The sequence below is a fragment of the Cupressus sempervirens genome, chromosome 2, assembly GCF_028749045.1.
Source record: "Cupressus sempervirens isolate cs-2001-9-10 chromosome 2, ASM2874904v1, whole genome shotgun sequence".
In the NCBI taxonomy this organism is placed as follows: domain Eukaryota; kingdom Viridiplantae; phylum Streptophyta; class Pinopsida; order Cupressales; family Cupressaceae; genus Cupressus; species Cupressus sempervirens.
Window position 1 is genome coordinate 173,923,856 of NC_143119.1, and position 72,089 is coordinate 173,995,944.

Sequence of the window (72,089 nt, forward strand, 5' to 3'; positions counted from 1 at the left end):
TACTCCATTCTCATTTCCAACAGACCCTATAGAATCTTATAGGAGCTTGTCAAATAGATAGATGTCATATAGATTGAAATTCTTAAAGCTAAACATATAATTAAATATACCCTTACAATAACTTTTTTGATTCAATCTCATGTGTTATTTGTTAAGATAAATCTTATATTCCAAAATGTCCCAAATTACTTGTAATAATATAGGGGCATTACAGGTCATTCTACATTTCCTCACATTCTAGTTGACATTGGCATCTCCAATCCTCTCCTTTGGGAGCAAGTTCTCATGGTAGGGGATAGGTCATGGACTCAATTGCTAGATTATGAGGACCTCCCCTTTTGGAGTCATCAATGCTTCTCCATTGGATATTTAGTTATAGATTATCTATTTGCATGTCAAAGAGGCATTTTCACTTTTTGGAGGGACACAAATGATAATTATTTGACTATTTGTGCATCTAACTCTTCCTCTAATGACTCTCCATAGGGTAATGATGACTCCTCCCAATGTTATGGTTCTATTGAACTAGCCCTTTGTGACCTAATGGATCTGACCCCACCTCTTGTTGTTGATGTGGTCCACTCTAGCCATGTGTAACCTTCTCTAAATGTTGTTGCTCTTGATTCACATCAAGGCTTGACTATTGAGATAAAACATTGTCAATATCTAGAAATTGTTGTTGTTGATTCTCTCTCAAAATGGGCTCTTCCACATTCCTCTTGTAGTTGGGACCCTACTGAAATTAAGGCTTGAAATTGTTCGAAGGTGGAAAAAATCAATATGTAGACTCTCACTCACCTCCCCAAATGGTGGGTATGTTGTCTACCTATTATTGATGTGGACTAGAAGTTGTGTACTAGTTTGTTTCTAATGATCTTTCTCAACTTTGTTGTACATGTTGGAATATTTAGGAAATGAAAGATGTTGAGGTAGGAGGTAAATTTGTATCCAATCAAAATGTGGAGAGCCAATCATATAGGTGGGGTTGTTCATGCATTCCCCAGTAGTAGCCCACTTAGCACAATCATCATTTTCATCAATGCATTCATCAAAAGTGCCCATTTTAATGAAGTCATATGCCTTCACATGTATGCATTTTGTAGCAGACCACTTCTCTCCTTTTATAATAGGATAGCTTCCATGCAAATTGTTTTCATTAGCTGTCCCATTTGGCAAAACACTAAAGAATAGAATAGCATCACCTTTTCTTGGCTTCACTGTATTAAAAAAACAACATGAATTTCATTTTTCACTTGTACTACAATCATCTCATAGATCATTTTAGTTTTGACTATGAATTAGAAAATAAATTATACTAATAAAAATAAAGAATATAAGCTTCACTTCATCTTTCACCCTTTAGATTATTAAATGTAAACATGAATTCTTAGTCAGTGTTAATTTGGAGAACGAAAAAAATTCCAAAGTATTTATATCTGAATATACACCTTTGGCACATTCTGACCAAGAATTGTCTTTTAATTGGTCATCACTTTCCTGACTACCTAACAAAGATAATTGATTAATATTTGTAAGAGCTCACTTACATTTTATGATATGGATTAACCACATAAAGTGGGTGTTTGATGCAAAGAAACTAACCTCTAAATAGGGAAAACTAGTCTCACCCCCCTTGATCACATCTGATAAATGCATGAGCACTATGGTAGTTATATGACCAACCACCTCTTTGTTAAACTTATCATGGAAAATATCAACATAAGTTTCATATTTCTAGCCATTTTCATAATGTAAAATCTGTATTGCCTTGCCATTCTCTAAAAACACCCATTAAAGGAATATTAATGAAAGAAACTTACAAACAAGATCTTTTATAGTATTGGAAAAACTAGGGCTTGCATTTTAATGAGATCATTTCATGATTGAAATCTTGGTTAAATAAAGTGGGAAGGGCCTAGCCTAAATTAGTAAAATTACATTCAATGAAAGTAGTTAATGAATTTCTTTTTTCATAAGAAGTTGTACAAGAATTTACAATGTTATAAAAATGGAACAGCATTTTGTAATCATCATCAGAATGATACAAGTTATTTAAGAGAATCTTTACTAATACATCATGAATTAGACTTAGGTACAATGTCATCCTAATAAAAATGTACAAGCAATGCCAATAAATAGCCTTTGTAGAGGAGTAAACGTAAGCTAGGAAAGATCTACTTATTACATGATCTTAATCAATATAATCTATAATATGGATGTCTAGTAAAGCCCAAGTGCCTGCTTAAAATTTCATCCAACTAATTTATAATGAATAGTCACATATGTTTCTACATTTTAAAATTAGGCTTTGATTGATGGATAACCCCAACATACCTGAGATTTACTTAAGAACATTCCTAAGCTTGTTCTAATCTCACTCATACTACTCTTCCCTTATTCATTATCTGCCACCATTGATTTCTCTAACTTGTCTCTTGCCTAAAGTTAACATTCCTAACTGTAAGGAAATATTTAATAGTGTAAAGTTCAGCCCTTAGACCCCTTACGAGACTACTTAACTAATGAAAAGTATAAAATTAACTAAAACAAACCAATGTCAAAATAAACAAAAACAATTAACCAACTCACATATTCTGATTCATACCAAACAAGAGGCTACTTCTAAGTCTTTGGAATTTGGTGGGGTCTCTAGTAAGCTAGGGGTTGATTCTTTGTTAATGTAGTAGTGCTTAATACTAGATTTTGCTAGTATAATTATTTTATTTAATCACACTTACAATTTTAATTCTAATTGGTCCTCCATACATGTATGACACTTGTTCATTCAAGTAATCACCATTTAGGAGTTTTTTTAAGTAGATTTTTTCATTTCATTTTGATAGCTCATCTTAGGTTCATGGGAGTGAACTCACGACCACTCATTGAGTATTGGGTTTGACTTTTGATTAGATCCAATTACTCTTGTCATATGCACTCTCCTCCTTTAATTCTTTAATCCATGGATGTCTTTTAGGCTCATTTCATTATTGTGCTTCTTATTATCTCTTTACATCTTGCAAGGTTTTATAGATTTTGTGTTCTTTATGATCATAGTTCAGGTCTAATTTTGTTTCCATACTTTGTAAAAGATGGGATCTTTACTTTAGTTTCTTATGTTTCTTTTATTTCAATAATAGATATGAAATATAATTAGGATAAATAAACTTCATACAATTAAATTCACTAAAAAATTAATCAGAGTGGGTTTAAACATGGACAAAATTCTATAGTTAAGTGAGTTCTAAGTTGAAATTGTACTGGGATGAGTGTCCTCGGCCAAAGTTCTAGTGTTTTACTAGATAGATTAGTGCCAATCACTACTCATGAAACATAGATCAATGAATTTGACTCAAAAACTACACAATTAAATCATTATAGCAACATCACAAAAAAATTAGCCTCTAAATAGAGACCCCCTCTCAATTTCAAACCCCTATAGAAATAAGACAATCTTAAAGATTTATACTATCCTCCTCTACAAGGGTTTTAACAAAATGACAAGAAATTAATTTGTAAAAAAAAATGAGCTAAACTAAACCCTTATTCAAAACTCTAAAATTTTCTTTTAAACAAATTCACACAACAATGGCATTCCCTTTATAGTGTTAGATGATTTAACAAGAGAAATGGCTACTTTCTTTTGCATGAGCATTAGGTAAATGAAATTAAATTCCATTAAATTGAGTTAGTGGACATAAAGTTTTATAATGATAGGAAAGTGTAATTACCAGTACGTAGAATGACAATCCAATAATAAGGAAACTAATACTCATTCCTTCTGCAGCAATCTGAAGAAAGTTTTCTTTATTATTGTTCAAATTAATAGATAGTAAATGGGTCAGTGCAAGAAGTTGGGTCTCACTTTTGGCCAAAAAGTGGAAGTGTTTTTCCTATTTTTGAAATTTTTTGTCAATTGATGTCAAAATTTGAGGCATTTAGAGATTGAATATAAAAAACTTCAGATATAAAAATTTTACTATTCGGAATCTAGTTTTTGAAAATGTAATTTATTTGTGTACCCATGTGATAGATTTTTTTTTGGTATGGATCTTTAAAAACCACTTTTTCAAAATTCTTGTTTAAGGACCATACCACGCTCATGTACAGACACCATAATTTGACACAAATAAATGATTTTTCACAAATCCTTTGAAAGGGAGTTACATAATACACCTAAGATTGATGGCAATATTTTTTTTAAATTTTTTATTGAATAATTTTTTTTATTAATTATTAATTAGCTGTAACAGTATTTAGATTGATGACATATAAATTAATTTAAGAAAAATTATAAAATAAAAAAGTTATTAGAGTTTTAGCGAACTTCACTATTTTACATTTAGTTACCAGCTTTCATTAAAAAATAATGCAAAAATAGTAAATAACATCATAGCACTATAAAATTTATATATCTAAAATCAAGACAGTAAGAGCTCTAATGGGTTTTTGTTTCATAAAAAAAATTTGATCGAGAAGACCCTCTAAAAATTATGGCAAGGCGTAAATTTGTTATTTCAATGCCTTAGCCAAATCTTGAGAGGTCAAGGCATAGACTTGGTCTCATGAAGCCTATCCCAAACCAAAATCTAAGGTAGGAGAAAAAAATCCCACCCAATGTTGTAAGAAATGGGTACCCGTTAATAAATTCAAAAGATAGGTACCCATTTTGAAAAAGTCAAATTGGCATACCAAATCTCCCCCAAAAAATAAAATTTTAAATTTTCAGAAACAGGTACCCATTTCTAAAAAATACAAATTTTTTATATTTTCAAAAATGGGTACCTAATTTTTAAAAAACAAGTGCCCATTTTTAAAATTTCAGATCGGGCGCCTGAGCCTAAAATGGGTGCCCGATTTTTTAAAATGGGTACCCGTTTCTAAAAGAGCATGATCTCAATCCGTGGACTTCTGCAAAATTGAAACCCAACTCCTTGCTTCTACCCAAATGTCCTTATAATAGTCTATATGTAGGACCTAACTCATACCATTAGAAGTGGTCTCCTACCAAATTTGTCCATAAAAAATGCACTTACTGTTGTCTTTGGCACCTACCAAGCACCACTTTCTAATTAATAAGTAAGACAAATGTGTTTGATCATTAAGAGGAACTAAATAAGATATTCTTATCTAGAATTAACCATTGTTGGCACCTGAACTATAGCAATTGCAACTAATGTTGTCTGACCCGAAGAATAGCCTACAATGAAGTCAAAATTAATTATATTACATTAAAGTCCAAAAATCTTTTGACCTCTTATGAATTTTGTCTGCCTATAATTTCTACTTGATATTACGTTTTATGATCTTGTTGATTCTTTATTGTACGGGTTTGAATCCTATCCCACTTTATCTAATTAGAACAATTATATTACATCTAAAACAAAAAAGAACACATTTATATCAATAGAAATGAAAGCGAAACATCTAATATCCTAACGTAGCTTCTCACCAATAGCCTCAAATATTACACTCATGTAAAATATAACACCATTGATTCCACCAATTTGTTGGCATACCACTAGGCCAACACCAACCTAATACAGAAAATACAATTGTTAAGTTGTAAAGGATGACTCGATAAATAATTAAGATTCAACAAACAAAATTTCATCAAGTACAATACATATTATGAAGTTGTAAATGATGAATGGATTATTGGAAGGAATTGTGGATGAGTAGATAAATTATGGAGAAAAAAAAAATCATTGAGTATATTGCTTACAATGATAGTAGGAGCATAGTTTCTATGAAACAAATCAAGTATTTTGGTCTTGGACAGATTTTCCAACTCCTCTATATATTACTGTATAATATATTCAATAGATTGATAACCTAATATCAATAGCAATCAACTATTTTTTTAACGTCTTCATTGGAACTGATTAGCTCCAAAGTTTTACTCAAATTTTAGCTTAAATTGAAACTGGATGTTGACCTAGTTGATACTAGTGAATGAAATACATACATACATACATACATACATACATACATACATACATACATACATATATATATATATATATTTATTTGTAGAACAAACAAAGATACGCACCAAGATTTCAGTTGCTTCATATGACACATCACATTAGCTTGCATTAACAACAAATGTATTAGAAAGAGCACCACATTTTGAACATGTAGGGTTTTTTAAATTAGATATTGTATACTTCTTAGATGGTCATTTTAAACAATCTCACATTAATATGAAAATTGAGTGTGGAAAATTAGATAATTTTGACTATTTAATACTTTTAGTTTAGAAAACAAGTCATAAATTATGTTCTTATAGTAAAAGAATACTTTGACTTAAGAAAAAAACTACACAATATTAAAACATGACATTTTTCTTTAAAAACTAAAAAGGTACCTATAATGAAGAACTTCATTTGGACTTGCTAATTGGTTGTCACTATTAACTATAAGCTTATCTTTAAAGTTTGAGCTTCACTTGGTTTCAAGAATAGTTTAATATTCTCTACTAAACAAGGCCAACCACATGAAGGTAGAAGCTCATTTGGCCCCTCCCATGCCCCCGCCCTAACATCACTCTAAATTCCCCATTAACATTTAATAATATTCATTCATTCATCCATTTTTGAAATATAACATTCAATCATTATAATTACATGATAACATTCATTAACACATAAAATTCATTAACAAACAAAATTCATTAACACACAACATTCAAAAGTAATTCATTCATGAATAATTCATTAACACCCAACATTCATCAATAAGTCATTAACACATAAAATTCATTAAGACACAAAAATCATTTCTTTTTGGCATTCTTGCTTCTTCTTTTTCATGAAATTTCTAAGAGGAATATCAATGTCCTTGTCATCCCCCTCCTCTACTAGTTTAAATGCATGTCTCTTGCTCATCCATTCAAGAACATCATGAGGCCGATGCACCAAAGGGGGGTCTTCTGTAATAACAAGCACTTTATGAGTTAAATTCACACCAATTTATATTAGTGAATTATGAGTTTTTATTTAAGTAAAAGAACTATAAATCAAAAAAATAATTTAAAACAACAAAACATAGATTTTCTTTACTTGAATGTGCGAAATGAGCTACCTACTAATCAGTCTGAACATCCTCTAGCACTCGTTCAATATGACATGATTCTAATCCTCTAAAATATACACAAAAGGGTTACACCAAGTTCAATTAAAGATGTTAAATTGTATTAATAATTACATAATTATTTAAATAGAAAATGAGCACCTCCATGGATAGTACGATGCACATCAAGGGCTTCATGATGTGGCATATGATCTATGTCATAATTAATAAGCTGCATTGCAATGTCATGTACATTATTATGAAATAGATTTTTGCTCAAGTATTTAGTTTCTAATATATTTTTTGGCATAATTACCTATGCACATGATGTAGGAGACTATTCAGTTGGGGCAATGGAAGCTTGCCGTAGGCATTCAGCCACGGCTACATAGCCTTGCTTGAAGGCAATTCTTTTGTGTTCTTCCATGGCCTCCAGATTAAAATCGGCACCCTGCATTTTATTTAAATTTTTTATTAATCAAAAAAATTATTTACTTTTTATAAATATTTTTTTCCGCAATTCATTTATTGCTACTTACAACTCATGCTTTGATTTTAGAATATCCCCCAGAGCCAAGTTTGTGCTACCCAACCTTTTCCAGCCTAGCCTTTGTTGCCTTTGATGTGTCCTACAACCTATGAAAAGTTTGAAATATGTTAGATGATATAGATATAAAGATCAATACTAATTAGTGCCTTATTACATTAATGTACTAGTAGTTAACACTATTGCATACCTTCTCGCACTTGTTGGTGTAGTTTCTCTTCGATCATCTGCCCCTTTCTCCTTTGCATCAAAAATAAACTCATTCCATTCCCTCACTATAATAAAGGGAGGATGCTCGTACTTCAGGTTTAGGATGAGACTCTTTCTATACAAGTCCCTCACAACCTTAATATTTTTGCAAGCTTTTTGTAACATCTTCTTATGATCAAAAATATTATTACCAAACTCATCCTCTAAATCTTTAATGAGCTGATCTTTTCATTTTTGATCTTGAAAGTTTCACCTTTTAAGAAAAAACACAAAATTGTTAGATATAGCTAATAAAAGAAAAGACCTGAATGAAAGGAAAAATGTTGCACCACTTACTGATATGAAAAAAAAAATAGTGGGATAAAATTAGTTCACTTATGATGTTCCACCTTGTATTTATGGTGGGCTCGAATATTTGTAGTGTGGGGTCATAAAGCTTCCTATAAATTGTATCATTTCCTGCAAAAAATGTCATGGGATAATCAATCCAAAGCTTCCCATGAATAGGGAAATGCATATTACAATATAAAAATTAATTATTTAAAGTACCTAGAATCTTAGGACATTTTAAAAGCATCGGTTCATCATTGTCAATCAACAACGACATCTACATAGCTCTAATGTTAGAAACATAGGTAGCTCTAGGAAATGATGGTGAATTATCACCAATACTTGCACTATGATCTATCTCTGGCATAGCAGATGGTGCATCTCCTACCACACAAAAAAAACACACTATGTGATGCACCCAAGATAAAAGTACAAATTATCAACTCATAATTAACACAAAACCAAATATAGCAAAACAAGGATTTACCAGATGGACATCCCCTTGTTGCCAACATTACAGTTAGCAATCTTGTATGGATGTTCGTTGACCTCCTAGGAGTCTCTTGCACTTGATGACCTAAACAATACATCGTTAGCAAAGACATTCTGAAATAATAAAACTAAGAGTTAACTTAAGAATTTTTTGAATGTTTGAAATAAAAAATTCCTTGTAACTTGTCAACTAAAAGATTATTTTACCAGTGGCAGTTGGAGCTCTACTACTACCACCCTCACTATGTTGTCATTGAGTAGGTTCTGGATTAGTTGCCAAAAAATCCTATAACAAGAACACATATTACATATTTTACTTCACAACATAAAATATTATAAAATATAAATCTTTATTGAACTTTTGTTATAACTAAAGATTCATTACTACTTACTTCATAATGACAAGCTTACACTCTCAAATCAAATAGCCTCTTCATCATATGCTCGAATGGAATATTTGCTTCATCCAAAGTCCTCATTATTTCTAAATTAATTCTTTTTTTTTTTGCTTCAACATTATTGTTACATTGGGAGTTTCTGCAATATCATCATTAGAAGGGGTAGCTAGTGGCTTTGTAGTTACTATAGTTGCTTTTCCCTTATCCTAAACATCAGATTGTGAGAGGAATATCAGTAAAACTATCATAAAAACTCAAAAATCATAAATAAAATAATGTAATAATATAACATTTTTTAACTATCTAATTTGTACAATTTTAATAAGCTTTACCCTTGTTGAAGAATGGGTGGGAGTAGCATCCTCATGGCCTCTATCATCTGTTGAATCCATATCATTCTATCACAAAGATTAAACATAAAAACTTCAGCTAACTAAAAGCAATAGACACCAAAAGAAAACTTATTAACAAAAATTGTATATAGTACTTACAACCCTCATGATATTAACTTTATTTTTATCTATGCAATTTAAATGGTAATCTATTAGCAGTTCTTCCCCTGTACTTATTGATTTTATTGCACAAACAAAAATTCCATTCCCCTCACGTGCCTCAAATATGCAATTGGGTTTCTTACTAGTTGAGGGAGGTCGCGTACTATTTATAAAACCCACAATATTACTTGTTGCTTTTGGTCTCCCATCAATGTACATAGAAAATCTTTTACTTTGATCATTTTCTTTCTATTGTATATAATTAGCTGATAGTGCATACCTATGCATACTTTTTTTATATCAAACAATCTGCATCCAATCACTGTAATTGTAACATGGACCGACATACTTGAACAATTTGACAACTTTGTTGTAACATACCTTTATCCCATCCATGGAAAATAAGCCCAAACCATGTAATGAGGATGGAGCAATGTGATATATCCTCTCATTAACACAAAAATCTATGTTAGTTGGAGGTAGCTCATTAGGTACCCATTCTTTCTCAATGTGTGTGTGCACCGAAAGGGCACCTTGATGTCGCCTTTGGTCTCATCATCATAAGAACATGACCCCCCATTAGCAAAGAAAAATTGCATTTTTTATCAAATTTTTTTCTAATCTTTTGACCTCTAGTTGATCTCCCTATTTTAGTCATACTACATGTAGAGCTTTCATCTACCATTTCCTCATTTCCCTCATTCGATGTAGATAGATCTAACAAGTACCTATTTGGTGGCACATATAATCCATCAAATAGAAATTTAATAATATTTAAATAATATTTATATATAATAATCAAGTCATGACTCATACGTGCAATTCTTCCTTGTCTATATGTGAGAGATATAAAATGTAGTACGTTGAAAGTGATTATACAATTATATTTCTATACGGACCTTCTTTGTCTATATATACATTATATGATTACATAACATGTCTATTTATAACATATGTGGTCAATGATAAACAAGAATAATATAAGAAAATTATGTTTATTTATTGACTTATTCTTGTTGATCCATGTCACTGTGCACGATCCTGGCCAAAGGGGTGACGATGTCTGTAATCAATTGACTATTTGCAAAACGGGTGATAATCAAACACAATATAAACAATGGTAATTATAAATAACATATGTTATAATCATTATAATTGAACACAATAAATATGTAATCGTATTTCTTGCACATGTTAATCATTTATCTTAAGTTAGCTAAAAATTACATGATACGCATATGCTACAAATAACTTAGAAGACAACATGAACAATATGCAACATCATAAACATGAAAACATTTACTTTATATATGGAAAGCAAGATTGTCAACAGAAGGGGTGACGATGTCTATAGTCAATTGACTATTTGCAAAAAGGGTGATAATCAGACACAATATAAACAATGATAATTATAAATAACATATGTTGTAATCATTAGAATTGAACACAATAAATATGTAATCATATTTCTTGCATATGTTAATCATTTATCTTAAGTTAACTAAGAATTACATGATACGCGTATGCTACAAATAACTTAGAAGACAACATGAACAATATGCAACATCATAAACGTTAACAAATTTACCTTATATATGGAATGCAAGATCGTCAACAGAAGGGGTGATGATTTCTATAGTTTTTTGTTATCTTCTTTTTCATCATCCTCATCATCATCATCATCATCATCATCATCATTGCCATCATCATCGCCATCATCACCATCATCATCGCCATCATTATTGCCATCATCACCATCATCATCACCATCATCACCATCACCATCATCATCATCATCATCACCATCATCATCATCATCATCACCATCATCGTCATCACCATCATCTTGATCTTCATCATCTGCTTCTTCGTCATCTTCAATATCTTCTTCTTCCATAACATTATACTTTATCGGCCTTCCTCTTGGATCATGTCCAACAAAAAATGACTAACCCTATTTATGTGGAACCTCTGAGTAAAACACTTGCTCACATTGGCTTGGAAGAACATAGGGCTCATCTCTAACTGGCTCAAACAACCTTGTATTATTCATTGTTAATCCATTATCATGTTGAATAACCATTCTATTTGGATCATTTTGATTTAGTCATAACATGTACCATTTGACGATAAATAGAACTACTTTGAAGGAGTTAAAGTCACACTCAATTATATCATCCAAGATGCCATAGTATTAATTTTGACATTGTTGAGGATGTATGTTGTTTCTAGATGATATATTTGTGGCCATGATAGTACATAGCTTTGTAGTGCTTGACCTAAAATTTTTGAAGTGTGTGTAAATTATTTGCATTGTGAGTTGATACAAAACATACGTCAACTTATGATCATTAATAAATTTCTACATACCTCTCCACCTCTTAATCCCTTTACTAGATCAACTACCGTCAATGTAACATTGGAATCTCCATTACGATGAGCTTCTATAACCAATGAAGCAACACCTTCCCATGTTAATGAGCAACCATTTTTTTGACATCGCTCAATCCATATCATCATCCAATCAGGATTGTTTGCAATATAAAAATGTATTGCATCCCACTCTCAACCACCTGTATCAAAAAAAATACACCAATTATAAATAACTTATATTGAAGATTTATAAGAATTAATTAACTAAAATATCATCTTAGATTTACCTCTCACTTTCCTTGTTCTACCTTTTCTTATCAAGTACTCCCCTTCGAATTTGTTAATTGAGTTGGGATCCCAAATACGATCTACATGAATTTTTGCTGCAAACTTAGGAAGATATTCACTAATGTACACAATGGTCTAGTATAGATATTCACTAATTTACACTATGGTCTGGTATACCATATATCCCTCCACCATAGAACCCTCAAGATGTTCTCTCTATCGAACCAAGGCTTTCAAAAATTTCAAGTTCCTCTCAACCATCCATATTGACCTAGTTGGTATAGGTCCACACAATTCAATGTCCTCAACTTGATGTATGAGGTAGTGTTTTTGTGCATTGAAAAAACTTGGAGGTAGACACTTTTTCATTTCACACATAAGAAGAGGAATTTTACTCTTCCAATATTTTATATCTTCTTTATTGATTTGTTTAGATGACAACCACCTCATGTATTTTCCAAAATCATATATAACATGTTTGACATTGTTGGCAAAGTGGTGTGGGAGAGATAGAGGTAGAATGTAATGCAATATTTGTAAAATGATCTTGTTAATATTTTATAAAAGAATGCAATTAAAACTACATGTAGTATACAAATATATAGTGAATACAAAATAACTAAAATTACCTTAATAAATGTATGTCAATCGTGTCTTTTCAACCTTAGCCCAAGCTCACTTTTCTTTGATATGAGATTGTTTATGTTCGTAGCAAATCTTATGGGAAATCACATTTTTTTAATGACTTCTTTTATGGCATTTCTTTGCTACTCTGGCAATAAGCAACTAAGGGCACTTGTATCAATCTAATCTCCATTTTTATTTGATCGAATGCCATTTTTCATTGCATGGTTGGATTCTTCAATGTTATTGCAAGTTTTGACAATTTGGTCTTTTTCATGCCTTCCATCCAAGATTTTCCATAATGTCTCTGTTAGATTCTTTCCAATATGCATAGGATCAAACAAATGCACAATTGGGAGCTGCTAGTAGTACAACAACCTAGTAAATTGTGTAGGATAAATTTTTAGTCCTTTTGGAAGTTGGTCATTGATGCCTTGACAACCTTCACAAGCATCAATTACATCATCAATAAACAAAACACAATATCAAAATATAAATTTGAAACAAAAACCATCAGATGGAATGACATTACCTCAACTATTTATTTTATTGTATGCCAACTTCCATAGATGAGGTGTCATTCTCTATGGCTTTGATGTAGTCTCTTCTTTCCTATTGAAAAGATGTTTCTCGATAATTTGGTACTTATGATTTCTATGTAGAAAGTGTCCATTCTCATCGAACACTTGCTTTCTTAAACTTTTTGAATGATGAGATTTCATCCTTCGACCACAAACTAGACATGCAAATTTTCCTTTTGTTTGAAGACCTACAAGATAATGTATAATTGGATTAAATGTGTTAACTTTGTGTTGTCACTATAACATACCAAAAAAGAGGTGTTAAGAAGAGAACATACAACAAAAATGTGTTAGCCCAAGGGCATCATGTATTGTCCATACAAGCATTGTATGAAATTGAAATTGTCTTTGTTCTATTATTCTACAGATGTCATACATAGTAACCCCATTCCATAATACCATCAACTCGTCAATAAGGGGTTCAATACATACATTGATATTTTGAACTTGGTACTTACCTAGTTGAATGAACAAAAACATTACATAATTATTATGACCATTTTGATGGATTAGTAATAATAAATTAATTTAGATCGCCATTAAATCAAAAGATACTTGGAACAATCAGTGTCAACATTATGTGCTCTCTCTTTATGGACAACCAAGGAGGTATGTTATTATTGATAACAAAAACAAGCCGCACCGAGTAAGTAGATCTCATCTCTCCAAAAGGATTGACACCATCTGCTACCAATGAAAGCTTGAGATTATGAGGTTCTTCTTTAAAGTTCGGTCATTTTTTCTCTATTTCCTTAAATTCTAAACCATCTGTAGGCATTTGCATAATGTCCTAAATAATCATTGTAGACGTGGAATAATGTGAATATGATGAAGAACCTTGCAAAGCACCTTTTTTGTTAATAAATTTAATTGATATCTACTAGTATGACAAATAGGGCATTTTGTTGCAAATTCATCCAATTTATGATATATTATATGATCGTTCAGACATGCATGTATTGTTTAATACTCCATTCCAATATCTTTCATGATGGCAGATAATTCTCAGTACGAGCGAGGTAGAATGTTTGATGGTGGTAACAAACTCTCACCTATCAACTTACAACCAAAAATAGAATTTGTTAATTTCAAGAATATTCATTGCTACACAAACCCAACGTTAATTGTAAGGGAAGTACGAGTAAAATAATGAAAGAAGATGACATACCTTAACATACATGTCATTGCTACTCTGGATAAACCATTCATAACCTTCAAGTTCACCAACAATGATACAATGGCAAGAAGAGTTGTTTCGGAGCCTTCATATAGGGACTCATGTGCCTTCTCAAGTATAGGTACATCAAGCTCTATGTTGACACAATCATCATCATCTTGATCATTGTGATCATCTCGATCATCGTGATCTTCATCATCATGGTCTTCTTCCATGGTATCATTACCTTCTACCTCAACATTCACACCTCCATGTTCCCTCATTTGGAAATCTGTACTCTCTGAATTGTCATAGTCCATAACATGAAACTTAGGGACATTGACCTATATGAAAATGATGACCTTATATTAGCCATGACCATGGTGTCATCATCAAATCATGTCTTATGTAATTTGTAAATTATTAAAATACATACCAATGGACGATATTCGTTTCCCCCTTCAATGTGACCATGTTGCCTACAATGTTCCTCAACTATTTTGATTAGATATCTTCGAGTCTTTTAGCCCTTACAATTTTTGCAAGGACAATAACACTTTCCATCACCTTTTCTTTTTAAGTTAGACCACAGTTTAGCAATTGTCTCCCTATTTTTTTGTGCGTTGATATCGTCAGACATGGTCTTTCTTGAATGGAATGACTCATTGGCAGAAGAAGGATGATTTGTTTGCAACCTACAAATGGATTAGTAAGAGAAAGACACATATAGAAATGAATACTAAAGTGAGACAGATAGAAAGAGGTATAGATAGAGAAATAGATTGATAAAGAGATAAAGAAATATAAAAAATGAAAAGAAACAAATACTTAGTTGACCTTCCATAACTCTACCTCTACATATTGCACTTGCTATATACAAGCACTTCCTAAGAAAGTGATGGGAACACAACCCATGCACAGAATGGACACAACAAGAAAAGGGAAATTGTATTAACTGTGAAAATAAGCTAGTACATTCAGTACAGAGAAAATAGACTTCAAAACATGCCCTAAGGGCTTACAATAACATAAATCTGAAGATAATTTCCCCTTTCAGTACATCCTCTCAAACTTCACTTTCAACTGCATTTTACAATGCCAGAAATGTCCTTAAATAGACCCCAGAGGGTTAAGGACTAGGAATACATTCTAGAAAGTGCTAGTAGGCATCCACCGACCAAATAGAAGTCTCCAGAAGCTGCGTTAGAAGTCGACGCAAATTTAGAAGAATCCAAAAATGGTAACCAAACTTTCGGGAGGCATAACTTTTGAACCGTAGCTCCGATTGACGAACCATTTACATTTTTGGAAAGCTCTTGAAGCGCTCTATAGCCCTGTGGACTAGCTCCACTCGTCCCCCATTTTTCAGCCCTTTTCAAGGTCATGTAATGCCCCTAACCTGATTTTGAAGCATTCTTAGCAGGTCTCCAAAACTCGAAAAATTGTGATAACTTTCAAACCGTGGGGCCTTTTGACCTGATTCTTTTTCTGGAATGTTCTAAATTACAATTACATTCATCTGGCCAATTTACACCTCCTAGTTCACAAAAATTATGGCTCAATTACATACTCCTATTTTTTTTGCATTTACATGTATACCAAGGTGTTCAAATACTCTATCCTTGAACACTGATAGTGGAACTATGAGAGTTGGAACCTTTATTTGACTCAAATAGGTATCCAAAAATGAAAATGCATGAAACAAAAACTAAGTGTAAGTACATTTTTTTGGGTGACACAGGATTGCCCTTATACCTCTGGATGCCTTTGCATTAGACACCTAGGGTAGATTGAAAAGTGACCCTATCACTTTATGAATGGTAGAGGAAATCCCAAATGGGAAACCTCAGCTGCTAAAATCCAAGTTGAGTCCTCGATCTGTCATCCTTTCCACTTGACCAAGTACTCTTCATACTGCCTATTTCTGGTACTTCTACCCACATGATGATCTAGAATGTCTTCTATCTCCTCCTTCTTAGAAGCAGGAATTGGACATTGCTCTAACACTAGCTCCTCATCTGCACCATCATCATGATACTCTGTTAAGTCTACAATGTTGAAGATAGGAGAAATGTGAACACCATCTAGCAGCTCCACCTCATATGCATTTCCTAAGTCATGTTTCTTCAGAATTTTGTAGGGGCCAAATTTCTTCATTTTCAGCTTGTTGTAAGTACCAGCTGGAAATCTTTCTTTTCATAAATGCACCATGACTAGATCCCCTACTTGAATTTTCTTATGTCTTCTCCTTTGATCAGCCCTAGCTTTAGACTCTTGATTCATCTTGGTAATGTGTGCTTGAACCTCCTCATGTAGACGCTTGATATGTTCAGCAAATTCTTCAGCTTCAACACTTGTCCTTTCCCCTTGCTTTATCTTCCTCAATTCTGGTACAGCCCTTGGGCTACTTCCATATACAATTTGGAATGGTGATTTTTCAGTAATCCTATTTATAGAGTTATTGTAAGCAAACTCTGCTTGTGGTAGAATCAAATCCCATCCCTTGGGCTTATCCCCAACTAAACATCTCAACAAATTACCTAGACTTCTATTTACCACTTTTTTTTGGCCGTCAATTGTGGGTGATGCATGGAACTGAATTTCAAGTCTATTCTCAACTTCTTCCACAATGTCCTCTAGAAATACCCCACAAATTTAGTATCTCTGTCAGAAACTATACTCCTTGGAAGACCATGTAGTCTTACCACCTCTCTGAAAAAGTCTGCAATATGGACAGCATCATGAGTCTTGTGGCATGGAATGAAATGTGCCATTTTGGAGAACCTATCAACCACCACAAATACTGAGTCATTACCCCTTTATGTCCTTGGCAATCTGAGAAAAAAATCCATACTTATGTCCTCCAATGGCCTTGATGGAATAGGCAATGGCTAATATAGTCCAGTATTGTGACTAAATCCCTTGGCAACTTGACAAACCTGGCAACTCTGTACAAACTTCTTCACATATTGTGAAATCTAAGGCCAAAAATAATGTTCTCTAAGAATGGAAATGGTCTTATCTTGACCAAAATGTCCTACCATCCCTCCGTTGTGTTTCTCCTTAATCAATTTTTCCCTCATGGAACTCCTTGGAATGCACAATTGACTACCCTTGAACAACATGCCATCCTAAATCAAATAGTCTAACCACTTGGTTCTATCTATAGCAACGGGCTCTTTACAAGCTTTCCATGCTTCAGAAAAATTAGGATCCTTAGGGTACAAATTCTTGAGTTCATCAAACCCAACTACTTCAACCTGCATTACTGTAAGCAACAACTTCTCCTTCTTAGTGCATCTGCAACCCTGTTAGATTTTCCACTTCTATGTTTCAACACAAATGTATAGCTCTGCAAGAACTCTACCCACTTCATATGCCTCTGATTCAATTTACCTTGGCTATTTAGGTATTGTAATGCCTGATGATCAGTATACAAAACAAATTCCTTTGGCAACAAATAATGCCTCCATTTCATTAAGGCCTGAACTATTGCATAGAACTCTTGATCATAAACAGAATACTTCTTCTTTGCATCATTCAATTTTTCACTAAAATATGCAATAGGCTTACCTTCTTGGCTCAATACAGCCCCAATAGTGCTACCACTAGCATCACAATCCACCTGGAACACCTTTATAAAATTTGGAAGTGCCAACATGGGTTGTTCTGTTACCTTCTTCTTTAGCAATTCAAAACTTCTCGCAGTTGTTGTAGTCCATTTGAACTCTTTTCTATCCCCTCTTATTGTGTCAGTTAGGGGTGCACATATGCCACTAAAATTCTTAATAAACTTCCTATAAAAACTAACCAGACCATGAAATGATCTTACCTCAGTAGCAGACCTTGGAGTAGGTCATTCCAAGATGGCTTTTACCTTCTCTAGATCCATTTTGAGACCTTCAGGTGATATAACAAACAACAAATAGACTAACTCCCTTTTTGCAAAGATACACTTCTTCAAACTAATTAACAGTTTCTCTTCCCTTAACCTTTCAAGGATGCTATGAATATGCAATAAATGTTCTTCCAAAGTCTTGCTGAAAATTAAAATATCATCCAAATAGATAATAAAAAATTTTCCCAAGAACTTCTTAAGTACCTCATTCATAAGCCGCATGAAGGTGCTTGGGGCGTTTGTCAATCCAAAGGGCATGACTAACCACTCATAAAGACCCTCCTTGGTCTTAAAGGCCATTTTCCACTCATCTCCTTCTTGAATCTGTATCTGGTGATAACCACTCTTGAGATCTGTCTTTGTGAAGTACTGAGCTCCACTCAAGCAGTTCATAAGATCATCCATTCTTGGCAAAGGAAATCGGTACTTGATGGTTATCCTATTTATAGCTCGAGAGTCTATACACATCCTCCACTCTCCATCCTTCTTTGGTGCCAATACTGGTGGTACTGCACATGGATTTAGGCTCTCCTAAATCAAGCCCTTCCTTAACAGCTCCTGAACCTATCTGTTTAGCTCCTCTGTTTCAGTAGGAGTCATCCTATGAGCAGGCTTGTTAGGCAAACTTGCTCCTGGAATTAGATCTATCTGATGACTGATTTTCCTTACTGGTGGCAATCCTTTTGGAACATTATTAGAGATAATATCTCCAAATTCACCTAGTAAATCTAAAACTTCAAGTGGTATTTCACTACTAACCTCTTTATCTTTCCTAAGAATCAAAGCATAGCACATACGTTGATGCTTCATTCCATCTAAAAACTTCCTTCCATCAACAAGAAAAATCCTAGCACTGCTACATACCTTTTCACCTTCCTGTTTCATGGGCTTCAGTTTGTGGCAAATTCCATCCTTAGTTAGAGAGTATGTGTTTGCATGACCATCATGTACTGCATGTCTATCAAACTACCATGGTCTACCCAACAATAGATGGCAAACATCCATCGAAATAACATCACAGAGAACTTCATCATGGTAACTCTCAATTTTGAATTTCACTAAACATTGTTCACTTACCAGGACCTTATGATCATCTTTTACCCAAGCAATCTAATAGGGCTGAGGATGTTTCTCCCTCTTGAGCTTCACCTTAGAGACCATCTCCTCTGACACCAAGTTGTCAGTGCTACCACCATCAATGATCACATCGCAACATTTTTCCTCACATTTGCACCTGGTACGAAACAAACTCCTCCTTTATCCTAGTTCAATCTCACCACTTAATAGGACCCTTTCATTTACCAAGGTCTCTCCTCTTTCTGCATCCTCTGAATGTGATGACTGTACATTCTCATCCACATGAGCAACCCTAGCTTGACCCTCAGCTCTCCTATCTATCCTTCCTTGTCATTGAGGGCATTCAAAGGCACGATGACCTTCTTCATTGCAATGGAAATAGGTACTATGGAAGCCTCCTCTTCCTTGTCCACATCCTCTACTTCTTCCTCTCTGATTTCCAAAGTCTTGATCACGGGAGCAGTTGAAACCCTCATTCCTCTGGTTCCTGCTAGTACCCACATCTTCATTTTTCTTTTGGGTTTCATTTCAACCTCCAGATGACCTATTGCTTCTCCTTCCTCCTTGACCATGCCCTCTTTGTCTCCCTTCAAATCTCTTATTCATCTTCTCTTCAACTCGTAGGGCAAAGTGGTATGCCTCTTCAACGCTGGTCATTCTTACTAGACTTAATTCCTCCTGAATGCTAGGTCGCAACCCACTGATATAACAAGAAACCTTCTCCCTATTTGCTTCAACATGCCCTGCTCTAAAAAAAAGTCGATAAAAATCCTCTATATATTCTTGGATTGATCTTCCTGCTTGCTTTAGCCCATGCATCTTCTTAAACAAATCAAGCTCGTAGTCCACAGGAATGAACTGCTTCTTTAATTTGTCCACAATGTGATCCCACCTTGTGATCTTCTCCTTTCCTCTTCTATTTCTTTCCAATTGAACCTCTTGCCACCAAATTTTGACATGGCCTTTCAGTTTGGCCTTTGCAAAATTAACCCTATCTAGGTCCCTAATATCCTCATACTCAAAGTATTCTTCCAGTTCATTGATCTAGTCGATCAACTCATCTAGTTTCAGATTTCCTAAAAATACACCCACATCAATTGTAGGTCTTTTCCCAAATTCAGTAATGGCCCTAAAAAGCCTTTCCTCTACCTGATTCAAAACTTCCCCGTTAAATTCCCCTTCTAGTCCAATTGCTTCTTCTTCATTTTCATCCTCACTATTGTCACCTGCGGCAACATTTGTTCCTCTACGGAGCTCCTCCTTCAATGCTTGTACCTACCTTTGGAGGGCTCTAACCTCCTTAGGATTAATAGCTCTGACCCTTCCACCACGTTCTCTTTGTGGAGGCATCTTCTTAACTCAAACCTACAACCACACAGTCCTGGTGCAAACTACCTCACAGTCGGCACTCTGTCTACACACTCAAGAAAACTAGCTCTGATACCACTTGATGGGAACACAACCCACGCACAGAATGGACACAATAGGAAAAGGGAAATTGTATTAATTGTGAAAATAAGCTAGTACATTCAGTTTAGAGAAAATAGTCTTCAAAACATGCCCTAAGGGATTACAATAACATAAATCTGGAGATAATTTCTCGTTTCAGTACCTCCTCTCAAACTCCACTCCGAACTGCCTTTTACAATGCCAGAAATGTCCTTAAATAGACCCCAGAGGGTTAAGGACTAGGAGTACATTCTAGAAAGTGCTAGTAGGCATCTACTGACCAAATAGAAGGCTCTAGAAGCTACGTTAGAAGTCAACCCAAATCTATAAGAATCCAAAAATGGTAATCGAACTTTCGGGAGGCATAACTTTTGAACCGTAGCTTTGATTGACGAACCGTTTACATTTTTGAAAAGCTCTCAAAGCGCTCTATAGCCCTATGGACCAGCTTTTCTTGTCCCCCATTTTTTAGCCCTTTTTCAGGTCATTTAAAGTGCCTAACCTAACTTTGAAGCATTCTTAGGAGGTCTCCAAAACTGAAAAAACTGCGATAACTTTCAAACCGTGGGGCCTTTTTTGGAATGTTCTAAATTACAATTGCATTCATCTGGCCAATTTACACCTCATAGTTCACCAAAATGATGGCTCAATTACATACTCCTATTTTTTTGGCATTTACATGTATCCCAAGGTGTTCAAATACTCTATCCTTGAACACTGATAATGGAACTGTGAGAGTTGGAACCTTTATTTGACCCAAATGGGTATCCAGAAATGAAAACACGTGAAACAAAAACTAAGTATAAGTACATTTTTTTGGGTGACACAAGATTGCCCTTATACCTCTAGATGCTCCTGCATCAAAAAGTGGGCAACAGAAACCAAGAAGGGAATAGGAGAGTCCATTTGGCTCAAGAGGAAGATCAAAAAAGTGACCAAGGGGCAAGAGGAAATGCTAATCCAAAGAGAGGAGAGTCTCTAATGTTCAATAGAACCCTACTAAAGACTATCATAAAGCAAGAACCTCCCCAAAGAAAGACATTATTCAGAACTTGCTACAAGGTAAGAGGTAAGGTCTACAAAGTTATTGTAGATTTTAGTTCAATTGGTAATATAGCCTCAGTAGAAATGGTAGAGAAGCTTGGATTGAAGAAGTTTCCTCGTCCTAACACTTATAAGGTTTCATGGCTAAATAAGGAGCAACAGGTCATAGCAAATGAACAAGTTCATGTTCAATTTCAAATAGGGGAGTACAAAGACAAGATTGTTTATGATGTTGCAAAAATGGATGCTTGTCACCTATTGTTAGGTAAGCCTTGGCAATTTGATGTCAATTCTAAGCATGATGGAAGGAGCAATGTTTACATCATCTCTAAAAATGGGAAGGAATACACCATGAGACCATTGCTAGAAGATAGGAAGGAGATCCAACATGCATCTAGTGTGATGATGGTTGGAGAGAAGGAGTTTTGGAAGACCCTCAAGGTGAAAAACACCCCTTGCTTTGCCATAGTAGTAAAGCCAAAACTTGGAGAAAAAGGAAAGGAGTTAGGTCTATGAACCAAGTAGGAGTTAAGACATATTTCATTGTCTTACCAAACTAATAAACCTCCAGGGTGAACTAGAAGGGAATTCAAGCCCTACAACTCTATGCCCTTAGCAATCTAGATAGTTTAGCTCGGGGGCGCCCATTTCTTTATAGACAAATGCAAAGGTGGTCCAAGAACAAAGGATTGTCCAGCTAAGAAACTTGCCTACATGTTGGAGTGGGGTCAGCCCAAGATATTTTGGAATCTTTAAGAACCTAGTAAAGGGTGTTTAGAAAGGTGAAAATAAACAAGTATCTTTTCAACTACAAAGGGTGAATCAAGAGCATTATAAATAATAAAGAAGAAATTTAAATCCATACAGCTTCACCTCTATTTACAATTTGACCTTTATGCATTGTGAAATATGGCAATATACAAAATTTCCAGTCACATTTCCACTTTAAAAAGAACACCAAATATGCCTTTGGTACAATATCTTCTTCAAATTCTTTAGAACTGCAAGCTCCTATACAAAAAAAAGATGAGATGTACTAATTAATTTTTGATGGGAAATATTTAAACAAATCAACTATCAAGAACAAAATTTATGAAATTTAGTTGCTTTATTATGTACTAAAGACTTGGCTTAACCATGGAGTACCTCATCAAAAGACTCCTCCTCACTTGATTCTTCTTTACCATTTTTTAAAGCTACAACTGACCTATTCTTCACTACAACTAAGTTATTCTTTCCCAAAGCACTTGGTCTTTTATGTTTTTCCTATAATGCACTTTGAATAATATTAAACACAAATTTCTTATCTCTCTTTCAAAAATTACAAAATAAATTTATAAAATGAAAAATGTCATGATAGTATAGCAATATTCAAAGATAAAAAATAAATATCTATTAATGTTATGCTAGAAAAGTACAATGAATTCCTTCATCATTTAGAGAACACCAATTTTTTTGTTTTATTTTCAATTTGAAATAAGACATTTCAATTAACCATTTTTTCACTATTGAAAATCAAAATTCCATAAGCTTGTGATTCCACTGAAACATGATTATGTTCTATAGATAATTATCCACAACAAAATGACTAACCTCCTCAAAAGAAGAATCCTCATGCTAGAATCTTTTTCTAGTAGCTTCTTTGCAATGGCAAGATTTTTTCTTACAGGATGCTTGACCTTTATCTATTGAGCATTAACACAAAAATGAGTACCATAAAGTCAAAACATATGTTATATTATCAATATGATCCCAGAAAGCAACAAAATAACTGGCATTCTTCAAATCTGGTATTTTTTTCAACATAAATAGTTATATCTGTTATTGAAACCAAACTCAACCCTTTAGGAGTGATCATGACTTTCCAAGTCATCAAAGGTTAATTAGTATCTGCTTACCATTATGACAAGTTCACAACTATAAACTTCTGACAACATTCCATACATTTTATTGGCCCTAATTCATAGTTGTCAAATTATTTTTGTAAAAAGAGAAGCAGTCAATCTATTCAGCAAGAGAATAGAGTTAACTAATTTACTTCATTTCTTTACATTATTTATAAATATAGTAACTTCCAAATATATATGAGATTGTTAATTTCTTAAGCTTTAATTTTGTGTCTTTATGTGAACTCTACTTTGCAGATTCTCAAGTATGATAATAAAAGCATTCAAATTTGATATGTGCTTCAATCTTTTAGTGAAGCTTTTAATACTTACCTCATAGTTACTGGAGGCTTTGGAGGTCTTTAAGCTCCCATTTCTATCTTTTGCTAGTTTAAACCTTACAAATATAGTGCAAATGTCATCTGAATTATCAAATTCCTATTAAAATGGAGTTCAATTTATTATGATATAAGGTAGTCGACTTCATGTGAAAAATGCATCTATGATGAAAATAAAATACTTAAGAAGAATTTATTACAAGCATTAATATAAGAAAGACAATAAACTTATAAAGTATAAATCTCATTTCAAGTACAAATTATACTTACTAAATAGTGCAGAGACAATTCTTTTATAAATTGGGCTTTACACAGAGCAAGCTTTTGAATAAAAGAAATCACTTCATATATAGGCTTAAGGATTGAGGTTTGTGTGAATTATTGGTGCAGGGGAACCAAAGTCATTCTATGAAGACACACAAACACACCATGAAGATCAGGGGAGTGAGTAGGACAAGGAGATATCCAAGCAATTCAAATAGATAGGAATTAAAAGTTATAATGGTTTTCATGAACAAACAATGTAATCAAATGTGTTTATTTTGTAATGTCCTCAAAGGACTAAAAGTCATTTGTAATGTCCTTAAAGGACCAAGAGTTTGTTTGTATTGGATTAATGTTGTCCAAACCTAAGTCATGTTTACAAGAAGTTTAGGTTGAGCATGAGATAGGTCTAGGACCTTAAGGAACATTTAGATAAGGGTTGATTATTCAAATAAAGCTATTTTTGACATTTGAAATTCAAATATTCAAAACAAACAACAACTATTTAGAAATTTGGAGGGAAAGAGTGGTTTACTAGTTTTTAGCCTTAAAAAAAGTTGGTCAATATAGTTATAGGTTATTTTATTTTATCAAGAGAAATGTATTATGTAGGCAGAGAAGCTTGGGAAATGCACAGACTAATAAAAGACAATAATAGAGCATATCTTTTTTCTGCAAAACCAGCACTGGATCTCTACAAATTAATGTGATTGTCCATTTTGGGAAAGAGGAAGATGTATTAGAAGTTTATTTTCATTCTTTGCTTACCCTGAATGTATTTGATATACTCTGTGCTGAGAGTTTAGACGTTTTCTATGACTCATACTCTTCGTTTTTGGCGTATCTCTGCAATAGTCCTAGTTTCCTTTAAGATGCAACCATCCCATGAAATCTAAAGGGCCCTGACTTCATGGGATGTGCCAATCTAACATCTATAATAGCCTTCTAAATTTTATATGCAGATAGGAGTTTAGATGTTGATTGTTCTCCATGGAACAGTGATGAGAAACCAGTTAATTGATAGGTACAGTATAACAGTGAGCATTTGGCTTGAATGAGAGGGGTTTCTAAGTATTTGGATCATCTTATGTTGCTCCATCTATGGTGAATCAACAATATTTTATACTAGGAAGTGAGTAGAAACAAGACATTGAAGAAACGCCAAGGAATAAGGGTTTGAAGCCTCAAATTGGAGGTTTCGGGGTTGCAGAGTCTTTGAGGCTAATTGCTCATAGAGTTATTCATTTTTTGTCATTTCATTAATCTCTTGATGATTTGGAGTGATAAGGATACAAATAGAGTGTAGTTGCTTTGTAAGCTCATGGTTTTTAAGTCATTTTGAAAGTCACCATGTTGGAACAATCAGACCTGAACCAGAGGAGTGTCTGGTAGGGTTGGAATATGTTTTAGTACTTCAAAAAGGGTGTCCATAAATGCTATTACCTTGTCAAGTGATGTGGGAAAATGTCAAGTTATTTAGCCTTTTATGCTACTGCAAGGTTGCTAGTTTTGCACCATCAATTATGTACAAATAAATATAAGCCTGAGATTTAATATAAAATATATACAAAAGCTAATATAACTCATATTAATTTAATAAATATACTTACCCATTAGTGATATATTCCACACTCTAGATCATTCCATGGAAATCATACTTCATAGGCAATATTAATATGGACTTCCATTTAAGCTATGTTAAATATTTGATAAATGACTTGGCATTAGTAATGCCTACCCAAAAATGGTGAAATTCTAAAATTCAATCATAGGCCTACCCCTGCTAGCCATATGGAGGGGAAAATGGAGGAAAGCATTAAATCACTTTAAATGAAAAAGGAAGTGGAAATGTTTTGAATTGTTTTTATAAAATTCATATATGTATTTCTTTACTTCCCTCTTCTAGTTCCCAAGGACTAAAGCCAAAATGTGTGTAGGGTCCTAAATGTAATCTGTTAATAGAGATCAGAATTTAGATCTATAATATATATCCCTTATGTGCAAAGTGGTTGAAAAAATTCTTAGGCTAAGGAATTGGAAAACTTAATTTAGAATTCAAAGAAATATTACAAGAATCCATATGAATTATGCTATGGACATACTCCTAGTGTTAAGCATTCCAATTTTTTTGGTAGAAGATGTTATATCAAGGGAGTTGAATTCACATGTAAATTTGATCCTAAGAGTGATGAAGGCATTTTCTTAGGATAATCCACTAAGAATAAGGTGTAAAAATGTCTCAATAAAAGAACCAACATGATGATAGACAATGCAAGTGTGAAGGTTGATGAATAACCAGAGAAATCGGATAAGCCTGATGAATCTAGTAACCAAGAACTTGATTATGTTTGAGAGATAGTTTATATTTAATTGAAGATGTAGGAAACTCCCAATTTAAGTGGGAAATTCCATGGTATGTGTAGCTAAATCATGTGATGAATTAGATCATTGGAGATAAAAATGCAATACAAACTAGAAGGGAAATCAACGAGAGTACTTGTTTGATTTTTTAATTTGAGCCTAGAACATTTTATAAAGTATCAAAGAGTGACCAATGGATTAAGGATATGGAGGAAGAACTTGACTAGACTTAGAAGAATGATACATGGACATTAGTTCCTGAACCAACAAACAAGAATGTGATTAGCACAAAGTGGGTTTCTAGAAACACATTAAAAAACATTGGTGATGCAATCAAGAACAAAGAAAGATTAGCATGCAAAATTTATTCACAAGGTCTAGACTATTGAAAGAATTTTGCAACAATTGCAATACTTGAAGGAGTGAGAATGCCAGACACTCTCATAAATAATCTTGAAGAGTATACCAAAAGTTAGAAATTACTTTAGCAAGTGAGCTTTAAGTAATATATGAGATCTAAAATCACTTGTAACATCAAACAACCACTTTGATATGGCTTAGAGAACCTAAAAATCCAAACATTATAGGGAAGCATCCAGCACAAACAAAGTATTTTTCAAATACTTCGCATGGATGATAATTTCACAAACTTTGAGACAAATAAAGCTCACTTAACCTTGAACAAAACTAATATTTGTTCTTCAAAAGTAATGAAGATAGTAGAATACCCAAAAAACTTAACTTAGATTTGGTTGAATTTAACATGAAGGTTCTAAATACCATTCATTAGAGAAATCAATTCAAAGGTGATGTCTTCTTGCATATGGTAAGAGAATTTCACTTTCTAAAAGAAATAGAATGCTTACTAGCTCTATGACACATTTTGATACAAAGAATTATAGTGACTAGTCAAAATATCAATATGCTCAATTTGGTATTATATTTCAAATTTTATAGTGCAACTTGACTTCGAAAGGCATAGGTACTATCTTCAATTTCTTGGCTCCTATTATTTAAGTAGACTTTGATGCATTGAAGCTTGAACTCTATTTTGGAAAAAAAAGAGTTGTTGATTATTTAACTTCCACTAGTGCCACTTATCCAATTTCTATAAAAACAATACCATCAATATTTGATAATAATTTCCACAATAAGTTGATGTAAAAAGAAGTAGAATGAAAGTATAGTAATAGTCCAGATTGAGTTGAAGACAAATTTATGGTATTCATTGATTGTGAAGGATATCAAAATCATAGATTATAGTTTGAAATTTTGAAATAGACAAAGATGTGAATGTTAATTTTAGTTCTAATCCAAGATATAGTTCTAGATATTTTTAATGGTTATATACATACTCTTGTCAAGAAATAAAGTTATTATTTTTAAAATAACATTTAATCTTCAAAGCCACCCAAATGAAAACACACAATATTTTGGTCTTTTTGTTTCAATAATCCACTTATCCAATGAGAAATCATATCATTAAAAGATTCATTATAATATTTATAAAGGTCTTAAATATTTTCAATTATAATCTTCCATAGAAAGAAAAGAAGTTACCAATTGCCCAGCCTAGATAATTTTGTTGAAGGAGATCTATGTTGCGGAACACTTCCAAGAAATGCAAGTTACACTTCAAAACAAAAAAAGAAACACAAATTTAGATGGTACCTTTTGCTTCTATAAATTCCATTTAATCATAATATTAACATAAAATAGAATGAGTTTAAATGACCATAAAGAAATTGGCTTTAGAAACTTTCATTAATTCTTGGAAATTTTTGAAACATTTAAATTGAAACCCAAAGTAACATGAATATTTGAACTTAGTTATCAAACCTTATTTTACTATGTACTAGAAAGACAAACTAAAACAATTTGCAGAATGGGTTGTTGCATATATGCACTAGTTACAAATTATAAGAAGACAGAAAAAAAAAAATAATGGAAAGTGAACTGAAAAAATCTACAAATGAGCATAGAACCAATGGGACAAGGATCTACAACATAGAGACTGGTGATAAAAGAAGCTAATTTTATAATGAAGTTCATCATAATACTGTAACTGGAAGTAGAATGTACATCCCTAGTACATCATAAGTAAAAAGTCACAAACTATAAAATGAAAGCAGAGAAAAATTCTTAACACCATAAAATCCCTTACAATATCTAGAGACATTAGTGTGCAAGGAAAAACACTAAGCGTTAGTCATTCATTTACCTAAAAGTAAAATACTGAATGTTAGCCAAGTGTATCACTGCATAAAAACAAGCCCAAAAGTTAATGGCTAGTCCTATGATCTTGTTACTAGACCCTTATCATTTTATGATTAGGTGTATGAGAAAAGGGCAACCAAAACTATACACTCTAAACCAGTCAGATAAACACTATCAATCATGTGCACACACTCAAATTATGATCCAAAATTTTTGATCTACAAATATTAGTGCTAATATTCCATCCCAAAAACACCAGTTATAATTCAACTTTCACACCTTCTAAACATTATTGCGAGAATAAATGAAATCTAACATATTGTAGGCAGTTACCTCTTAACTTAAGTTACTCCATTAATCTTTCTTGTTTTCAACTTGACTTACAAACCCTTGTATTTACACCCTCATAACTAGGGCTTCCTCAAACTACGCCTTTCACCAACAATGATTTTTTAAACAAAAACGTATCAACTCACCTATTTGTGTATGCTCGTGTATGCTTGAATGATGGCTAGAAAGCTCGTGTATGCTTGAATGGTAGCTAGCAGTTCAAGTTTAGGGTTGCAGTAGATTTTCAGAAGGGGTCAAAATGCTCTAATTAAATGCCTCCAATCGATGAAGAATGTTGGAAAGCTTCAAATTCTCCATGAATGATGACTTGTATAGCGCTCAAGTGAAATTTCCTCCACTGACTTGCCACTCAAGTGAAATGTCAATTATTCCACATGACTATTTTTTTTAATCTTTATACTGCTATGTGCATCGCAATTGAGGGCAATACAAAATACAAAGAATTGATTGCAATTGTGACCAACATGCGCATGTATTAAAAATAAATAAAAGTTTCCTTTATAATGACAACCAACCAAGCCATTTAAAAGAGTTGGTCAAAATTTAGGGTTAAATGCACTAGTGTTACTTCCTAGAGGTGGTACCACTATTCTCAACATCTAGCATTTCAATTTTTTCCTTCTTGACTTTCCTAGCCAAGGTAGTGGGGCCCTCATCAACCTTAGGTTTGGTGTAGGGAGAAGGGGAGAACTTTGACAAATAATTCTCAGGGGAAAACAGATCAAGCTCAGGATTTGAGGATGAAGACCTTTGCAAAATTTAAAGATACATAAAATCAAAGATTGATAAAGAGAAATTTTTTCCTTCCTCCCATTTCTTACTAATATTCCATATGTAGTCTTCTATAAAATATAATAGGAGAAAAGGGAAGGAAATAAAATCCTTGTTCCAAAAATGGTTAAGAATAGGAAATTGGTAGTAATAACAAACCTTGACTCTATCCTCCATGGTAACATATCACATTATGACATAGTAAACCATATTCCATAGTTCAAGAAGCTTTTCCCACACAAAACCACTAGGAAAATGGACATGGGCTTCATCTAAGTGAATAATTTTAGGAGGCTCATCACATCTACCACTCTAGCTTGCTTCCTCCATAATTTTCCTTCCATAGACATGCCAGTTGTCTTAGCTATTAGATCTTCAGTGACCTCAAAACAAATCCCATTAATAGTAACCCAATACTTTTTACATGAGTCCACAAACTGCTAGGTGACCATCTCATCACATGGTCCTCCCATGAAAGGGATGAATCTATCTTCCTTCAAATGTGACCATACAACTTTGTCTTCTCTAACATATCTCTCAATTCTCAATGGTTCAATTATCAAGTTTTCTCCCTCCATCACCTTCATCTTCATCTAGGTCCATAGCAAGATCTTCTCCTTCCTTAAGGTTGACCACCATATCCTTCACTCGCTTCAACAAAGTTTTTAGTAAAACTAAGGCCAACTCCTCACACACCACATAATAAAGTTTAAAATTATGAAAGTCCCAAGTGAAAAAATGTCACTTGGGTTTAGTAGTTTGTAAGTTAGGATAATAATTTTCCTTAAGTTGCCAGATCATAATATTTTCATGATTTTCTTTTGAAGCCTAGTTTCAAGATTTGTAAATCCATTTTGGATAATGTAAAATATCGTCCCAAATATTGCATTGAACATTAGTTTTCCAATTCCCATCACAAGTAATGATTACCAAATTTTCTCTTGATGTAGCACCACATTTATTTACCAACATAAAAGCCTCCTCTAAATTTAGTGTCATCATGACACAACCCACCAAACCAACCAAATAATTAGTAGTCATACAAATATCCATCACCAAGTCCATCAAGATGAGACTATCCTTGTTGTAAATCAGAAAATTATACATCATTAAAAGGTCTCTTTTTTAAGAAATGATTTAATCATCATCGAAAGATCTTGCTCATTTTGCCAAGCTTGAGCAATCATGACTTTGTATCTATATCCTAGTAGCTTTTCTACCACTTGATTTCTTTTCCTATAGGCATGTTGTTTCTTTAATTCATTAAGAGCATTGAAGATACTTTGGGCATCTCTAATAATCGGCATGGCATTCAAGTTCATTATACTTTGTTATGAATATGAATAAATTAGATTTCATTTATTTTTTTAAAGAGTTGAAGTAATTAATTCTAATATGTATATTTTGGTCGATAATTAATTCTAATATATTGTTGCATAGTGAATTACAAAATCTATTACAAAAATGATGATATGACATGGAAAGTATGTGTTTGTGTAACTTGGATTGAAATTCTGAATATCAAGCTTCATGTGTATATTTGTTCATAAATATACTTATCTTATATCTCAAAAGATAGTCATGACTTTTGACTTTTATTTCTCCACTAACTAATTCAAATAGTTTATTCTACTTATTATCCTTGAAAGTATACACCATTGCCATATATTTTGTAAAAAATTCTAATTCATTTTTTCTCATATGTCGAAATTGTTTATACTTTCACAATTTTTGAGATGTTGCTAACTATTAGAGTTGTCACATATTGTACCTAAAATATTAAAAAAATATATCCTTATTTTCTCTCAAGAAAATTTTAGAAATGAAATCTCTTATTAATATATTTTGAGCTTTTATAATACACCTATATAAAATATAATTAGAAATTTAAAAAAGATACTATTTGAAATAGTGACCAAACTCTTAAGAACTTCTTATTTACCTATGTGCATAGTAGAATTCCAATAATTCTTTCTAGTACATCATTTTATTAAGCCCAAACACATACTAAAATATTTTATATTAACTTAGTTAAGCCTAATTTACTAATAAATTATTATGTCATCCAAAGGTATTTAAAGACCAAATTGCAAACATGAGGTCTAGATTCTAAAAATTTAAAATTCTCATATTTTAGTGATCTTAAATCTTTAATGATATATAATATCACATTTCTATCTTGGATAATTTCATAACAGCATCTCATTATTAATATTTAATAACAAATCACAACCCAAATAAACTCATATTCTAATCAACCATTTCATACATTTTTATCTTGAATTACTTAGTTTTTCAATCTGAATAAGTCCACATCAATAAATTATGTTTTTAGGGTTAATACATTAAACTAACCATCTTAATTAAATGTGAAGCACACAAGAAGGAAATCTAATGAATTATTCTTCTACCCACATGGACCTCAAGATTTTTTTCTAAATAGAACATATTCCCAAAGAGAATTGTTAAAGAAATGGGAATATAAACATATATGAGCAACTTAATGTGTGTATGCTCCATTAAAGCCAACTTATATGGATCCTATGTACTCACATTTAGTCACATGAGAATAACTCTAATTATTGGACTATAGAATGCTACCAAACAATTAAGATACATCATAAGAAGGAAGTGATTCTCAACTAGAATAATAGTGGAGACAGATTCTCTAGTAGGAACATTTGAACTAAAAAATCCTAATTAAATATACATTGAATGAATTTTTTTCCCACATGTTTATAAGTAATTATTATGCCAAAAAGATTTTTAAAAAATTTAAAAATTCATTTGGACTCTTATGTCATTGAAACAAAATTTGCAATAGTAATGAAATTGGAAGAAAGATAATAGAGGCTCTTAGTAGGATGCATTAGCGTGAAAAATGACCTCATGGTTATAATGTCATAAAAATAGGAAGTGTTTCTTTACAAGAAACCCTTATAACCTATGCTTAAATTCCACATTATTTAAAACCCTTTTATATATGCAAGGTAAGTGCAAGAAGTTGAGTCTCACTTTTGGGCAAAAAGTGCAAGTGTTATCATGTTTTTGAAATTTCTTGTTGATTGTTGTCAAAATTTGAGGCATTTAGAAATTGAATATTTGAAAACTTCAGAAATAAAAATTGTAGTGTTCAAAATCTATTTTTTGAATATGTAATTTATTTGTATACCCATATGATAGATTTTTTTTGTATGGATTAAAAAGTACTTTTTCAAAATGAATGTTTTAGGACCATACCATGCTCTTATATAGACACCATAATTTGACACAAATAAATGAATTTTTACAAATCCTTTTAAAGGAAGTTACCTAACACACCAAAGATTGATGAAAATATTTTTCCCTTTTTTTTATTTAATAATTTTTGTATTATTAATTTTAATTGGCTATAAAGGTAAATTGTAAAACCTCTCATGTATGGACACCATAATTTGATCAAGATTCCACCATTTTTAAAAATTCTTTTCTTTTGACTTCAAAAAATATTATGTAGATTGATGACATATAAATTAATTTAAGAAAAATCATAAAAGAAAAAGGTTATTAAAGTTTTAGTGAACCTCATTATTTTACATTTAGGTACAACTATTAAAAAAAATGCAAAAATAGTAAATAAAATCATAACACTATAAAACTTATATTTATGAAATTAGGATAGTGATAATTCTAATGGGTTTTTGTTTCATAAAAATTTCAATTGGGAAGACTCCCCAAAAATTATCGCAAGGCCTAAATTTTTTAGTTCAATGCCTTGGTCAAATCTTTAGAGGTCAAGGCATAGGCTTCGTCTCACCATGGCTATCTCAAACCAAAATATGAGGTAGGAGAATAAAATCTTGCTCCATGTTTTAAGAAATGGGAACCCATTATTTGAAATTCAAACACTAGGTACTTATCTTGGAAAAGTAAAATTGACTTTTAAAATGCATTTTAAATCCCAAAAAAAATTGGGAAAAACAAGCACTTGATTTTTGAAAAATAGGTACACATTTTTTTTTAAAAAAAATGGGTACAAGTTTTCTAATTTTAAAAATAGGTAAGGGTATGTGTAGGATCATGGTAAACCAAACTATGCCTTAAATGGCAATGAAAAAGCAACAAATCAGGGTTATGTCAACTTGACATGCAATTTTCAACTAGTTATGATCTTTCTATGAAAAAGTTGATAGAGAAGAATATCTAAGAAATTGAATTTAGTTTCTAAACTACTAGGCCTTAGCTGAAAATAAAAATAAAAATTGATTGATCAAATTTTTTGATTTTAATGCAATAGTATAGAAAATTCATGAAAAAAATAAGAAGTAGATATATGTATGACCACCTTAATCAAAATCAAATGATAATTTTTTTAATAAGATTCTAGCTACAACAATTAGACTTGTTCATGGATGTAAGACATGTCTTTGAGTATTTTCATTTCAAATAAATAAATCATTATTAATTTTCTACTATTATTTTTATGTAATAAGAAAACTCCCATGTCTAACCACCTTAACTAATTCAAATCTCTACAAAATTTAAATTTTCTTTTCTTTTCCTTATAATAGAAGAAGCATAGAATGTGGTGCATTTTTTGGATTTTAAAAATGTTGTACTATTTGAAAGTTATAGTTGTTTTTATATCAGTGCATCAATCAACACTTTATATGTAACTCATTAGCAAATAAGTAATAATTACTTGCTAAACTCATAATTTGATAGATAATACATTTATGAAAATATAAGAACACTCTTAAGAAACCCTTTTCATTTCATCAAATTTGGGCAAAAAAAAAGTTGTCATCTACATGTTTGAAGTAAAAAAACACACAAGAACATACCAAAAACACATTTTTGGGACATTTTTTAAGTTGATTGGGTAGGGTTGCTATCCAAATATATAATAGGCCTTATAAAGGTATTATTTTGGGGGTTTGTTATTAGTATGGGTGGGAAAAAAGTTGAAATAGATTTTGAAATACTTTGAGGCATTTTAGGACAACATAATTTCTAGGTCACCACATTTTGGCACACCGTGATCCAGCATGTACCCATAACCATTTTTTTTTAGATTGAATTTTTCAATTTTTCAAAAATGGCCACCCATTTTTTGAAAATAAAAAAATGGCCACCCAATTTTAAAAAAAAATAGGTGCCCATTTTTAAAATTTGAATCAAGAAACCAAGCCTAATACGGGTGTCCATTTTTTTTAAATGGGCACTCATTTCTAAAAAAGTATGATCACAATCTATAGACTTCATTAGATTTGAGACCCAACTTCTTGCTTCTACCCTACATTTAAAATCTTTATTTCAACACTAGCCTTCAAGTTCATCCTCACTAGTAGATGAAATTGTGATTGTTAAATATGAATGGATAAAAAAATGAACAGAGGGTCAACATCAATTAAGACAATATGAAACCAAATTTATAATGGTTCACTATAGCTTGACTATGTCTACTTTTAAAGAAGATCAATAATATTGTTAGTCAACATTTTTGAGATACATCTCTCAATTCAATGCAATGCAACAATTAACATTTTTTTAAACATCCATAAAATTATCTGCAATATAAAGAACTAAAAGACTTAGAGGGAAAATATGAATAAGTTTTATGATTTACCTTCAACAATATCCCATGTGTAAAATTTTGTACTTTGGTAGCACATAAAACTTTAGCTAACTTGCAAACACTAGATATAGAGCTACGAGAAAAAAACTTTTAGATACATATAGAAGAAATGAGATTAAAAAATAATTTCTCAATAATTACAAATGAGTAATATTGGTGCACTTAATTGTTGGTTGACTTCCTACAAGCTTTCCTACTCAATTCTAGGAAACTCAACACAATTCTAGCCAACTAAGAAGATTGAGTCTCAACTTTGTTCAATATCCACACTTCAAGCTCTACAAAACCTAGGTGGTTATACCTTGACTTGCAATAAGATAAATATTGTGATTGTAGATTTAGTGATACTCTTGAGGTTGCAATGGCTCTCAAGGAGAAATCAAAGTGTTTTCTTTTTTTTCTAAGAAAATAATATATTGAGAGATAAGTTGTGCAAAAATTATGGATTGAACCTCACTAACCTACAACTATACATATGCACTTGCAAGAAAAATAAAATGATTAGTCCTTAGTCCTTTTGAAAAAATAGAGTCAACCCTCACATAATCTTATCATTGAATATTTAGACATAGTGTCAGCCCCATCAACCACTAGATAGAAAGACAATAAATACAATCATGAGCCTAAATGAATTTAATTCCAACTAAAGGAAATCAATGTAGATCAAGTGCATGCATTATTTCCATCCATCAATACAGTGGTACTAATCCAAAGTAAGACAATGAAGAACATGAACAATTTAATACACCATAAGCCTAAAGAGATGTAAAGGAACTACATTATTTCCATTTCTTTACAAGGAAGTGTAGCAAAGGAGTTTGGACTTGAGAGCCATCAAACAATTGCATAGAAAGAGTGTTTACTCTATATTGAATTTGAAAATTTCTATAACCAATATTGTTTGCTATATCTATTGCAAATGGTCCTGGTATCCTTTATATAACATGAAAGGATATGTACAAGGTTAAGACCATTGTGACTATTCATAACTATGATTGAGCACATTTATAAAATAATCAATCAAAAGTGTGGTGATCTTCAATATTCATGTACAATACTTAAATCTCCGAAGCTTATTTAATCTTTCTAATTGTGTTTGTACTTAGGAATTATTGAATCAACAAGTCCTACACAAAATGCCCAAATAAGGTACCTTTTTTTAATCGTAAACCTTGTACATTTCAATTGGATTTATTTTTCATGACTTTTCCTTGCGCATAATCATATTGTCAAGTATTCCATATTTAATAGAAATACTCTTTTTTAATTTAAACAATTACTAAGAAAGTATTGGAAATATATTATCAAATATTAACCCTAATATAATGCAAAGATTAATTTCTATCCAATCACACCTGCAAATATAATAATTTATTTTAGAATTTTCTTAAAATAATATTTCCAAGAAGTCTCTCTAATATTTAAAGGTAAAGAATCTTATAAGGAAATAATAATTTCTTGATCTTTTGCAATAAATACTTCAAACTTTATTCTAAATATCACTCACCTTTATTTTAACCCTTTTTCACATTTTTAGAAGTGCCAACAAACTTACCTTACGAAATTGTGCTTTTCAAAAATTCTTTAGGACAAGCCAATTGATTTGCAAAAATAAGTTAATATTAGGGTTTTCTTTAAACATTCGAATATATGTGCAAAATCACAAGATAAAGCTCTAATAATTTCCCATCTTAATGTATTGACATAATAGGATAATCTTAAAAACTCTCTTTATTTGCAAATATTTTGAAAACTAAATTTTATCCAATAGTTTGCATGCATTATGAAAACACATATAAATATGAAATATGTAAATATTTTATCATACTAACGCATCAATAAAATAATATTAAAATGAAAAATACTTACCTCTCTCCAAGCTTTACCTCTTTTCATACCAAAATATTTCTTTCATGGTCTCGGGGGATAGATCTATTACCCTTTGCGATTACAAAATTTTGTACATCTCTTAAAATTGATTACCCAACTTCCCAAGATTACAGTTAAGGATCTTTATTCCCTTTTTATAATACAATTTTGATCAAGTAGAAAATAGATTGATACAAGTATGAGAATTTGTTTAAATCATTGTTTTTTCACTGATGTCAAACTTTCTACTTGCTGGTAAGACAATTGCTTAAATGATTTGAGTACTATCATTTGTTTGATTGATGAGGAGGTTTTGATCAAATCAAATAACAATAGCACCTAGAGAAAAGGTTGAATTATGGTATCAAAAAGGAGTACAAAGATAAGTTAAGAAAGTGATGTTATAGTGTATTAATTATCTACTTAAGGTTGCAAAGGATGGATACACTGTCAAGGTCTAGAAGAACAAGCAAGAAGAATTGAGTCTACCAAGCTTGACTGAGTGGACAATAGGTGCTGAGAAAAGTTAGTGCAAGCCAAGCATAAAATTAGTTGGAGCCAAGAAGAGTCAAATTTTAGTGTATAATATTGATTGGTAGAATGTAAATAGAGTAAAATTTAGTTGATGTCGAGCACCAATAACCTTTAATATTTTCCAAGTGATCTAGTTGATGTTGAGTGGAAGAACAATATGGAAGTAGAGTGACAACATATTCATGTAGAGTGCTAGTATTCATGTTAAATCTTAGATTTGATGAATTTGAGCCAAATATTTTATTTTCTTGAATTTTGTAAAGCATTTGGAAGATAACTATGATGAGATGGTGACACAAAATTCATGGTGAACTGTCTTAAGGAAAATTCAAAGAGGATTGAAGGAGAAGTTTACAGAAGGGAATAAAATAAAAAGATGGGTAGATTCATTGAATCTCGTCTAATCTTGTCTAACACTAAAATGGATGATAGAGTTTGAATGACAAAATATCTTAATTTTCTATTTATAGAGTTGTCTAGTCAGAAGCAAAGGTTGGCATGTGCGAGAACCTAAGGAAGATAAGGAGTCTAAGGTATTGCTTCATTAGTGACCAAATAGAAGAGACTCCTATTGAAAAGAAAAGAAAGAAGGCTTAAGGGTATGGATGCTTGAAGGGTGAAAAAGATATTAGAAATGAAGTATGTGAAAGCCAAGTAGAATGGAGGATTGAAACATAGATCTATAATCTGCAAAGTATGTTGTAAGTTGTTATCAAATCAAGCCTTGCTAAACTACTTTCTAATCATTGTATCAGTCCAGAGTAAATCCTTTGGATTAAGGTTGACTTAATATTCATTTTTAAATCCTTTAACTAGGTGATATTCCAAGTGAATGATCTAAAGTCCTCTAACAAGGCTCACTCCTAATAGGGTGATTGAAATCCTCTAACCAGGTCACATTTAACAGTTTGTAATGTAACCTTTAACAAGGTTGGCCTTTCATAGGACATCACTTTAGAAGAGTGAGAATGAGTAGCATGTTACTAGTGGTTTTTCCCAAATTGGGTTTCCACATAAAATTATTGTGTGAAATGTGTTATTGAATCTGTTATGTTTCATGCTTACATTTTTGCAAAGTTCATTTAATAGTAACTTACAAGTTTAAGTGATTGTATGATCTAATGGATGCATGCATGATGAATATGTTTTATGGATATGGGTTCACTAAGCTATTAAAAGTTTTAGTTATACATCTAGACCTGATAATTGATTCACCCCCCTCTTAGTTATTCTAAAGAATTTCAACATTTGATTTCTCGGGAATCAATACATATTGGTTCTTTGAATTTACGATTTTAAAAGGTAAGTTGAAACCATTGTGTGAATTCACAACTTTGAGATTGCCTTCAAAAGACCACTCTGAGATGTTGAAATTAGGTTTAGGGCTTAGCATTGGATTAAAAAAATAATGTGTTCTACTAAAAGTTAAATATAGTATCCTTGCTTGACACAACACATATCTAAGAATGTCACTTGTGGGCAATAGATAATCATCAATAGTGATCTTATCTTCAATGTATTCTGGCATAAAAATGACCTCTGTATAATGATTCTTCCATAGGGGTGACTTGCTGAAAAACAATAGCACTTGATGAAGGTTTTCTGATGAGTTAATGCAAAATAATCCTAATCATATTTATAAGGCAAGCTTCAGAGATTAAGATAAACTTTTTAGAGCTAAGTGTTAATCTAATTTAATTTATTAAATTACCTTTACCCCCTTCTTAATATTTCACTTGATATACTTTGCATCTCCATTTAATAAATAATTAGTAATTATTAAATATCATTTACCTCTTAGGATTTCCCTTTTAGATTTTTTATCTCCTTCTACAAGGATTGATTTTTTATAATTATCTCACATCTTTTTAGTCTAAAAATATAGTTCTCATATTTTCAAAGAAAAAACCCTTGCCTTGTCTTTCCTTTTTCTTCTTTATAATAGGTTCTTGCATGCAGGTGTTCTTCAAGTTTTGTGAATTTTTATTTCTTAAACCCTTCATGGTTTTAGAGCTTGATTTTATGAACCTTGTTTAGTATTTAGAGGGAAAAAAAAGAATGAGGGTTTGGTAGAAAAGATCTAGCAATTTTTGGGTATTTTCTATGAAAATAGGGGGTCTCTAATTTCTTGAGCACTTTGAGACCAAACAGACCCCATAGTTGGATTTAGAAGCCATCAAAACCCCTATTTTCATATAAAATTCATTGAATTTGGACATAGTTTAAATCTGAGGCGAAATAGTATTGCTACCAGATTAGGCACATTTCCCAAGGTGGTATTTTCTAATTTTTGGTGTTCAAATCAAAAATTTTCATCTCAAAATTGAGATTTTTTGGCACACAAATCAACATTTTTGGCACATGGATCAATTTTTTTGGCACACATTTTGAGATTTTTAAGATTCCAAGTCAATATTTTTGCACATAAATCAAGATTTTTTGTACACAATTTGACGTACTTTTGCACAAAAATCAATATGTTTGGCACCAATCTCGAGGCATTTGGTACCTATTTTCATTTGAAGTCAAATGATCCTTTTTATCTTCTAGAGGGGCATAACTTGCTCATTTCAACTCCATTTTTTAATTCAAAAGAAGCATTAGAAAGCCCTTCTTAGGCCCTATCTAGATTCTCTATTATTTTTATCAATATTTCTCAAAGGTACATTTATTTCATAAACTGAATCCTTTTTTCTCTCTTCATGTTTATGCATTTCTACTAGTGGCTAGGGTTCAGTTTTTTGCTTTGTGGGGGGGTGTTTGGTATTATTTTCAATTTTATTTGCTTCAATATTCTAGAACTTTTTCAAAAAATAATTCAACACCTTCTAAAAAAAGGGTTGAGACCTCTTCTTGTCTAGAACTTCTGACCCCTAATAACTATTACACATGGAAGACCTTGATGACACAATTTCTCTGATCAAAATGGTTGTGGTCTTGTTTACATGTAGTTAGCCAGTTTTAGAGAGGCCTTTTGAGGTCATGCAACATAGGAACAAGATGAACTAGGCAATGGGGTTAATTTCTTTACATGTATCCAATAGTCTACAGTTTCATTTTTATGGGTGCAATACCCCTCTAGATATATGGACCAAGTTTCATGGCTTGTTTGGTATAGTGAATGACTCCAAGGCACTTCAAATTGAGGAAGATCTTACCTCTCTTGTACCAGATTATTTTCCTTCCATTGAGGAATTCTTAATGAAGTTCAAAAAATGGAGAAATTTTTTGTAGAGTTGTGAGAAAACCAAGACTGACATTGAGTGCATTTACCTGATTCTTTCTAAGCTTCATGGAAACTTTCAAATTTTTGTTCCTACTTTCTATTCCACCAAAGATGCTATGCGTAATAGAGTTACCATCTCATCCTTTGAGGTTTTCTATGATCATTTGACTCAACAGAAAGCTAAGCTCTCTCAGTTGGATTCTCTCGTATGCTCATAGTTTTTGCACTAGACTAGCTAGGCCATCTTCTGGGATGAAGGAGAAGACATAGAAATCACATTCTACAGAGTCTTTGATTAACTCTAGCCCTCATAGTTCATCAGGGCCACCTCCTCCTAAAGGGGATAAACTAAAGCTAGAAAGATCAAAGTGTGCTTATTTTAATAAGCCTAATCATGATGAGTCACATTTCTATGAGAAGAAGTTAGATGGCTTTGCCAAATAGGTTTTAGATTTGATAGCTCTCCTTTAGAAGAGAAACATTGATATTCCTTTTACTTCTCACAGATTGTCTTCATCATCATCCTTTCAGTTAGATGGTAAAGATATAGGAAAGGATCATGTACTATGCACAATTGCTACCCCACATTCTTCTATATGGTTAGTGGATTCAAGTGATTCACACTATATGGCATCTTCTTAGGATTTTTATTTTTTCTTTTGAGGCTTCTCCTACTCCACACATTTTGATGGGCAACAACACTATTATGACTTTATGTAGGAAAGGTGTTGTTGGTAATAATGATGGTACATTTAATGATGTACTTTTTGTTCCATCTTTTTCCTCTAACCTTCTCTCTATTTAATAGATTACACATAGTGGGACAAGGAAGACAGTTAATTTTATACAAGATTGCATTGGCAGCTTGAGGATTTCTATGTTTTCTAATGTTTTCTAAAAGTTTTTTTGATGAATAGTTGATTTCTAGGCTGTGGCCGTATGAACTCACGAGGTGATCCTATTTCCCCTTACCCCTTTTTTTGTGAATATGTAACTTTATTGTATTTTTTTTAATATAAGGAAGGGACTATTCATCAAAAAAAAGTAAGGTACAAAATGCAACAAGAGATCCAACAAGAGCATGTGCTAGGGAAGGAACAAGCACCATGGAGGTTGTGCTAGTGATTGGAGATGGACTAGGTGCCTTTGCGTCCCTCGTGCCAAATGCTGATGAAATCATCACCATTATCATTATCAAGGCCAAATTTAGCTAATAAATTTTATTCAACAATACTTCAGTTAGTAGATGTTAGACATGATGGGAGAGCCTTCTTGTAAAAAGAAAGCCTTCACCATACATTTATAGAGATTTTATTATTGTTATTTCTAAATTTTTTTTAAAATTATTTTTTTTTTAAAAACCTCTAGGAACATTAAGATTAGTCAATTAAAAAGAAGAATTAATAATTTAAAAATAAAATATTAATTAGAATTTCAATAATTTTAGTCCAAACAATAATTTAACTAGCGATTGCACCTAACATTGCAATAAGGAGGCTAAAGATAAATATGTTGAGTTATAATTTATGGTAATAAATAACATTTTTTTTAAAAAATTGATTGCTTATATTTAAACAAATAGAAGTAGAAAAGTTTATGTAGCATACAAACATTTTTAAATGGACCCATTGAATTCAAGTTTTGTATTGCTTATTTCTTGATAAAGAGACTCATAACATATGCAAGAATCAAAATGTGTATCTAAATCATTTCAAGGAAACGGATTGTGAAGTGTACAGAAACAAATATATTTTAAGCTTAGAAGCATTTTATATTTCCTTCATCCTTTTAAAATTGTTTTAGCAAAGAAATAGTAACGTATAAAAACCTTCAATTGATTTTATGGCATGACTAGGAAATAGTTGGTTCCAAAATAAAATAGAGATAGGGTTTCTAATAAACTTACCATTAAGGGAAAAAAAAATTATTATGTGAATGGCATAAATAGGAAGAGGGTAGAGCATGATGTGGGACTTGGGAAATGCAATGTAAAAAGTAAATAGAAACCTTAATGAGCATCTATAAAGCATAAGTAGTGAAAGGGCCGAAAATGAAAACAACATACATTAAGTACATTACTAAAATATAAACGATGAGCTTGCATTCCACGATGAAGGAATTAAATTAAAGAAGAAGAAATTAACACTTTTGAAGAGTACATTAATAAATTTATTGAACTTTAATAAGATATCTCACGTGCTGATTTTTTTTTTTTTTGAGAAATCAATAAACTCTAAATTCATTGAAATTTGAATAGTAAATACATTGCATAGAATAACTTGAGGAAGCCTAATTTACTTGATAAAAGAAAATTAAAATTTAGGAAAATGTCTGACTAAAATCTACATATATAGTTTAAATCTTCAATTTGTCTATGTTGGTTCCAATGTGAACTATTTGAAGACTTTCTTTTAACCTATATGTAAGATTTAGAAGAAGGAAATAGAATTAGATGATAGTGCATCATATAAAACATGTTGAAGAAAAATCATAATAACCTGTCAAATATAGAAGCTGATGTTCATATATAGTAAAAGTGGATGAAGGCAATTTGAATATAGATACCTCATTTATTATAATTATGATGAATATTATGTCATTGTGGAGAGTTGAATTAAATGTGCCTCCTGATTTATTCAACGACCAACACGTGGATTTGTTTGCATATGTGCATATCTGTTAAATGTGAAATTGGGTTGTATACACAAGGAAGAAAGCTCTTTGACTCTTAAAATTGTTGTGAAAGTTAGTCCTTGGTGATCGATGTTGCCAATGTCAATTGTGGCATGTTGCAATATAAGTCCTTGTGCTTTGTGTATGGTCAATTCCCATGCCATTTCAAGTGGAATTTGTTGACAAAGTCCACAACTCAATGGTATTATTGGCACATCCATTGGGTGATTTTGGTCTCATGGTGGTCCTATGTAATTTCTAAATAAAACAACAATGAAGAGTGGGAGTTGTGGTGGTTTCTTAGTGGTTGCATAAACATTTTTTTGTAATTATCCAAGAGCGTCATTAACTTGAGGCTTGTTTCTACTCACAAATTGGAGGCTTAATATGACTTTTTTCCTAATACATAGAAGTATCTTTGACTCTATTTGTTCATCATCCTCATCTAAAATTGTAGAACCTCTAATTTTTTCTACAATGCATAGGGAAACTAGCATTGTTGAAGATATTAACATTTGTTTATTATGTAATTGTTGGATATGTGCAAGATCGTGTTGTGCAAAAGTGGAAATCTAAAAAATATGTAGTCATGAAATGCCTCAAAGAATTTCAAAATCTATTCCAACTTTCTTCCCTCCCATCCTAACACTAAATGAAAATAATTAATACTTTTATAAGGCCTACTATATCTTTTGATACCAACCCTATATGGTCAACTTTTAAAAGTCTCAAAAATGTGTTTGTGGTCTGTTCTTGTGTGTTTTTTTACTTCAAACATGTAGCTGACAACTTTTTTTCACCAAAATTTGATGAAATCAAAAGGGTTTCTTAAGAATGTTCTTAGCTTTCCATAAATGTAAGGTTTTTCAAATTATGAGTTTAGTAAGTAATTATTACTTATTTTGTAATGGGTTTATGTATAAAGTGTTTATTGACATAGTTCTTGAAAAACAACTATAACTTTCAAATAGTAAAACATTTTTTTAAATTCAAAACATGAATCATATTCTATGCTTCCTCTACTATAAGGTAAAAAAAATTAAATTAAATTTTGTAGAGTTTTGAATTAGTTAAGGTGGTTAAACATGAGCACTTTTTTATTCCAAAAATAATAAAGTAGAAAAATAATAATAATTTATTTATTTAGAATAAAAATATGCAAAATTATATGTCACATCTAGGCATGACTCTACTTCTTCTATCTAGAATATTATTTAAAAATATTATCATTTGATTTTGATTAAGGTGATTAGACATACATCTACTTTTTGTTTTTGTACTATTGCATTAAAATTCAAAATTTTGACCAAACATTTTTTTTATTCAGATAAGGCCTAGTAGTTTAGAAACTAAAATAAATATTCTAGAGATTCTTTTCTCTCAACTTTTTGATATAAAGTTTATAACAAGTAGAAAATTGCACCTCAATTTGACATAACCTTGATTTGCTGATTTTTTATTGCCACTTAAGATCATAGTTTGGTTGACCATGATCCTACACATACCCTGTTGACACAAAAGTATACACCCTTGCTTAAGATATGACCCTCAAGAAACCTTGTGTAACATGGAAATGACCTCCAAGTGTGGGACTTGCACTCTAAGGTTGAATATACAGAGAAGGTTGGATTCCTCACCATCAAGATGCACCTAAACTACTACTTGAGAAGAAAAGGGAGATGGAGAATAGGAAATAAATGTAGAAAGGGAAAGGGGGTTAATACATCGAGACAAAACTAGGGTTACAACTCTTCCCACAACTGCACAAAACATCAATGAAACACTGGAATACACAGATCTTGGCTCTAATCTTCCTTCAAAGAACTTACATACATGTTTGGAATTGATTAAATATTGAAAGGAAGGATATTTCACAATACAAAATTATCACTATATTAAACACAACATATAACTCTAAGAAACTAGGAAAGAAACATTCAAACAAGGTAAGATACATGCACAAATAATGAATGACAAGATGTAAGAAATATAGCTATTTCTTTAATGGAAGGAAAAATTTGTAGAGCATAATGCTACTACAAAATACATACAAAGAACCCTTAACAAGTATTTACAACTCCCTTGTTAAAGAGTTCAGACATAACTCTAATATTTACATTGAAGTTCAAACCCCAACCAGATGGGTTTGGATTCTAGATGAGAGCAATAATTGAGAATTAGGAGGGAAATCCAATCATGAAGTGCAATCACTACTAGAAGTGATAGGATGACATGAAAATAAGTGCACTTAGTGATGTAGTGTAAGGTAGGAGAATCCCCAAAGGAGATTTCCTAGCCCCTAGCTATATAACCACACAATGTAAACACAACAAAAAGAATCAACAAGAATCAATAATACAAGATCTAATACCAAATTACAATAATATATTCATAAAATATAACTATTTACATGTAATGTGCTAGGCTATAAGGCCCTCCTGGTTACAACCAAATACAAAGCAAGTAATAGTTCTACAAGATCCCTCAAGATCCAATCCAAACACTAGCTAGTCCAGATCCACACTCTAGTAGAAATCCCCAAGGAAGATCTCAACTTGTGCTTGCAAGCGCACCAAGCAATCCCCTTGTTTTCCAAGCTACAACTACTAGCTCTTCTCCAAATTTTCTCTTCAAGCTCCTCCTCTTCTCCATGATGGATGAATAATGACTAAAGACTTCCCCACAACCACTACTTATACCAATCTAAGCCACAAGTCAGCCCAGAACATAAATTAAATACAAATACATAAATTAAATGTCACAAGTCGGCACGGCCTGCAACAAGCACCTAATTCCTAAGCAATGTTGAGCTCCACAAATCATGCCAAGCAACCAAAGACCATCTTGAGCAACCAATACTATGTCGAGCTCCATAGAACATGTTGAGCTCCAAGACCATGCTGAGCTCCATAGAACATTCCAAACTCTAAGACCATGTTGAGCTCCATAGAACATGCCAAGCTCCATAGAACATGCCAAGCTCCATAGAACATGTCAAGCTCCCAAAGTATGCCAAGCACCAATCCTTCTTTGACCGAATACCAGTCCAAGCATCATCCAAAGAAACTATTGAGCATCCTCCCATGAACTCCAAAGTAGTCACTAAGGAAACCCAAGATGCTCCTGCATCAAACTCCCTAGGTAAATAGAAAATTCTATCCCACACTTTGATGCTTAAAGAAAGAGCAACAACCAACTTCATCTTTACCAAAGGCTTCCACTCCAACAGGGACAAAAAAACCAATCTACACATCATGCACATCTATATTATTCTGTCAAACACCAAAATCTCAACCACCCAATCAGCATGCTCACTCCCAAGAACAAATTGAACATAATGCTTCAATAGAAAAACCTCATCCACATTAGCAACTAGTGAATCCATACCAACAGCAACAAACCCCACATCAATAGCAACATGTAGATCTCTATCAACACATGCAAAACTCATAACACCAGCAATCTCATTGCTCACAACAAGATGCTCTGCAACACACAACTCATCACCAACAATAATTGGATCATCAATGACCAAGTGCTTTGTAATTTCCATGTCAGACTCACCAACTGATTATGAAAACCAATCTCTATCCCAACATCAACAAGGTTAGGAATATCTTCAGCAACAACATCTAGCTACTCTGCAAGTTTTGTATCAAACTCCACAATTTGATCAACAAAACTAATCGCTTCCACCTTGACCTTGTCATGCCATCTTCTCTCATGTACAACTCTCCTAACTAGCCAAACAACCCTCTTTCAGATTGGTAGACTCCAACTCCACAAACATTCATGAAATTTCTTCCTCACCTCATCCTTAACTCAATCAACCAAGCTAGCTTCAAATTGAGCAACCACCTTCTTAGTTCAATCAACCAAACTAGCTTCAATCTAAGTAGACATCTTAGAAAAATTCCTCTCCACCACATCATGGAGATTCGCAATCATCTCAGGGTCCAATCCTCTTGGAGCCACCTTCCAAGATCTTTGTAAACCCTCTACAATAAATGCTTCCCGCACTCCTTGTGACAACCTCAATTTTTTTGCAAGCTAGATCACAACTTGCCACCTCACATGAACAATTAGGAACTGCATCACAAGTCTAGGACCATAGATCTGTAATCCACAAACTCTCTACGATCATGCCTCAACAAGATTAGTCTTCCATCTTAGCATCCATCAATCCATCTACAAGCCCTCTTCAATTGCAAGCTAGAACCACAATCTACCACCTCAAAACCAAGAGATCTAAGACTCCAAAAAGAAAATCCAGCACTAGATCAAGATCAACTCAGATCTACTTCTCCAACCCAAGTCTTAGTGTAAACTACCTCAACTTCAGTGATTTAAAAAAATTGTGCTTTGACACCACCTGACACAACACAAGGCAAGAGTATCCCCAAAGGAGATGTCCTAGCCCCTAGCTATATAACCACATAGTAGAAACACAACAACAAGAAGCAATAATGCAAGATTTGATACCAAATTACAATAATATATTCATAAAATATAAATGATTGCATACAATGTGCCAAGCTATAAGGCCCTCCCAGTTACGACCAGTTACGACCAAATACAAAGAAAGTAATAGTCCTACAAGATCCTTCAAAATCTAATCCAACCACTAGCTAGTCCAGATCGACACTCTAGTAGAAACCCCCAAGGAAGATCTCAACTTGTGCTCACAAGCCCACCAAGCAATCCCCTTGTTTTCCAAGCTGCAGCTACTAGCTCTTCTTGAAATTCACTCTTCAAGCTCCTCCTCTTCTCCACGATGGATGAATAATGACTAAAGACTTCCCCACAACCCCTACTTATACCATTTTAAGCCACAAGTCAGCCTAGAACATAAATTAAATACAAATGCATAAATTAAATGCCACAAGTCAACACGACCTGCAATAGGCACAAAATTCCTAAGCAATGTCGAGCTCCACAAATCATGTCAAGCAACCAAAGACCATGCTGAGAAACCAAGACCATGGTGAGCTCCAAGACTATGCTAAGCTCCATAGAACATGCCAAGCTCCCAAACCATACTGAGCTCCATAGAACATGTCGAGCTCCAAGACCGTGTCAAGCTCCATAGAACATACCAAGCTCCATGACCATGCCAAGCTCCATAGAACATGCTAATCTCCCAGAGCATGCTAAGCACCAGTCCTTCTTTGACCAAGTACCATTCCAAGCACCCTCCAAAGAAACTATTGAGCCTCCTCCCATGAACTCCAAAGTAGTCACCAAGAAAACCCAAGATGCTCCTACATCACTCAGCCACAAAAAATTAAATCAATCAAATTTGATCATGGCATACATTTAAAGAAACATAGAGTGCAACAATGTTGTGCTAATCGAGGCTCAAGAAGTCATTAGGCATTGAAGAACTAGCTCTGATAGCATGAAATAACCAAAAAATATGAGGGATAACAAGACATGTTATCTACACAGAACATATAGGGTTGACCAGAAGGAATAAATCTAATTTTCCCAAAAATATGTTGGTCATCGATGAAAATCTCCCCTTGAGAGGGATGACCATGATGCCATGAGAATCTCCCAAGATGTTCCATATCCAATAGCTGAGATGCAATTTTGGGCCTTGGAAACTCATGAAGATTCCACAACATGAAGAAATGCTAGAAAAGAGACACCTGGCGGCATCCTATGCCCTACTGCTTAACAAATTAGATGATGACATTTTAATCTTTCATTAAATCCCCCTCATCGATCTATGCATATGTATATTGGGTGGACTTGAGTACCAGAGATGGGACCCTCCACCACATGGCACAATTTTGGATCATGGAGCCTCGCAAAGACATTGTGGTATGAAGAAATACTGAGATGAAGACACATGGCAATATCTTATGTAATTTAAGGCTTTTGAGATTTGAGAAAGCATTGTGGTAGAGGAAGTACCTAAATGGTGACATTTTGTATCATCTTGCACCTAAGAAAATAACCCATTAAAGATCTCTCAGATCAAATATCAGTGATGGGCTAAATGCGGGGGTGGAAATGACCAACAATAACAATACCATTTCATTTGTGGAAAATTAATGTGTATATTGTAGGAAAATGGATTGTTGTTTAGAAGTTAGTGAGGAGCTTGATCTTATCATTAGAAGTTTCTAGTCAGCAATTGTTGGTTTTGCATTCCTCCGTAAGTTTGAAAAAAGAAATCAAAAGCTTACTTGAGCATACTCTTTCTCATTTTAGCAAAAAAAATTTTGCAAAGTAATAATTGTGTTGGAGTTGCGCCTTAGTGTTCCCCCATAAGATTTTGAGGCATACATTTGTATTGGCCCAAATCAACAAATAGAATCATTGAATGCCCTCCAAATGGGATGTTTTTTTGGCATGGAAATGCTTCACACAACCATTTGTCAATTCTTTCCATTAGTTTTGGCCCTATGAAACTCATTTCATCAATTAGAATGTATTGAATGAAGTGCATAGCTTGTTGGAAAGATGCAAGTGATTGACCTTGTATTGTTGTCATTTCTCTAATTGGAATTCAAAGTGCTAAATGAATTGTGGACACTTGAATATTGAATGTTGCTAACCCCTATTGGTGCAAGGAGAAGAAGTGGTGATGACCCATTTGGTGCTGATTTGATTACTATTTTTTTGATGCATTTAATCAAGATTTTCATGTTCCTATTGTCCCTTGAACAATAATTTTTTAGTGAAGATTACATCATGGTTTCTTGTGCATGGGAAGCAACTATATCATTACCCATTTTTTGCTCTAGTGATAGAGTGTTTTCCAAATTTTTGTAAGTATCACGGGCTACATCAAATGTTTATCGCTTGGAGTCAATGAAGGAAGTCACTATAACTTCTTCAAAGGTATTTTTATGAGATTCTCCCCAATCATGGTTGATATCTATGCTGCTTTGACCAAGTATATTTAGTTCATCAACATGAATAGGCTCTCCTAGTTGTAATTTGGAAAGGACCTATCATTCATCATGAATATCTTCTCCCATAAGTTGTGTCTCCATATCTGGGCTCTCTAGAACATCTTCTTCTATTATTTTTTCATTTGATTTGTGTACATGGCATGGACTATACGTGGTCTTGAAGCTTTTTCAATGTTGTATGATGTCTTCTTTTGTATTTCCTAAATCTTGTTGAATGTTTGTAAAAGTGTAGTATAACATTAGTTCCATCCAATAGAACATATAGAATGATGTGTCATTCTTTGTAGGGATAGTGGTGAATCTTGGAGAAACTTGAACTATTGTCTTCTTAGATCATTGTTTCTATTGATTATTTTTGTGAGTAGCTCTATAAGACTATTTCTGAGTTGCATCAAAAGTGATAGTTTTTCTAGGTGTGGAGGTTGAGACATGTATATGTCAATATGACTTGGCTATGTATTTGAGAACTACAATTATTAATAGAACTAGTTGACAATTTGCATTGGCTCTCCAAATAGGCAGAATTGATGGGTTATGTAGGTTGAGGTGGTCATCATTTCTAGAAGCATTTTATTTTGGTTGATCATTTTCTACTAAAGAGATGTTCAATTTGTCTTGTATTGACCAAGGGGCTTTATATTGACAAACCATACTTGTTTGCTTCCTTCAAATACAAGTTTTTGATGTGCATTGTGTATGTCATTGGACGATTAACTAGTTCAATGTAATCATCAAGAGGGTTTCTTGTCAAAATCTCTTGTTTGTTGTAAGCAAGGATCATCTATTGGTGAATAGTGAATTACTTGATTCCTACTTTCAGAGGTCTATGGGTTCCATGCAAAGACATATTTATCAATGTATTTGATTGCATTTTCAACATATTGTTGATTATGCCAATCCAATTTGTCAAGATTCGGTGCATTAGGAAGCCAAATGAACCCATGGATATATGTGGAACCTTTATACTATCATTCATACCTATAGGGGAAAAAAATTAGTACATAATATATAAATAGATATAAAAACACATGTGCAAAGGTAATTTTCTATGTACCAATTCCCTTGCCCCTAGAAGTTTTTCAAGAGCCTCTTCTCAAAATGTAGTGAATCTATGGTGCATCTAAAGTATTGTAAGGTTGGTGTTTTCAATTATATTTTGTAGTCTCATTTTTGTTATTGCATCTTGTTTTAAAGGAGTTGTTGAAGGCATGACATTTTTTAGATCTGGTCATTTAGTATCTACTACACTAAGGGTGAAGAATAGTGTCGGGCAACCAAATTGGATCACCATATCAAATAGTTCCCCTCTTATTTCATTCTAGAAAGGTTTTGCTCCATGTATCTTAGATGTGAACCACATTAATTGATCTGCGAGCTTATCATTAGGTCTATCCTGTAGTCTTTTTTGTAGGGCATCAATAGTTGGGGGTAATGAATCAACAACTTTTCATTGTACAAAAATGGACGTTGTTGCTTTTCTTTGATGCCGCAAGAGTAGGTTTAGTAAAAAGTATATGAAACATGGATGTTACCCAAATCTATTATCATTGAATCATACGAGGTGGAGTTCATATTCATGCTTGTGTACATCCTTCAATCATTGTTGCTTGAAATTTGTGTTGCCCATGGGAAAGAGTGTTGGAAAAGTTGTTACAAATAAGCCTTCATTGTTGTACTCATTAATGGGAAAAAGAGAAATTGTTGTTCATTGTACTTTATGTGTTGGGAAGCCACTTCCTGTTTCAAGAAAATATTGAACCTCAACAGCCTCTATAAATGTTGGTTGAAGAATTTCCATAAAAGAAGATTGTATTCCTTCAAGGCTTTGTAGAAGGTCATCTTTTGTAGCTTCTATTTCTAAAAAACCTTATTTTTTATTTTATGCTATTTCATAGAGAAGGTTTGATATATTAGTAGAACTAGTAGGAAAAGATGATAATGCAATATCATCTACTTGTACATCTTTATAATTTATGGATCATTTTGTATTTTTTACATGAGTGCTTCATAGACTCGATATCTACTAACATAAAAATTATACTATTGTTGGCCAATGCTTTTCCTATTGACAATAATTAAGTCTAATTCACATGTGCATCTTGGCATGTGAAATGAAATTGATGAAATATCTTGAGGGAACGAATTAGTGTGACCATTATATTTGAGTTGTCTACCTTTTTCATAAGTAACTTGAAGTATTGGAGTGACTAGATAGTAATCAACATCTCTTCTATTTGAGCTAGTATTTTTAAACAAGTAGGTTGTATGTTGTTGCAGTTAGAGTATCGATGGAATTTTTTTCTATTGCAAATCTACAACATCAATTTTTCCCATCAAATAGCTTTCTTTCAATACCTGGATGACTTTCCATGCATATCAAGCATGTTGGAATGTTTCAAAGGGTGTCTAACTTTGAACAAAAAAAATCTAGTTGTGCAGTAATCAGGACTGAATTGTGGTATCCTTTCAATTGATTCAAGAGGGATGGTATTTAGGATTGAATTTTCAAAGTGGGTTGCAACTATTGGTGAGATGGTTGCAATATCTAATGATGTTATTGATGGTTAACATCTTGTAGATTGTAAGTTTTTTTGTTCTTGATGTTTCTTGTTGATAACGTTTTCTCATTGATGGTATCTTTTACGTTGCATATCATTTTGTCAAGTCCTTTTGTCTTCATTTATGTCATTTGAGAATCTCATTGCTTACTTCAATACTCAATCTTTTTCAACTAAATCAATTTGTAGATGATGATTTTTTTAAATAATTGTGTTCTTAAGAGTTTAAGAATAGTAAATCAAATTATTGAATTAATAACAAAAAATTTAAAGTATGCTACATTTGAAAAGTATATGGAAAAATTGACTGAAAAGGTGAAAATTAATGTAATGTAGCAAAATTTCAAAATGTAGTACAAAAAAAATAGATATAATATCAAGTTACATTAGGAATAAAACATTGGTTTAAATTTTTGTGCAATATTATGTACATTAGATCATACATAGGAAGTCCTAGAACTACAATATATACATAACATCTTAAAGAAAATTTGAAAGTAGTGATAGCATATATCAAAGTATCTTAAAGGTAGACATAATGATACTTTGTGTATCATGTCCATCAAATGTTGATGCTCTAATTTTGAGATTAAAAAGGAACTAACAATTGATGATTTTTCCTAAAATGTGTTCACCACCATCTGGCTCTACAAACAGTAGTTGAAAATCTTCGACAAGGACCCCCAACAAGGCATTTGTTGGTCCTTCAAATGTTGTAACTTTTTGTAGTTCTGTTATTTGATCTTGCAAATCCATTTTCAGCATGTAGCTAAAATCATAGTTAGGAACATTAATTAAACATTTTGGGCATTCAAATGTACTTTCTAAGGTTTGACTGAGTTTTGTTTTGCATTTTTTTTCTCAAAAACATTTGGACACAAGAGATAGTAAAATTTGTCAAGATGAACTTTTGTAATTTTGGCTTGTATGCATGCAAGTTCTTCCTTAAAAAAGGTTATATTCATCAATGATGAAATAGGTATCAAATTATCGAAGTTGGGGATAGATAAGATTGTTTTTTATAATTTTTTTGATGGATTAGCTATGGCTTTTGTGGAAAACCACATTTGAAGTGTTCTTGCTTCCAATAAATATGGATTTATTGTAATTAAGGTTGGAGATATACTATCTAAATCCTTTGATCACCATGATATAATGTGAGTAGATTGGATCAAGATTATTGGTGGGGTTGTTTGTTGAAACATTGCTGAAATTTCTCTTCCTCGAGCTTGGCAAAGCCCTCCCCCCCCCCCCCCCAATAGTACAATTACATATATCTATGGTGGTAATTTTACATTTGTTTCTTTCAATTCCATCTACTTTGTGGATGGCTAATGTAGGACTGATGGATAGGATGATGCCAATGACATCTACTACATGGCTAATGGGTGAAAATTGCAATGATTCTATGCCCTTAATGTTTAAACACTACATAGGTATGGTGGAATTTATAGTTGTTGAAATAGTAATATTAGATGAGCTATGTAGAACAATCTCAAATAGGTTAGTAGAGCTACTATATTTCAAATTAACAATTTTGACTCTCTCATTAGAGATGGCATAAATCCCACCTGATTGGATAACATTATCAAATTCTTCAACTACATTACTAAATCATGTGACATGTATCATAGTATTCTCTTTATCAATATAGTCAAAGCTAAATACTTTTCCATCATGTCCACCATTTTTAAATCTATGAATAGGAGTTTTACTTAGTACCCTCCCTTCAATAGTCTAAATTTTATGGTATAGGGTCAATGCTTTAATGGGGGTTATTGTTGGTGTTAGGAAAAAAATTTCTACTATAGAGCTTGCTTCTTTGTTGCTAGAATTTATTTCTTTTGGACTAGTCTCAAATGGACTATGTTTGCTCACTAACAAGGTGGTTGCTCTCAAAAGAGGAGTTAGTGTTCCAATAGTTATTGCAGTAGCTAATATTACTTTAATACTCTACTAAAATCATACAACCATAAAAATTATACAAAATTTAGCTAAAAGACATGAGGAAAAACAACTTAAGCCATAGAATTTTTTTTTTAAATGTACGTGAAATTTAGAATTTTTTCTCATTTGTAATTTATAAGGCTGATGATCAATCCTCCTTATAAAGTGTTGTCTTCAACAAAATTCTTTAGTTGTTGAGAAATTAGGCAAGGATGCATGCGTATGCCATCAAGGAGATGTAGATGGTAATTAAGAGTTGTGGAACATTGTTTCTTCATTGGTTGTATACTTGTAACTTGTAAAAGAGGGTCGTTAATTGAGATTTATGCTAAGAATTCTACAATTGCATTTACAAATATTGATGTCATTATGTCTAGTTTATTTCACTTATAAAAATGCGTAATAAGTATATTTTACTCTAGCTTATTTTGAGATTATTAAACATTTGTAAAAGCAGAAAACAATTGAAGTATTGACAAGCATAGTAATAAGTAAAATGGAACTAAATTGATATATTATTCTCAAATGCATAATTGTCTTTAAGCTACATCATTATTGACAAGGATATGCTCCATGTGCATCTAAGCTTAAGGGGGGTAGCTAGTTATTTGATAGTTACTGTTTTTGAGATTTTTTACATTATACAAAAACATTATTCTTGTATCATTTTCAATGTATTTTGTCTTCTAGGTATAGCAACATTTGCATTTACATGCTCTATTGAGAGCTACAATCACTCCCTATTATGGGCTCTTCTTTTCCCTCTAGGTTTGATGGTATAAGCATGTATCCCGGACTAGCTATGCGATGTTGTAGTTGTTTGTCTACAATTATTGTAGTTGTTGTTTTTGGTGGAATAGAAGCTTGTTCATTTCGTTTGCATGCATCAATTTGAGGTACATTCATGAGTGGTGAAATTATTGGCTTTGATAAGAAGCAAGATAGAAGTGATGCACTAATAACTATTTTCCTATAGGTTACAATCCATATCTTCCTTTGTTTCTTTATGCACAACATTGCTTCTAGCAAATTTTCATTGTCACAAGGCATATCACACTCGGGAAAATCATATTTATGTGTCATTTCTCTCCCAATTTTAATGTAGGTTAGGTCTCGAGGCCTTTATCTTTTTGTAGTTATACTTATCAGCATCTAAACTTGAATGAAAAGTTGAATTGTAATATTTATAATTTTAAAGGAAACTAAGCAATGTAATAATCAATGCAATATAAAATGAAAAAGAACCATAGTACTTAATAATTGTAATGATCAATGTCAAAATACAACAATCTTTGCAATGGTGTATATCAATTTTTATTCTCTAAGTCTGATATTTTGATCAAAGTACATCATAGTAAAAATAAAATAATAATATGGATAATTTCTATCCAGTTTATAAACCTTTGTAATCTAGCAGCTATGTAAATAGGTGTAGTTTTTATGTACCTTGAAGTGATTGGAATTCAAAATTCGGAATATAAAAAGCTTTGTTTGTTGACAATTATGTGTGTTTGAACTTCTATAAAAAAATGTCATATCACAAAATATTTGTTTAATCTTCATGAATAATGAGATTAGCTAAACTTAATATCACATATTACAAACATGTCTTTTTTAGAATATGTGGTATTGATGGCATGACATATGTAAGCATGTGTGGCAAAAAAACATAGCATATAGTTCCAAAAAAAATTCAAAATTGTTAACATGATTTTACAAAATAATTGTTCCCACAAATATATATGTATGTATGTATGTATAATTTAACTATAATAAAAAAAAAAACTCAAATATGTAACAATAAAAGAAAATCCAACTCCATAAAATAAACCTTCAATCCAACTATAATCATAATTACAAACTCTAATCTAATCAATAACAATAAGATAAACCTAATAAAAATATCTCTACTACTTATTTCTATTAAATATTACAAATAATAAATTCTAATTACATCATTTATATATAGTAATGTAACTTACGAAATAAATTTAATCTACTTATCAATTTTATTATAAAAAATTATATACATGTATATCTAGTTAAATCTTTTAGAAATAATTTTTTTAATTGCTAAATAATTTCACTTTGGTATCTAAATAAAATATTCCTAATATTTATAATTTAACTCGCAATTAATAATAAACATAATAAATTATAAATATTACATATTATTCTCATATTATGACATTTTTATTAAATAATTTTAATTTTATAAAAAAACCAAATACTATACATTACTTATATACTGTTCATATATTATAATACTATATAATAAATTAAATGTAAATTATGTAAAACAATAATACATAACATTAGTAATTAAAATCAATACAAATCTACCTATTTTAATATCAAATCCACCAAATAAAAGATAAAAATAAGTAAGTTATTAAATTTTTGAAAAATTGAGCATTAAAAAGATAGTTGAAGTAAAATATTAAAATAAAAATTAACCATATAAAAATTGGAACTAATAAAATTTTAATTTTAATATTAAATTGAAAAATAACATTATTTAATATACTAAGTAATTGTAATTTAATTAATTCAAATTAATATAAGATTCAAATATTGTTTAAACAACAAAATCAAATTTAAAAGTTAAACATATACAGCTACGTCATTTCAAAAGAAGTGTCCACATACTCAGAATCCATGTGTCTATTTATAATCTAATCCAATCACACAGACAGAAGAAAATGTTAAAAATGTTGGTAGGAGATATCAAAGGTCTAGTCCATTTTTTGTTTCAATTTCTACATGGAGGAATGAAAAGTAAACAATGTAGATGGTAGAGATGGTTTCCATCGTCTTGCATTCTGTATTGATTATTTTAAACATTCTGTATTGATTATTTTAAACCATGGATGCATTAACTCAATCATTCAATAACTTGATGGTATTTCCAGTTCAGAAATGTTATTTAAATGACTATCTACTAAACAATTTGCAAAGAGAGACAAGTAAAATATAACCAAGTTACTTTCACATGATACATTTTACATTTTCTTTCACCTTTGATGCCAGTGCCATATTAATGTATTTCAAAACTATGCAACCCTAAAGTAAAAATTATTCACCTTTGATGCCAGTGCCATATTAATGTATTTCAAAACTATGCAACCCTAAAGTGAAAATTAAGAAATCGTACATATTAGCGCCTATTTATAACGATTATATTGATATTATTTAGAGTATAATCGGTAGGATTTTCCTCAAATGTCATGTTATATCTACGTAAAAAAAATATTCATTGCAGGATGACTACATGATGATAGCAAGATGGTTGACTAATTTAAAATTTAATACAGGAGAACTGGACAAAGAAACTTAACAACCTTAATTGAATGGTGTACCTACAAAGATAGATGCCAAGAGAAATAATAAAACTACTTAAAAAGGTTTTCACCATTACTGAAGGATAGGGAGACCAAGCTATAGTCACTTCTTACATATGTAGAAGCCTTTTGTAAGGTATTGAATCTTCATAATAAAAGCTACATGCTACACCAATCATACAAGAAGATCCACCTATAATGAATACAAAAGAACGAGTGGTAGAAGCATGAAATGTGGAATTACTAAAAATGATGTTGTATCACAAAAGAAGGGTCAAACTATTCAAAAATACAAAAAAAATTAGATGGTCTGTGTGTTTGAACTATAACCTATGGATGGTCATTTATACGTTTGGCTCATGTCAACCGCATGTACTTCTAGTACCTAATAGTCCCCATGCAAAAGGCATAAAATGTTGAAGTGGGAATTTTACTATACATAGATTCTTGACCTGAATTTTACTATACATAGATTCTTGACCTTAACATTGCATAGAAGCATTTTTCAACAAAGAAGTTGTTATGAGAAGGTCGATATCATTATATCAAAAGTTAAAAACTTGTTTATTGCCAGACAAGTTGTCTTGGACATGGCCTAAGAATTAAAATAAAATCAATTATTGGAAAATGCTCAGGATAAATACCCCAAATAACCTTCTCACCCCACTAATAATTTCTTGCAAGCACATTTATTGATTTTCTTTCAAATGGGCAATTTATTAGTTCCTACCGACGGCAGGATACTATTGCAATCGTTGAGAGCCACATTAACGAATTAGTTCCTGCCGACTGGCCAATAGAAATCGAGAATTTTTGTATGTCTCAACTATTTTACAAAGTTCAATATTTGTTTATTTATTGAAATATAAAAATGCTATTTATTTCGAAGCGCATTGGTCATTGCGAAAAATGGTAGGGAGAAAAATAATTATTATCAATCAAAAATTAGAAAAAATCTGGCACACAAGCGCTCGCGAGCACCGCTTCCAAATCCTCTTCCGCTTCCTCCACTTCGACTTCCATGGAAGGCAAATGCAAATAGGAAAAGTGGCCTTACGAACTACTCTGCATCGGATTTGGGAAGCAGATTCGGGAGGGAGCGGAGGGCTTAGAATCCAACTGGGAAAGAATGGCAGAAGCGGCGGAGGTCTTTGAAGGAGGGAAGGGAGGCAGAGGAATTCGACTCCAACCACACACTTTTCCCCGACATTCTTCACACAATTCTTCACCGGAGCACCCAAATTCCAAACCCTAGCCTCCTCGATTCTCCACCGTGCTCTGGTATGAATACATTTGGGCGCGCCATTGAAGCCGCTGGTGGTATGGTGAATACTAATGCAAATGTCAGAATGCAGTCGCCCAATATTTTCTTTATTCTAACGCAGCAAACTGTAAAAATCGCTACCAGAGAAACAACAAACACAGAGCACAGAAAAATGCTAAACTATATCACAATGTTACCACGGTCGCATCTTCGCTGGATCTCGATGGTGCGTTTGCCCAAGATGTACGCACAAAATACAAAATACAGCAAGTAAATTGTTCATTGAAATCAAATTTCCCCTTAAGACATTATAATTGCAAATTAGATTGTCATTAAACACAAATGGAGCTGAGGACGCTTTTTATATAGTATATCTTTTCCACTCCCCTTTTCAGTCTCTGCTTGTGCGTGTGCGCTTTGTTCTTTCTGAGGAGAAGAAAGAGGGAAAACAAGTCCGAAGAAGGAGAAAGAAGACGAAGAACAGTATCACAATGATGAGTAGGATTATCCCCTAGTAAGATTTGCCTAAAACCCCCGCGTTGCTGTGTATCTGACGACCAGACGATCGAAATTTAGCGGTGGTTTAGGGAAAGTGTGAGATTGGACGCCATGTCTGGAAAGAATAAGCTACTTAGCGCGGACAAATCCAAGAGCATCGAGCTTCAGGGCAAGCGGAAAGTAGATAATGCCTGGCATGACTGCGAGGTTTCGTTGAGGTATGCCGGAGAAGCTCTGTTAATGCTGGATATGTTAAACTTTGCTGTCTCAGATATTGACTTACTTGATGCCTGCTTGCGCTTAGATTTTGTTCAATGTAGTGCATCCAGCTTTAAAAGTGACACGATTTTCGTCGCTTGTAAGTACTCCGTGCGTCGTAATAGTGAAACTGAAACGTGTCCAGTGAAGTCGCTGCAAACGCCTCACAGAACGCACACGTTGACAGATACCGTGTCTTTTCCCAATTTTCCCACTAAAAACCCCCTCTAACTTTAGCGGCAGGAACTATGACGCCACGCGTCTCTTGTTGAAACTGGAATAAATTTGCATCAACAGAGATTCTTAAAATACGCAATTCTATTGAGGTAATTGAGTTTTGCATGAATAATATCTCCTCTACTTACGAGTGAATTCCCTAAAATTTATATTTCTTTGCAACTTTTAGAGATGATCTTTGAGGATTATCATGCTTCCATGCATTTGCAACTGTTAATAAATTTCACCTGTAGGGTCAAAAAAGCTCCTAGCTCATGTCCCTCAATATGTTTCACGTATTGGAATAGGAAAATGTCTCCTCAAGTTCTCTCTATAGAAGGGAGCTATCATACTAGTCTGCATGCTAATAAGATTTCAAGCCTTGGGCTCGCCATATCATTTAAATGGAACTAGCTTAAATGAATCCGACTAATCTTACCTCTTGGATGCAATTAATACGAATCACTTAATGCGGCATATTTTGGTATTTAAGCTTACTATAATTCAAACAATGCATCCACAAGAAACTGATTAAAAACTGGAAGAGTGACTAATCAAACTCTTGTATGTGATGGAGCATAAAACTGATGCCTTGCTCACAAACAATTTACAGGAAATTAAATCAAATTGTGTTCTTCAAGTTTTGTAAACAAAAAAAAATTGCATGAAATTCTAAACATTATTTAGAGTAGGCATATCGAGCTTGTGATTAAACAAGCCCAGCATCTAATTAAAAAAACCTTGGATGAAGAGCACAGATGGGCAGATGTATAAGATAACATTTGTGTTGGGTGGGCAGCATGAAAAATAACAAAAACATAGAACAATACAAAATACCAAACACAGAACATAATGTGCTACCACACAATAAAATATATTGTATTTCATTCATCGTTTGCCCATTGCCAATTGCATTACATGATGCCTCTATTTATAGAGGTCTTAATTTATTTCTGGAAACATCTATATTAGTCGACAAAACACAAAGACTTTTATAGATTTATCTATTCCAGAACTTTACCTAACCCTATTCAGCAATTTCTAGAATTGTGTATTGCACTTTTACATTTCATTTGAGGGGAAATTACACATTCCAACACTCCCCCCTAATTTCAACCTCAAATGATGTTGAATACAAATTCCAAATCCTTTCTTTTGCCTAATGCTATTTTTGATAATCTTCATATCTATTAATGTCTTCATTAATAGTGTCTTCCAATGCTGCGGCCTTTAATTTCTACAAACGATTCACTGCCAACAAATTCCTCTTTTCATAGGATCCACTGATAATGCTGCCTCATCTGTCACAAATGCCAATAACTTTTTGCCTCTTTGATGCCTTGCTTGGATCTGTTTCCTACTGGTACTGAAGACTTCCTTATGCTTGAACATTTATACTTGAATAACCCTCTGATCATTCCTACAATTTTCTGCCAATTTGATTCATAGTTCCATCCACAATCCATTTTGATACAACCAGCCATAAAATCTTTATTGCACTCTTTATTCCAACATCTCTTATCAGTATGATTTTTCAAGCCACAAATATTACATGGATTTAAATCCCAACATCTATCCTTCGTATGCCCTTTCCTGTTATAGTGTGAACATTGTACAATCTTTATGCTTTCAATTGATTCTCTTGAACATTTATTCATCTTTCCACTACTTGCATCATAGTCAAGACCTGCATATTTTGACCTGACTGTAGTCTCAATTGGATGCCTTAATCCTTGTTCATCCTTTCCTAAACCTTTACCTTTGAAACCCATTCTTTTTATAATCTTCAAGCCAATACTATTATTATCATAACAAACATAATCTGCAAACTTCTTGTCATTTACTTTCTTACACTTTTCATCACAAACACTTTCAGTTTCAAAAAAATCACATTCACTCAAATCATCTGTGTCACAAGATACATCACATACAAATGGTTTTACACTCAAACATTCTTTCTCTTGTTTCAAAGTAGATTGATCCTTCTTTAGCATACTATTTTTCTCTTCCAATTTCTTCACATTTTCTTCTAAATCTTTATTCATTTTCTCAACATCATCAAACAAATTTAACTTTTCTTCTAATTCTTTATTTTTCTCTCTAAGCTTGCATGTTTCCTTCACCTGCCAATTATATACTTCTTCCACAAATTTTAACCTATCCTCTAGCTCTTCAATTGCCTCTATATGGATACTAATTTCATTTAACAATTTAGATTTTTCTTCTCCCATTTCATTTCTTACTTTTTCCAATTCCTTCTACAAAATATCTTTTTCACACAATAATTTGGCATTTTTCTTTTTTCACCATCACTAGTTCTTCTTCTAACTTATTTGTTTTATCCTTTTGAATTCTACTAGCTTTTCCCATTGAAATCAACAATTTAACACACTTTATTCTTTCTTTTAGAAAATTTTAAACACTTTTTTACTTCCAGAATTAAATCTTCAAACAACTTGAACAAATCTTTAGATAGCTAAAATCCTCACAATATTCTTCTGCTGTTATAATTTCTCAAATATAATTATAAAAATTCAAATCATACCTTTTTTTGTTGACTTTCCCTCTTTCTTGCTCAACACTTCTTGTGTGGTCTTCTTCAAAATGATTATCCTTCTCATAACACAAACATTCCCCCGCCATTTAGTAGCACCAACACACCACTTGCTATTTTATCATAATCTGAAATTTGTCCAACCTTCTATCCGACCTAGCTCTGATACCAATATGTTGGGTGGGTAGCATGAAAAATAACAAAAACATAGAACAATACAAAATACCAAACACAAAACACAATGTGTTGCCACACAATAAAATATATTATATTTCATTCATCATTTGCCCATTGCCAATTGCATTACATGATGCCTCTATTTATAGAGGTCTTAATTTATTTTTGGAAACATCTACATTAGCCGACAAAACACAAAGACTTTTCTAGATTTATCTATTCCAAGTGAAGGAAACATGTATGTTTAGAGAGAAATTACACATTCCAATAATTTTTTCAAAGAAATTCTTACCATCTAATTGATTTAGTGAAACAAGACTTTTGCCAAAATCAGTGAATTTCTTCCGAGGAAGGTGCATGAACTCAATGTACACCCTGTTGGCTTCATCAATCTTGTGTAACTGCAGAACAAGTGGATGCCTTGTCACAATACCTATTCATTCTGCATACAAGTAAGGTCGGTTAATGTGGTTTAATTCACCAATTGCTACTATAGTCAGATACTCAAAAAAAAAAAACAAAGCCAAGAAGCTAAATCTATGGGCAACAATTAGACTAAACAATCTAAAGCAGAAACCAATTGTAAGCTTGCAGAAAATAAACCAAAGCAGAAATAATGAGCGAAAAGAGAAAAATAATTAGTAAAATCAAACCGAATGAAATTTGTTGAATCAAAGAAAAGCAATGAAGTTTTCGTAATTACAAACATTCAAAAGAAGGCAATTTAACATATGGGAAGCAACTGTTAATTGGAGTATGGTGGAAAGATGTCCCATATGCAGGAAAATGCTGGTTGTTTATATCAGAATTCAACTGAGTCATAATGTGGAGAGACTGAAAAATAAAAGCAACTCAGAAAACTTGTCACAGATGCAGGAAGATGTGGGTCGTTTAATGAAGAAACCCGATTTAAGCTTCACGCAATGGAAAACAACGACACTAAAAAATGTACACAAATATTGGAAAGGGAGACACTTGTCATGGATGGTGAAAAGAAGTTCAAATTAAAAAGTATGCTATTAATATCGCTTTTCATGGGAAGCATAACCAAAATTGGAGAAAAGTTTTAAAATCATCTAAAGACATAAAAGGGACGACCAACATAGATGGTTACGAGACATTGTGTCATATGTAAATACACATCTCCTTCATTCCTCTACATGTAATACTTGTCATGATGTGGCAGAATAATTGTGAATTGTATACACTCATTAACAAGACAAATTATACGGTTAAGATGATTTTAATCATCTTGCACACCATTTTAACAAGAGACACAATGTGTCATAGCTCCTGCCTAACGCATAATGGTTGTAGAGGTGTAGATGAGTGAGAATGTAAATTAATACTATGAATGCATTAATTTTTTCCTAGAAATGCACTTGTGATCTGATAGGATTGCTCATATTTTGTTGTTAAATTCTCGTCCTAGAAATGTGCTTGTGATCTGATAGGATGGCTCATATTTTGTTGTTAAGTTCTCGTGCTATATTGTTATATCTTTGGGCATTTAAGACCAAGAATAAAAGGCCAAAGTCCCCAATATGGCACTATGTACTTAATATCATACTACGATCAATACATATGCTCTAGACAAATTTGCACCTTTTACAATGACAACTTAAATTATGTGCAATAAGGAAAGATATATATACCAATATTTGAATTATAGAACTCGAAGAATTGATGAAGCATTTGGAGTATCACATTATATGTTTAAGGATACCATGCATGCTACTAGACAACCATGGGTAGTTGGAATAACTCCCCCAACTATGTATTATTCTCATCTTGATTATTAAATGGAACTCACACTATTTTTAATCATTAGCACTGGACAAAAACTAAGATAGAGATAAATAATAATATACAACAATAACAACATAAACATATATGGAGAGGAAAAAATGATAGATAATATACAAGAGGAAGAGGAAGAGACATAAAATAGTAAGATAGAGTGATACCAACATAAGTTGTGTGTGTGAGAGAGAGAGAATTAAATATAATTATTTTTCTTAATCATGGTTATAATAAAGAATTAAAATATATTATATTTTAATTAATGAAACTAAGAATTTAATTTTTATATTAAAACTCACATTTCTATAAGAAAAAATGAAATGTATTAAAATATAAAAATATTTTATAAGTAAAACTAATTGTTTAATTTTACACGATTAGAGAAGGTTTACTATTTAATATTTTGTATTTCTAGTTTTTTTCATAAAATTAAGTAATTTTTAACTATTAAATAATATCTATATAATTTAATATGTACATTTGTAAATAATAAATAGATGTAATACATATAAATTTGATGTTGATGAATAAATATGATGTAATAAATAAGAAATAAAATATAACTATTTAATTTTAATACATTGTTTATAAAAACTTAATAATAATTTATATATCTTTTAGAATTGAATTATTTCTATTTCGTAGTTATTTCTTTAGTATTTTTTTAATATAAAATAAAATTATTAATTTAATATTAAAATATATATTTAAGTTTTAAATGTATTTAAACTAAATGATAAATTGTTTAAATAAAAAATATTAATAATAATAAAATATAATTTAAAAATTGTAACACTTATCAATTATACATATTACAAACACTATTATTAAATATAATTTTAAAAAATATTGTTTAATTTTTTTTTTTTAAAGTAAAATAATAGTGATAATTTAACTATTTTTATTAAAAAAGTAAAGTTTTAAAAGAAAAAAATTCAAATACAAAAATATAACATATTAAAATTATATTAAAAAGACATATTTATTAGTTAGTTTTATATATATATATATATATATATATATATATATATATAAAATTAAGCCGAGAGGCTTCTACAATGGGAGCACATTTCACTGTAAACAATCTAACATTTTTAAAAAATTTGACGAGTAATTGAACAGTTATACCACGTCCTTTATTGAAATTCTATTCAGACTTGACCAGCAATGCTTAACATTGACGCTTCCCATTCCCTCATTAACCACACTGTATTTTTGGTTTGAAGGATTTGATATTTCCAAACACTAAACACATGTCCTGTGAGTACGTAATTGCAAACGTTAGGTGAAGCCAGGTCGTCATCAAATAACAGTTTATTGTGGACAGTATGAAGACACATTCAAATGTTTCTACATATATTTCTTCATCATTCACTCCAGCAAGAAGAAAGCCAATAATCTGTTATGACAAGAAAACCAAACGTTTTGCCTTATGCTCCATTTTTACGCGTTACATGTTTTCAATTCTTTAAAGTTGAACCATCACACATCAACATTATATATGACAAGAGATTTTTTTTTTTCTATTCAACATTATATTGAACGATAGGATAGATATTCTAATTTCTATTCAACATTGGATTGAGTAACAGGATCAATATTCTGATTTCTATTCAACATTGGATTGAGCAACAAGATCATTATTCTGAATATGTATGTTTATGTGTTTTGATTTCTTCTATTTAAGAAACTTTTATTGTGTTTTTTTTCTTATTTTCAAAGCTCTATAATTTCCTTAGTTTTTCTTAGAAACTTTGATAGAATAGAAATTATTCTCAATTAGAAACATTGCATATTTGTATTTCTTCCATTTTAGAAACTTTAATTGTGTAGTTTTTTCCTATTTTGATATTTGCATAGTTTCCTTAAATTTTCTTAGAAACTTTCATAGAATAGAAATTCTTCTCAATTAGAAACATTGTATATTTGTATTTCTTCCATTTTAGAAACTTTTTTTGTGTAGTTTTTTCCTATTCTGAAATTTGCATAGTTTCCTTAAATTTTCTTAGAAACTTTGTTATATTATAAATTCTACTCAATTGGAAAATTTCAGATTTCTTTCTATTTATTTCTCTTCATTCAAAACATTAGATTTTTAGAATTTAGATATTATAGTATTAAAGTATTAATTAATCTGACTTTTTCATTAGATTATTTGAATCAATGATTATATTCCTCTATCTATTATTAAAATAACATTATAAAGCTATTTGAAAATGGAAAATGAATGATAGATGATTTGGACACAAAGCTTTCAAAGTTTAAGGTTTTAACCATGGGATATATAATTAAGTTTCTAACATCCTTCTTTCAGAGCTGAAAATAGCAGGATTAATAATCTAGTTTAAGAATCTAGGAAGTGGATTAACACTGGTAATTGTTTGCAATTTTTTATAATTATATGTTTTACAATTTTTTAAATTTTTTTAAATGAATAATTTTTTGTCAAGAAATATATTAGTATAAAATTATCATTTAGTTAAATTAATATTCAAAATATTTTAACAAGAATAAAAAATGTAGTAGTAGATGGGTTCAATGTTGTTTTTAGATTTTAAATCTTTATATAAGTGTTGCATTCTATGAACTATCATCATCATGTTGAAGAGTAGTAGATAGATTTTAGATCAACTAATTATATAGTATGGGTCATGCGAACTATTATCATGATGTTAAATAAAAGTAGATTAGATTTATATCAGTTATAGCTCCTACAAACTATTATTAAGATTTTCAACAAAAGTAGGAGAATTTTTAATCAACTAATTATATGCTATAGGTCCTATGAACTATTATTGTACTATTAAATAAAAGTAGATGGATTTGAGATTAGCTAATTATACTATTATAGGTTTTATCAACTACTATTATGATATTAAATAGTAGTAGAATAATTTAGATAAGCTCATTATACATCATGAAGCAATTTAAATCTAATACTTTAAAGAAACTCTTTAATAAAAATAGAAGTTATTTTTTTTTAAAAATAGAAAATTGATTTGAAACCAATCCATTATATAGTTTATCAAGCATCCAAGTTTAGATAAATAGAAATAGATACACATGTACAATTATAATTAATTTATATATTTATAATGCATGATACATTAATTTTTATTAATGAGTAGTAATCTTTTTAATAGATAGATCATTTTTAATATATAAAATTTTAGATTATATTATTTTTCATGTTATATTGTTAAAATTTAGATATGCTCTCAAATTATTGATATTAGAAAACCTTTTAATTTGTTTAGATTTATTTACTATATGGAGTAGGAAGAGGTGGGGTAATTTAATTTTTAGGGAATTCTACTATTATTTGTCATTTTGATACTAACCATTTTAAATCCTTACATTATAGATATCAGAAAAAAAATTACCTATGGATGCTCAACAAAATAATTCTGAAAACACTATCACAAGCCCACTTCTTGCAGATGACTTAGTGCAATCAAATCAAATTGTTCAAAATTATTTGGATAGATTGGGAACAATCATTTCTGAGTCTTGTAAAAAAATTACGGATGAAATTCATATTGCGAGCTTTCATATTCGAGGTGTCCAAGATTCTCAAATCTTACAGATGGGACAATATACAAAGGAAATTCATGACACATGGAAGAAATCAGTTGGGTTCTTTGAATTTATGAAAGACATCCACTATGATGAAGAGCACATGGATGGCAAAAACAACCTTTTCCTCACTGATGAATTCCACATGTTTTTGCATCACTATAATGAAATCTAGGAGTCATATTATTTGACATTAGCATTTTTTTTTTATAAATTTGTATGTTCAACTTATTAGTTTTGATGAATGCATGTTTTTTTTTCCTTTCTCTTAAATAAATTTAGTATTATACATACAGGACTATTTGGTATTTAGTATATTTGTAGATCTTCTTCTCTTACACACACAAAAAGTTCTTTCTATATGTATGTGTGAATTGTTCAAATATTAATTAAAAATGAATAAATATCTATCTTATCTGAAACACAATGCCACTAGATTTATGTGATATTTTAAACCAATTTTATAAAAAATAGTTTACTAGATCTACTATTTTTTTAATGTTTGGTTACAAATTGATTTCATAGAATTGAATATATCAAGTATGAATTTCCAATCGGATCAAGAAAGAAGACAATACCAAATGGAGCAACGAAGAGCATACCAGAGAGAATACCAAAGAGAGTATCGCAGACAACGATGAGAACAAATGACACAAGTTGAAAGAGAAGAAGAAAGAAGAAGGAACAATGAAGTCCGATGACTAAATTATGCTAGAAGAAGGGCAGAATTGCCATTATAAGAATTGGAATTACATAATAGAGATAGAATTACTCATCAGTGAACATCTGATGAAGTATCTCATTTTGAAACACAAGGGAGACATGAAGTTGATTTTGAATCAAGTGAGAGCTACAATCAAGCATTACCTGCATTTGTGGAAATGAGTCACCATAATGAAAATTCAAGAATAATAGAGTGTGTTCCTGAAATGCCTCATCCTACAAGCCAAAATAGGATAAATTTAGGTGGACAAGGCAATAGAGAAAACATACAAAACCCAACTGAATTTCTTCAAGATAATTTCTATACATTCCAAATGTAGTTTCAACAACAACTAGATAGCTTGAGAATGCCACATATGTGTTATATTTGTTAGGAAAGCTATCTACAGATTTGGGCCAGTTGCCCCCTATCAATGATAAAGCAGCATATGATAGTAATAAGTGCACAAAGTTGCTATGGAAATAATTCAACACTGTTGTCACATTAGATGAGATATTTAGACAAGATGGGGAAGATATTGAGCAACAAAGATTTTGACAACTTTTGACGAATCTGAGAGATGCAAACCCACAAATTGATGATTGGAGGTTGCTAATGTCAAGGACCTTTATCAGCATAGATGTTGCAACAAATTTTAAATTTGATAATGATGTTCATTTGTTCTCAACAAATGAAAATGTTCATGCTCATAATAATAAAATGCTACATTCATTAAAGCATCTTGTTGCACATTGTGTTGCATCAAAAGCAAGTACTATGAATACAATAGATGACTGTTCAAATGATGAGCTTGATCTGGAGTTGTTAATCTATAAGGATTCAAGGGTCATGCTAACTTCAAATCTATTGATAGAGGTTGGTCTTGTAAATGGGGCTCTTGGATACATTCGAAAAATTGTCTACAAGCAAGGTAGTGCTCCGCCTAAGCCTCCAACATATGTGATGGTTGAGTTTGATGGTTATTCAGGACTACCATTCGAAGATCATAATCCAAAGATAATTCCAATACCACCTATACAAAAGGGTAGAACACTTCAACTGCCATTGAGGTTGGCATGGGCATTGACTATTCACAAATCTCAGGGATTGACTCTTCCCAAAGAAACAATTGACATAGGACCAAGAGAAAGAGCAGGATTGACATTTGTGGTTGTTTCACGTGTAAAATCTGTCTAATGTTTGAGAATAATGCCTCCTTTCACATATGATCGTTATGAGAAAATGAAAAAGGGTAGACAAATTTTTGAGCGCAAGGATGAAGAAAATAGACTTAAGCACCTTGAAGATAGTTAATGTGATATGTTATTCTTAAATGTTATGTCTGTACAAGTCTTTTTGGACACATCAATATTTTGTTTGTAACATTTCCTACTATATTCCATGTTTTAAAAATGTCTCCATCATACAATGATAAATGATAAAGAAAACTTTCTTCATTTTAATTTATTCTATTTTGAGAAACCCTATCTTTTTTTCATGATATTTTATTTTTATAGATCTTAATTAATTGTAATGATTCATTTAGTGATATCACTTTATGTTTACAAATTATATTTACTTTTGCTTCAATGTCTCTTAATATTTGATGGCAATATTATGGATAACTTTTCTTTATTTTAACTATTAAATAGAAGATTCATTATATAATTTGAAAGAAAAAAAATTAATAAATATAATTTACTTATTCTAATTATCATCCAATATTAATTTGATTTTGTTTCATACTTTTAAAATTAGTAAACTAATCTATCTCGATATATTTCACTGGGAGGGAACCGAAAAGTAAGTCTAAAATTTTTGATTTAAATTGAGATAATATACGTAAAATCAAGCAGTAGTTATGGAAGAACCAAGACACAAGAAGCGTGCTAGGTAAACAAAAACACGAATGGTATTGTCTTTAAAAAGATGTTTGGCAGGTACACAAATCGATGGTCAGTGAACTAAACTTTATTTCTATTGACTTTATTTGGTCTATATTTAAGTATAAAAATATAAAATTGATACTAACCCTTTAAAAAATCAACATTTTATCAAATCGTTCAAAATTAATTATTCAAATGCATTATGCTATATTTTATTTATATTTATTAATAATTATAATTATT

General features: G+C 31.9%; 1 pseudogene; it reads right to left on the reverse strand.

The window, feature by feature from the left end:
- Positions 1-867: 867 nt before the first annotated feature.
- Positions 868-54,379, reverse strand: LOC149571618 (putative prolyl 4-hydroxylase 7; annotated as a pseudogene).
- Between the last annotated feature and the right edge of the window lie 17,710 nt (positions 54,380-72,089).